Below are 72,089 nucleotides of genomic sequence, written 5' to 3'. Positions count from 1 at the left end.
CATTTTTGTCCCATCACCTTTAGTTCCAAATCTTTGGGCCAGGAAAAACTAACCTAGATTGCACCTCCTTTTATTTATCCTCCTTCCTACTCTCCTCTTCTTTAGTTTTCGAATTGTTACATAAATAGGGAGGATATATTTTAGGAAAAACTGTTCAAATTTAGAGGAATATTCCGATGGTATTTTGGAGACAAAATATTATTGTATATATTATTTTGTGTTTTTACTAGTACATTATAACTATATGTTATTGTGGGATTCATTTTGATATAATCATACATACATGAAATAAAATTTGCTCCATATCAGTCCCCAGTACTTCCTCTTTCCCTCCCCTATTTCCCTTCTTCTACTCTATTGGTCTTTCTATTTACTTATTTATTGTTTTTTCTATTGATGCTTTAGAGGTATACAAAATGATGGAATTCACTGTGGTATATTCATATATGTACATAGTACAATTTGATTCCCTAGCTCCTCCCTGATTCCATCCCTCCTCCCTCCCCTTCAATCCTCTTCCTCTTTTCCATTGATCAACATTTTATTTTCATGGTGTTCCCCCCTTTGTTTCCCTTATTTTGAGCCTACTTCTGTATATGAAAGATAACATTTGACTCTTGGTTTTCAGAGTCTCACTCATTTCACTTAGCCTGATGTTCTCCAGTTACATCCATTTATCTTTAAATGTCACAATTTCATTTTCCATTTTGTATATATACCATATTTTCTTTTCCCATTCGTCTGCTGATAGGCACTTGGGCCAGAGTGATCAGGCAAGAGAAGGAAATTAAAAGAATACAAATATGAAAAGAAGTCAAATTATCTCTGTTTTCTAATGACATGATCCAATATGTAAATCCCTCCCCCAAAAAAACACCAGAATATTTCTAGAGCTGATAAATCCAGCATAAAAGTAGGATACAAGATCAAACATACACACATCAGTAGATTTCCACTATTCCAATAATGAACCTGCTGAGAAAGAAATTAGGAAAACTATCTCATCCCATACACAATAACCTAAAAAATTTTAAAAAAAGAACTCTTGTGAATTAATCTAATCAAGGAAGTGAAAGATCTCTACAGTGAAAACTATAGAACACTGAAGAAAGAAATTGAAGAAGACCCTAAAATATGGAAAAAAACATTTTTGGATAGGCAGAATTAATATTATCAAAGTGTTCATACTACCAAAAATATTAAATATATTTAATGTAATCTCCTTTAAATTATTAATAGTATTCTTCACATAATTATACAAAAGAGTACTAAAATTTATTTGTAAGAATCAAAGATCCAGAATAGCCAAAGAAAACTTGAGCAAGAAGAAGAATAATGCGAGAAGCATCACAATATTTAAACTGAAATGTTCTAGAGAATTCTAATAACAAAAACAGCATGGTATTAGTATCAAAACACACAGGAAGCCCAATGAAATAGAGGAGAAGACACAGAGACAAAAACCACATGTATACAGTAATGTAATACTTGGCAAAAGTGCCAAAAAACACATATTGGTGAAAATGAAGTCTTTTTAACAAATGATGATGGGTAAACTGGGTATTCATAGATAAAATAATCAAATTAGACTTCTATATTTGCCCTGCACATAGTCAACACAAAGTTGGTCAAAACCGCAGGATTTAGACCAGAAACTTGCAACTGCTACAAGAAATTTAGGGTCAACATTACAATATATTGGCACAGGCATTGACTCCCTTTACAAGACCTGTAAAGCTGAAGAAATAAAACCAAGAATCAACAAGTGGCATGGCATCAAATTAAAAAGCTTCTGCACAGCAAAGAAAACAGTTAGGAGAATGAAAAGAGAACCAACAGAATGGGAAAAAGTCTCTGTCTGCTGCTCTCTGACAGGGGGTTAATATCCAGAATATATAAAGAGATTGAAAAACTTAAAGACACACACACACACACACACACACAATCCACAAATAATTCAATCAATAAGTGGGCAAAATAACTACATGGTCATTTCTCCAAGAAGTATAACCAGCCAACAAATACTTCCTTTTTAAGCAGAACTCCTTGTCATAAACTTTTCAAATTAAAGAATAAGTTCCTTCAGTTTGGATTTTATTTTACATTTGTTGAACATATAGTAATATAATATAGATAATCTTTCAATTATAATATTAAAACAATTTCTCATTCTATCATATATTACATTTTGGCAGCTACTTGTTACGAGAATACTTGAAATTCTTAGTAGACATCCTAGGATCTCAGGATTTATTTAAGAGAAGATAAATATGTGGTATTTGAGCAAAATCTTTGGAACTCAGTAGTCTTTTTTCATATGCATGCTTACATTCTGACTCATTTTCTTTTTAATAAAGATTCAGGCCAGTGGTTTGCTGTAGTATATCTTTTGAATGCAACTTTGTTTCTGGGTTTTGGATAAAGAAACACTCCACCTTGTGGAAGTTCTTCCCCTGGGGGAGAGAAGACATTTGATATGCACCAAAATGTATTATTAAATTACTCTCAGAAGATAGTTGAAAGAAATACAAAGTGTGGTATTTTCTTTTATTGCCCTAGGCTGGTCCAGTATTTTTTTCTTACTCTCTCAAAAGATTTCTGTATTTGACATGCCAGAGGTGTGAGTAGCAAACACAGGGAGTTATCATCAAGATTTATAGTGGTCAAAATCTATAAGTGTCATGGCTAATCTGAACATTACAAGTCTCTTTCTGCTTGAAGCTTCAGGACCCAGCCACATTCCTTCTGTATTTGGACAAACATGACATTGACTAGAACCCAATCAAATATCTTAGGTGTGGACTGACCCAAGATATGACCATTATTTCTAACTTATGAAAACAGAATAGACTGTGATCTTCAGTAGTCCCCTGGTCCCTAGGAATGCTGGGGATCAAACCCAGGGCCTTGTACATACTGGACAGGTGCTCTTCCACTGAGTTACATCTTCAGCCTTGTTAAGATTTTGAAAAAAAAAAAGATGGTATAAAGGGAGGTATATGAGTTAAATTTGTGACTCTCCAAGTTAAACTTCTACTTTTGAAACAAATTCTAGATGGAACTAATTCCAGACCAAAATCAGATTTTTGGGAAATCTCTCCTGACAGGCATTAGTCAATACACTTACTTGGTATAAGTAATATAATCTGTATAATTTTTCATCAGTAAGAATATATGACCCATAGAAGATACTCACTGAATGAAGTGTTTTATGAATGGAAACTTGAATGAATAAATAAATAAAAGTTGACCTACCCTCTCCATTCTATGTTCTATAATTGTGACTATAGGAAATTTATTTCCAAAGTTTATTTTTTGTTTAAATAGTCTCAAGGAGATCTCAAAAGAAGTATTTTCCATATTAACTCATTTTTTGTAAATCTGTTTCTTCTTCCTTAGTTATTGTCTTGATGAATGTCAACTTTATGCAATCATCCAAAGCAGAAACAGATTATTTTCATTTTTAATTCCTTCATTAACAGATTCCTCTTCGATGGTTGCTTTTCAACATGTTTTGTGATGATGCTTTTTACTTGATCCTATCTGCTCCTGCTGAAATTTAGGGACATATTACATTTTACTTGGACTGTTGAAATGGTATCTTTAAATTTGGATTGCTCTAATCCCAATGTTCTCTAACACTTTCATTGCAGTGTCTAAATAGAAAGAAATAAAATGTGACTTTGTTATCATATCTTCCTTTACTTAATTTTATAATTAGTCAAACATCTCTGCTAATGAGATAAAACCCAGATTTGTTAGTGTCTTGAATATCTGCCATTTTCCAGAAAATCTGTCAGGTTCTCCACTTCTTTATGAACACATTTTCCACTACCTGTCAGTCACAAGTAGCCCTGCTACTGCCTATCTGCATTAAAATGTTCCAATGTAAAAAACGACAGTTAAGCAAATGAAAAAAATATATTTTATTGAATAGAAACCTATTTTCTTGTAAATTATTTCCTTTTATTGCAGCTATTACTATAGCATTTTAAAACTCTAATGCTTATTTTTTGATACGTGATAACTGTCCAATAATTTAAGGACATTTCTTCATATCTATCAACCTTAGCTGAGAATCATGTTTTCTCTATGCTGATGGTTTCTAATTCTTTATTCCTTTTTTAATCATATCTTTACTTTTTAATTTTCTACTTTATGAAACTATTCAAAACCATGTAAAGGAAAAGGGAACGATAGATTGAAACCCAAAAAACTGGAATCAATAATTAGCAATGCATGGCTGCTTTGCTCCCTCAATGTCATCCCCATCAAGCTTAATTTTTATGAATTGCAGATGTGATATAATTTAATCAGTAATGTTTGGTATTTATCACCGTTTTAGTCAGCTTTTTCATTGCTGTGACCAAAGCACCTCACAAGAACAAGAGAAGGGAAAGTTCATTTGGGGCTTATAGTTTCAGAGGTCTCAGTTCATAGATTGCTGACTCCATTGCTCTGGGCCCATGGTGAGGCAGGACATCATAGGGAAACAGCCCATGAAGGAAAAGCTGCTAGACTCAGGAGAGAGAGAGAAAGGGGTCATAGGGAAGATGAACCCTTCTAGGACATGCCCCAAGTGACACACCTTCCCCAGCCACACCCCTCCTGCCTACAGTTACCACCCCTTCCATTCAAACTGGGTTGAACTGATTGGGTTACAACTGTCACAATCTTATCAATTTACCTCACACCATTCTTGTATTAACACAGAAACTTTGGGAGATACCTTACATTCAAGTCATAACAATCACCAAAAGATAAATTTCTCCCATTATGGCCCCTCATCATTCTGTTCACTATATTCTAGACATTTTTTATTCTCTTTTGTGTGAGGTTCAGAGCTGTTCCCCAATAACCAGAAGATAATCAGTAGAGAAAGATTAACACTACCACTCTTACTCCACATGAACAATTCTAAATAATTACAATTTAATTTGTAGAATAAAACAGAAACTATTTCTTCTTTTGTAGCTATGTTTCTATGCTGCTTCATTTTAATTTACCAGCCAGAATACTTCTGATATTTTTTCATGTTATATATCTTCTTTGAGCTCCTGCTCATAAAATTTTATACATAAACCTAGAAATACAAAGAAGCACAATTCTCCTCTTATTATTTTTAGAGAATTTTTAAAGGAGAATCACATGAAAATGTGAATGGCATTGGTGTCCTAAATGGCTTTTAAGTTTTTTTTTTCCTAAGTATATGGTAAATGGAATTAAACTAAGGAAAGAGGATAAGGGAAATAGAAAGAGGCTGTAGAAAGGGGAAAATTAGTACTTTTGAAGTTCCTAAGTACTCAGAAAATATTTCACTAAGACTACAGATCTATAATTTGCTTTCAAAACTGATACAATTTCAGTTGTGAAGGGTTAAATAGATCTACTCCAAACCACTCTGTCAAAAACTAAATTCTACAGATGTGAGACATCTCAACCCTGGCAAAAATTCCAAGATACAGGGGTTTTTATCCCAATATAATATACAACCTAATATACAATCAAGTGTCATATAATTAAATAAGGGCCCACAGTCATTTTTTCTTTGGTAAAGCCATTTTTCAATCCAGACCATGTGTCCTCTACAACTCATGTTTTTTCCTTTATCTAATTGATGGGAAAAACTTCCAGTATAGGTGTACATTTATAATGAGCAGCACAGGAGATAATACACTCATTTTTCTTGTCTTTCCTAATCACACTAGTTCTAGAGAAGTTATATGGGAAATTTCCCCTAGAAAGTCAGTCCAACTCTCCTCCAATTTTGCTGTTAATATCATACTGTCAATATGACATTAATAAAATTAATTATTTGACAATTTTTTGGTTACCTACTAAGTTTTAACTTCATTTAAATGAATTACCTGCCATATAAGTCCTTAATTAGTATTCAAATTTTCTGTCAGGATGTTCAAATATTCACTCCAGTCACATTTATATATTTTACTTATGCTCTTGGAAAAGGAAGATGAGACAAGTATTTTGATGTTTCTAACATGCAAGTGCTGTTAAACATACAGAAAACTATGCTTTAAAAATCAAGGAAATTCCTTAACTGTTATCAGTTAATATGATTAGTATGGCATCCAGAGTTCTAATGCAATAGTAGATCAGCAGCTACATTGTGTGGGAAAGGAACAAAACTGAGGAGGCCAAGGAATAAATTCAAACAGCTATGGATAATAATCTCAAAAGAATTTGTGCAACCTATTGAATGAGTTAATTTAGCAACAAAAAGAGCAATAAGAACTAAAAATCACTGCAAATGTATCAAATAAATCTGTTTAAGATTAGCTCACTTCTGAGGAAATAGGTGTCTTTACAAAATGACATATTAGACAGTAACATTAGCAATAAGTTAGGAGATAGAAATGAAAATCTTATAATACATAAAGTGTCAATATACTGAATTACATAATTAAACTTCCTGGAAAATCGTGTGCTCAATTTTTTAGACTGTGATTCTGCTACACTTGAATGCATTAACAAAACATCTCAAAGATCTTTGTGTAATCCAAGTCTACATGATTGACCATTTTGATCAGTTACAGATTAATTATTGGAAAATGAATTATATTTAGAAAATGATAGATTAGCTTATAATAACAGCCATAAATTATCTTATGCATTTTGTGACTGAATGAAAAGATACTTTGAATATTCTATGCAGATATTATGTAGTACTATTTATATACATAAAATTCAAATAATTGTATTTTTATTTAGTATGAGGACAGAACTTAATAAGTAAAATAAATCATCTCTATTTCTTCTTCAAACTAATTCAAAGTCAGCATATATTGTCACTTAGGGAACTTTCTTAAGTTTTCAGGGCCTAAAATTATTTTTCTTTAAAATAATGAGTTTAGATATAGTTTTGTCCTGAAAAAATTATATATATATATATATATTTATATATATATATATATATATATTTAATGACTGACAACCATACACTATGAAAAATAAATAAAATAAAACAAAAATATATCATGGTATTTTCCTTAAACTTTTGATTGTTTTATTTACTTTGCATTTCCAAAGGTATTTTTTACATCAACATTATATTACTAGAAAAAAGAAACAAAACTTACTCATTGCTATAGATATTCCTTAAAATTTTTACCTAAGAACAGAAAATATTGCCATGCTACAGCAGTTCTAGTGTCTGATGAATATGTATTACAACAAAAAGCTCAAATTGCACTCATTGATAAGGAAAATGTACATATGATTGCAACACATATTTTGAGAGACTATGTACTGTATAAAATCTTCCTAAGATTCTGAAATTGTGTAATCATGCCTTAAAAATAATAACAATAAATAGTATAATTGTATAATTTGGAAATTGATAGAGATATATGTGGCACTAACTTGAGAAATTATAAACTTACAGAAAAAGATCCCAAAATTTGAAAGATCTGCTTGTTAGCATAATGTAAACTGATGACAATTCTCATTGTTGTTTAAGAACATTAGTATTGCAGTGAGACGTCAAAACTTTCTCCAATTTTATTCTTAGATTTTCTTACTCTGTATGTTATTATCTGTCAGATATTTCATCTTGATTGCTCATACTTAAAATGATCTCTCTATTGAAGACTACAATCTTCCTAATTGATGAGCTAGACTATGTAGTAAATCCTCATAGATCCTTATTTTTCTTTTTCAGCAGCTGAAATCAGGTTAAGCATGATTCACGTAGATGAATTCATCTAAATTAGAGGTAGCCAGATTAAAAATGAACTACAACTAAAGAAAATGTGATACACACACACACACACACACACACACACATGCACATGCACACACACATACACAGTGCAATACTATTCAGTTATAAAAAAGAAAGAAATCCTGTTGCTCACAACAACATGAATAACATGGATAAACTAGAAGGACACTACAGTAGGTGTAATAAGCCAGATCCAGAAAGACAAATACGTCAGGGCCCCATATGTGGAGCCCAAAACAACTGATAACCTGGAGATAGAAAGTGAAATAGAGGTTACCAGGGATGGGGATGTTTGGGGATATGGTGTTGGGAAGATAATGCTCAGAAGATAAAAAAAAAAAAAAATTACGAAGGAGTAATAAGTTTAGGATATCCAACAAGGCACTGTGGCATATGCCTGTAATCCCAGCAAATTAATATATCTAAAGTTCAAGTTCAGCTTGACCAATGTAGCAAGTCTCTGTCTCAAAATTTAAAAAATAAATAAATAAAAAGGACAGTGATGTAGCTTAGTAGTAGAATGCCACTGGGTTCAATTCCCAGTACTGCAAAGCAAACAAACCAAAGAGTTTAAGATATCTATTGTGTGAAATGGTGACAACAGCTAACAATTTTCAAAAAATCCTGAGAGTGGATGCACAGTATTCTTACCACGAAAGTGATAATTATGTGATGTTATGCGTTAATTAGCTAGAGTTAATCACTCTACTTTATATATACACTTCAAAATAATGTGTCTACGCAGTAAATGTACATAATTTTTTTCTAATCAATCCAAAAAATAAGCTTTGAAGAGTAGACTTCTCAATGCAGTAGACTACATAGCTGCTACCAATTGACTGTAAGATCTACTATAAAATCTGTTGTATTTCCTATCATAATGAAATGTTAGCAACAAAATTGAATAAAGTAGTCAATGATATGTATGAACCTAAAATCATAATGCAAAGTGAATAACACAGGTACGAAAGAGCATTTACTCTGTGATTCCATGTATATAAAATTCTCAAAAGTATCTATGGTAATTAAAATACAGATTCACTGTTGCCTGGTTCACCACAAGGAAGTGAACCCCAAAGGAGGCATCAGGAAACTTTTGGGGTGAAGAAAATGTTCTTTTATCTTAATCATAGTGGTTATTTTAAGCTAACTCACTGAATTACACATTTATATGAAAAGTTTATTGTAATAAGTTACACCACAGTGATGGAGGCTGGGGAGAGAGGAGAAAGGAAAGAGAATACTTGAGATAAAACATGAAAACATAAGTCAAGAAATAAGCCAAAGTAGAGTACAATGAAGTTTGCTGGAAATAGGTGGGAAAGTGTATCAGCTACCCAGTGCTGTATATAGAGATGTGTATGCATATCCCAAGCAGATGAACTAGATGCAGAAAAGTTTTCTGACCTTGGCATCAATAGCAATGATTCTTATCCCATATCAATACATAGCCAGGGCCAGGCTTAAATTAATATGAAAAAGGCATTTCCTGCCAGACTAGATTCCAATTAATTCTAAAACTTATGAGTATATAAATTTTTTGGGAAACACATTGGAAAATATATTATGGTAAGAACTAACAAAAATATGATATTAAAACAGTAGGGACTCAGTGGGTCAATATATAACTTCTTTAGCATCTGAGAGAATCAGATAGAAACTTGTAACATTCAACTAACTTTATTGTTCAGTCACAAACTCAATCTGTGCCAAGGGTATAGATGTAGATTCACTTCTTTATGGGGAAAATGTAAGATATGTGGTGTCATATTTTAAAATCACCCAATAATCCTTGTTAGAAAAAAAACACGGGGATGAAGACGATTTAAGTAGCAGATTGTGACATTCTTTTGGAGATTTATGTATTTCATTTTCTGCATATTCAGTACTTGACTTAAAAATGTTAAGAGTACAGAATTAATTTTCAATACTTAGCCCCTCATCTTCTTGAACAGATGTTAAAATAGACACTGCCTCTTTGATATTAGCTGAGGCTTATACATTTTGACTGGGGAGGTTTATACGATCTTTGTGAATAACACATTATCCACCACAGCCCTAGTTATTGCTTAGTGGTCGTTGGAGAAGTATTGGAGGCAAAGGTCAGTTTGCTCAACTGAATTTTAGAATGTTCCATTTGCCTTGTGACACAAGTTTGCTTGAAAATCAACCCAAACAAATAACACTATTACCATTCCTCAGTTTTACAATGCCAATCTCATTACCATAATAACCTTGAAGGTCAAACCATTGTGAAAACAGCATTTCAACCCACTATCAATTTTTTGTGATATTATGCGTTATAAAATGAATATGATTTCCCATTTACCTACATGTGTGCATGTTCATTTTGATATTGACACCATGACCTTTGGATATACTTTGTCATATGCCTTTCTAAGTCCTGGGATTTCTCTCAAACACTTTGCTGTTATTCATTATTTTTGTTATTGTTGTTTTCTACCAGGGATTATACCCAGGGGAGATTTACCATTAAGCCACATCCCCAGCTCTTTTTAATTTAATTATTATTATTATTATTTTTGAGACAGGCTCTTTGCTAAATTGCTTAGAGACTCAATAAATTACTGAGGCTGGTCTTAAAATTGCAATCCTCCTATCTCAGCCTCCAGAGTCACTGGGATTGCAGGCATGTGCCACAGTCCCTGACTTTATTTTACTTTGTCATTTAGTGTTTATTTGTATTTAGGCTGGGTACCAAAATGAGAATACATGACGAGAAGAGCTATTGTCTGGAAAAGGCAATCAGCAAACAACATATAAAATAGTTCTTCAAAAAATTTCCTCAAATGGTTCAATAACTTGACTGAGCTATTTGCTGCATGTACTTGAATGCAGAATTGGTAAGCAGAAACATATTGGGGTTTGTCCTTCATAATCCAAAGAGCAAAAGGAGAATTTAATAGTTTTATGTCAACTATATTATTTTCCTAAGGAAGTTTTAGGATTTTATGAAATTAATGGATGGTGACTGGGACCATATAAACTATCTTCAGGGTTTCAAAAAAGAACAATACTAATATTTTGATTAATCTGGGATTTATGTTTCCTGATTTAGCCAACACTTCAGATAATATTTTTGCCCTAGAATTTCTAAATTTTAATACTTTGCTTAGATTTCCCCTATTTTCCTTTATTATAGATATTTTCCCTTTATGAAATTTGAAATAGAGTAGCTGTTTTAAAATACTTGCCAGTCTTTCTAACATGTAGGTTACATAAAAGTTAGTCTTTGTTGATTGTGTTTGATCTTGAAAATGGGTCATGCTTTCCTGATTGTTGCACACTTGGGTCTACTCTCAGTCTGAAAGCCATAAAAAGTGAGAAACACACACAGTCCCATTCTCTTCATCTAAGAATTAACTACCTTCTGGCTTCTGTCTGCTTTTCTATCTGTCTCTAGTTGCTTCAAATAGACTCTCTGTCCCCAAGTTTATAATTGCTATCTTCAGTAAGATTGTTTTGATAGAAGTGACTCAGTCAAACCAGAAGCAAAATTTTTCAATAATATTTGTAATGCAGATGCAGGTTTGTTATCTACAATTACTATCCATAATTGAATCAAAAGCTTATTTTTATTCATATTGAATATATTTTCCCTCATTATTTAGTCCTATCACACTCCATTGATTGACTTTAAGAGATTATTTTAAACAAAATACTCTTTATAAACTTATTTCCAGAGCATTAATTAAAAGATAATATTCATAGTTGTAATTTAAATGATTCATGATCAATTTCATTTGTAATCTACAGGGTAAAAAAAATTAAATCCTTCAAACTATTATTTTAATTTAATAAGCATGGGCACTGAAGACTTTTGTGACATTTCTGGATATAGCCCCTCTTTAAAGAAGTTACATTATAAAATGACTTTTAAAAAATATTAATAAATAGAGTCACATATACTAGGAGAAAGTAAAGTAGGAAAAGAAGCATTGCATTTTAATAGTAATTAGTTACTGACGGTAATTTCACATAGGTCATAGCAGCCTACTAACATTCTTCACAGAAAAATTCTGATTTGTTTTACATAAATAGATATTTGATATAAGATAGCTTTATATTTCAGTGTTGGTCACAAATAACCAGAACTGATTTTAAAACCAAACTTAAATATTGAAAAATACAGCTGCTCTGCTTCTCTTCCAGACTAATAAAGTCTTTGCATAAAGCAAGCATACTCCGGTAAGTCGATATGACAAATAAATTGAATTCATGCTCAAACTAATAAATTGCATACATTTACAAAACATGAATGTACTGTTTCATTTCTCTTGATACATAATCACTATAAATATAGGCTATTTGCCATACAAAGCATAAGTTATCTAGAAACCCATTACTTACTTACTCTTATATCATTTATATGAAAGATATTCTGTACAGTTGGAACAGGCCAATTTATTCTTATATATAGAAAAGACAGTCATAAATCCTATCTGCTTTGCTTTCATGTTGAATTTTATATTTATTGTACTCCCTAATTTAAGTCAAGTTTATTCACAAAAAACATTTTGTGGCATATATTATTATCTTTTCTACTATCCTGTTTATATGAAATAAAATATCCTCATGTCCTTGAATTAACAAACATCACATAAAGCCAATGAAAAGACAATCACCAACAATGTTTTCTATTTATTTATTGCAGAAGTCTCTTTAATATAATATATATGTTAAATTCACATAAAATTTTCTTGTATATAGTTTATCCGTGTGTGTGTAATTTTAATGTATTTAGATTTGAAAGAAAATTAAAGTCTTGATTAGTTTGCTTATAGTAAGAACATAAGACTCCTAAAATATTTTTGTTCTGACAGTTTTCCAAAACTTTGTATTTACATTTAAACATAGTTGTACATCCACATATACTGTTACAATAACACATAATTTTAAAAAAAATAATAACATAAAATAACACAAAAATAATAACATATAAAATACTTTTTAAAAAATATTTTCATACTGGGCATATCAACCAGTGGTGCTTTACCACCAGCTACATTCCTGGCCTTTTTTAAATTGTTCATTTTGAGGCAGGGTCTCACTAGATTGCATAGGGCCTCATTCAGTTCTTTTTTGTGGGGTGCAGAATACCAGGGATTGAACTCAGGGGCCTTCAACCACTGAGCCACATCCCCAGTCCCATTTTGTATTTTATTTAGAGACAGAGTCTCACTGAGTGCTTAGTGCCTCGTCATTTGCTAAGGCTAATTTTGAACTTGAGATCCTCCTTTCTCAGCCTCCCATGCCACTGGAATTACAGGCATTCATTACCCCAACTGGCTCATTCAGTTCTTGATGCTGGTCTTGAACTTCCAATATTCTTGCCTCAGCCTCCCAAGTCTCTGACAAAATTTTAATTTGTGCAAATTGTAATTCAAGAGGATATTGAAACCTAGGAGATAACCAAATCTATTCATTTTTTGTTGTATGATAGCTACATTTTATGACTGATTGTATCTAAAATAGCTATATAGAAGACCCATATATTTAAATAATGACTTTAGGGTTTTCTAATACATTTACCAATAAACTATAAATTTTATATAGACCAGAAGATGAAGATCATACATTTTACCATTTATAAGGTATATGTAATAACTAATCACATACATTTCCATTTTATATTCTAATCAGCTTTATCCCCTTGAGTTTAACAAGAATTTCAAGATTGCATTTTCAAAGAAAGGTATAACAAACCTCAATTTGTGTACATATGTATGTATGTATGTATGTATGTATTTATTTACTTTCAGAATATATTTTCAATAGTAGAAGAAGAGACAATGTCAAAATGGTTTGTACTCTCACATAATTATCTTTAAAGAATTCTGGACACTGCACTACAATTCATTAAGCACTGACTGCCATTTTCTCCCCCTTCTCTTAGCTAACATGACCCATGCTTACTATACTAGTCCAAACTCAGACAGGTAATTTTTTACTAATCCCAATCCTATCCTACCAAAATCAGTAAGGGGTACATGTTACAAGACGGTATTAGATAAACATAACATTTCTTGACTTTAAAATAGGAAATTTTATAGTATGCTTTATGTTAAGATTTTATCCTTTGGAATGAGAAAACCTGCCATAGAGATATCTGTCTGGTTTCTGCTTTACTTGAATGAGCCATTGATAGCTCATTTTGGTACATTCTATTAGAAGCATTGCTAATTAATACATTAAACATGTACATGAAACTATATTTTTAGATATTACAAAACAGGTACCAACTGGGCTATGATCCCATATATTTTAAAACAAAAACTATGAAACCAAAACAAAATTGTGGTGGGATAAGTCCTGTAATTTTCAGACTTACTGGCTAAAGGCAGTTTTCATACATAAGCTGCATGAAGGGAAACTCAAAGATAAGCCAAGGATCTCACTAAGTTGAAGGATGAAAATTAGAAATTGTGGAGGCCCAGAAGATAAGAACATGTGGGGCAGAATATCAGGGAGGAGGAGAGCTATATGTATATAAAGTTTCAGAAATCTACAAAGAAGAACCACAAATGTGTGACTGAAAACTGGTCTGGATATGTATAGGAAAAAAAACATTGCACGAGGCTAAAATTTAGTAAGCTAAACAATTCCAAGCTTCATTAAGAGATAGGATCAGTTTGTGTTGTCATTGGTCAGAGTGGAGAAATCACATGGACTATTTGGTAGACTCCTCAAAGGGGTTTTACTGAATAGTAGGGCTAAATTAGCCCTAAACTAGTGGTAACTCTATAATTACCCCAGGAAAATTTAAAAGCAACTATGTAGTAGATGTAAAAGAACTCAGGTAAACTTATTAGCATGGTGTTCTCAGTAACAAAAATTCTTCATAATTTCCCTCCTCTAATCACGCATTTACCCAAGGTTTCTAATGCCTATTTTCAGAACCAGAAATTATTTGTATCCTTTTGTCCTTCAGTCTTTGTGGAAAACTATTGTCTTTGAATATATCAAGCCAAGTGAACCAAAAACAAAAGTGACAAAAGGGAATCTTTGAGACAAAAAGAGAAAAGACCGAGATAATTTCCTCTGAGATTAATAGAACACATTGAAAGGTAGGTCATTAAGGTACAAACCACACTTACTGTACTATAGTGACATCTTAGAGATGAGGAGTCTCAGAGGGGATGGCACTGTGGGGTCCTTAGCCCTGGGGATTGCAGCTCAGTATCTCCTATCACTCTTATTTTCTGGGAATGGTACTGAGCAGCAGATTTACAGAGTTCAAGAACTTGGTCAAGAAGATTCATAGGAAATTATGGAGGGGAGACTTTAGAATGACTTTCCATATTTTGGAGAATGTGCATTCTTAGCATACTGTGAAGCACTACAAAGAGAGGTTTTTATCACACCTTCTACTACCACTTTTGTGAGGACTAAAATTGAATTTCCACCCAGCCTATTAAGAAGGAGGCTAAGCGTTTTGTGTAATTAGAAAACAATAAAGAAATAGAACCTTCCTCACCTTTCTTTTCAAGAAAGATATCAGTGTTCTTCTTAATTTGGGCAATTGTGAATTGCATACAACAAAATTGTGACTGTAGTCAGTATGAAAATTAAGATCTTTGAGAGTAGAATTCAGGGAAAAATAAGCAAGATATGTGAAAGAAATGCTTAACAAGTATGATTCATGAGTGTTCTGGAAGTAGATTGAAAAGCAGACAGTATTTTTCAAAGTTAGGGTAAACATGAGTTGTAGAGATTGAGAATCTCTATCAGTTTTGAGTGAGCAGTGGGAAGTCATTAAACCTCTGATATCTAGAGAATGAATACAACATGAAAACAGGATGACCAAAGATTTTCCTTCTCTGGGAAGATAGTGAAAATTATCATGGAGAGGAATTAGAAGTTGAAGAGTTAGAGGAACTCAATCTGTGCTTATGAGAACCTGAGGCATTATGAATATATGAAATAAAAAACAGAAAAAAAATTGCTGAGGAGATATTTTGAAACAATACTTTGCAGAACTTAGTTACTATTTAAACATAAAAGATGAGAAGAGATAGATAATAGAAATAATCAAGTGTTGTGAGCTCAGAATACTAAAAAAATTTGTTGAAGGTCACTGAGTGTATCTATTTAGAAGCCAAAGTTATAAAATTGCTTTTAATCACATCAATATTCCTTAGTCTAAAGAAACTAAGGTAAATGATATTTTAAAATACTTAGGAAAATATTTGAGCCAGTGATTCCAATCTATAAAGATTACCATCTTGTGAAATTAAGTTCATAAATATTTAAGACACTATCTAGAATGTATCTGAGCAAAGCAATTTTTTGGTGACATTAGGAAGAGCCTGAGAATGAGTATTTTGATGGAAGAAATATTCCCAAGATGATTCTAATGCATAAGAACTATTCAGCATTACCTAAATTATCTTACTTCTAAAAAATAAATCAGAGGTAAAATGTCAATTGCAACATTACCATTTGCTTACAATTTTCTTTAAATACATAGTCTTTGAAAAATATATACCAACTTCTTTGAAAAATAAATATCAACTTTCAAAAATAAATATAAATGTGAAATCCTTAGTAGATGGCTAATTATCAAGTTTATCCCTAAGCGGGAGATAGTGAAATACTCTACATACAAGCCAGTACCAAAGTACAACTAAAACATTTTTTTTCTGATTTAAACTATTGGTTTTACATAGTGAACTTCTGTGGGCGATGTAGGTTAAGAATTGAAAATAGATTATGTAAGGCAGTTATTTTAAATAAGTAACAGAATCATATGATATAATAATTAAAGCAATAATAGTACCACATCAAACAAAGTAGTAATATCATTAAAAATTCAATTTGCTAGCTCTTAAAAATTGAGATGAATTAACTTGGAGATTGGCAAATGGTAGGAAATAAACATGATCATATCCAAGGACAAACGAGTAACAGAAATGAGAAGGACACTACTCAGTATTTTGATAGAAAACAAGAAAACCTAGAAGTTTGACTTTACCAAAAGTCATTGAAATAAGAAGAAAGGCAGAGTTTTAAATATTTGTATTTAAATGTACATTATATATCTTTATATCATATCTCCCTTAAAAACAAAAAAACTAATTGATGATAATCAATTTTTGAAAAGAAAATTCTAAGGATAGAATGTTCCCTTGTGTTATGATTTCTAGGTTGCTATTCATTTACATTTTGCGATTTACTTATTTTTCTAAAGTTAGCCTTACCCAGTAAGCATTGCAGAAGTTGCCATGGGAAAGCATGGCTAATGCTTAAAGATATATGAAATGTCTACAGAATTTCCCACACACTTTAAAAACATGTACAGGCAAGCTAGGAATTAAGTGCACAAGGTAAAATCTAAATGCGTACATAAATGTATAGTGAGCAAAGAATTGTGCCTTTTCCCTGGTATATTAATAACCCTCTTTGCACTGCAGGAACTTGAGATATCATAGGCAAACATTTAACATCTAGTGAAATGATGAATGAAGGTAAATGGAAAAGTGAGATTGATAGAGAAACACTGTTACTTTAATACAGATAAACAAAACCAAAGCAAAAGAGTCATAAGTAACATATTAGCAAAGAAATGTATCTATGCTTGCTGGCCCATACCTCTAATCCCAGCAACTCTGGAGACTGAAGCAGGAGGATCACAAGTTCAAGGTTGGCCTCAAAACTTAGTGAGGCCCTAAGTAACTTAGTGAGACCCTGTCTTAAAATTTAAAAAAATAGAAGTGGAGCATGCTTTGTGAAAGTCTACTCAAATAATTAAATTTGTGCATCTTTATGCACATTCTTCCTCAAATTAAAAAGAAGAAGATTATTATCTAGGAGAGTGAATAATGAAAAGGAGATGAGAAGTAAATTTTAGATATATTTTAAAGTACAAAGTAGAGAACTTGGGACAAATTGAAGACAGGAAGGAAAGGAGAAGAAAGATTCTATTGATTCTATCTATCATAACTTGTTTTTATTTACAGAGTTCCACAAAGATTAGTTTTCTCAAAGCACAAAGTTTCCAGCCTTGGAAATTTAACTGAACATGTAAGAGTAGCTCCTCTCATTTCTGCATGATGATGTAGCTTTAATTTTAGTCTCTTTTTACAAATATTTTCTATCTAAATATCACTTGTGATACAAAAATTTTAAATGAAAGCATATTCATAGCATACATTCATACTATACCTATATTAGGAATCTAAACAGAGAACCCTAAGTAACTTGCATTCAAGTTATTCCTGTACTGCTCCCTTAGAGATAATAGTGCTGTGGAAGTAGTGAGAGAAGAATGCCCAACCTATGTCCATATTAATAAGTGGGGCTAGAATTATCATTAGGCCTTTTAAGCAGCTAAATGTTAAAAGGGTCCAGAAGGTAGCAAAGTAATGATAGAGCTGAGTTTTCCACTATAGTGTATCAATACTGGGTAGCCAATTTTGAACCCCATTAACTACATTGAGTCAATTTTGCTGTTGTTAGTGTGACATGGACCACCAGGGAAGCTCTTAAACTGAAGATTCAGAAAAAAAAAATACATATGATGAAAAAATGGAGAGAAAGTATTGCAGAAATGGTTTGGCAATTACCAGGCACAAAGTGGTGTACACCTGTAGGTCTAGCTACTCAGGAGGCATAGGCAGGAGGATCACAAGTTCGAGGGCAGTCTGGGCAATTTAGGACAACTAGTTTCAAAATACATAAATAAATAAATAAAATAAATATAAAAATGTTCACTCATAACCAATATAGTAACTTTCCTGAAAATCAAAGATAAATGGAAAATCTTCAATTAGCCATTCTGAAAATGTGAGCGTGTGTGTGTGTGCGCACACACACATTTGTATTTTTTACATAGAGAAATATAAACATAAGTTTCTGATTTCTCATCAGAAGCAAGGGAGACCTAAAAACATTGAACTATAAGACAAAAGAAAACAGAACAAAACAAAATAAGAGCCTGTCTACTTAAAATTCCAGAATGATGGTCGTAAATTACATTTTTGATAAACTAAAGCTGAGAAAGTTTATTTACGGTTGATTGTCATACAGGCAATGGTAAACAATATTTTTGGGGGGACTGAAAGGTAAGGATACCAAATGGAAATTCAAATGTAGAGGAAAGTATAAAAATATCCATAAATGATAAACATTGGCATAACAAGACCAATTTGTTCATTTCATAATTTTCTTAAAGGATAATGTCTGGTTAAATAAAAACAGAATTGTATCCTAAATTCATTGCTATTTTCTTTTTGTTTGTTTCTTTTTCACTTTTAAAAAAATCTACAGTGTTATGCATGGTCACCACTGTCTATTTCTACCATTTTTTCATTACCCCAAAATAACTCTACAAGCATCAAGCAATAAATCTTCTTTACTCCCACCCCACATGCTCTAGAAAACTCTGTTTAACTGTCTGCTTACATCAATTTACCTCTTCTGAGTGTTTCATGTAAGTGGAATCATACATTTTTCCTGTGCTATATTCGTTTAGCATAATGTTTTCATGGTTCATCAATGTTATAGCATGCATCAGAACATCATTCCATTTTACAGTTGAATAATATTTCATTCTGTGTATATTCTACATTCTGTTTATTCATTCATCTGTTCAAGAACCCTTGAATCTTATTTTCCCACCTTTTGGACTACTGGAATAATGGTACAATGAACATTGGTATGGAAAAATCTGTTTGGGGTTCCTGATTTTAATTATTTTAATATATAACTAGGAGTGAAATTGATGATCATGTGGTAAGTAATTATATATTTTGCTTATTGAGTAACTGATTTTTTTCCACCATGACTAAACCTTTTTTATAATCCCCTCGATGATGCAAGGGGAGTCTACTTTCTCCATATAGTGTCCAAAATTATTTTTCACTTTGTAGATTGTAAGAATCTAGTACACATACTGTAGAATTCCTGTGTGATTCTGATTTGCATTTCCCTAATGACTCATGATGTTAAGCATCTTTTCATGTTAGCCATTTGTATGTCATTTTGAAGAAATGAGGTAAATGTTTAATACAGGTAACTGATTTAATAATAATTTCACAAAGGATGGGAACCAGGTAATTTATATTGTTGTAGGTTTCTACCAAGTGTATGAAATGAGAAATGAGAAATGAAATGTGGAATAAGCAGTGGTGAACGCTGGTTGTGAACTGTAAGTACAAATTAATCATAAATATAAAGAAAATGTGGTATATATATATATACAATGGAATATTACTCAGCCATAAAGAATGATAAAATTATGGCATTTGCAGGCAAATGGATGAAACTGGAGAATATCATGCTAAGTGAGATAAGCCAATCTCAAAAAACCAAAGGAAGAATGATATCGCTAATAAGTGGATGATGACACATAATGGGAGGTGGGAAGGGTTAGTGTTGGGGTTGGAGTTGGGTTTAGGGAGGGGGGCAGGAATGGAGGAAGGAAGGACTGTATAGATGGAGGGGAAGGGTCGGAGGGGAGGGGGGGAAGGGAAAAAATGGCAGAATGAATCAATTTTACATTACCCTATGTAAATTTATGATTACACAAATGGTATGCCTTTACGCCATGTACAGACAGAGAAACAACATGTATCCCATTTGTTTACAATAAAAAAAAAAAAAGAATTCATATTTTTACTGTGAACTATAATCACATAATAATAAATAATAAACCATTACTGAAGATTTTAACATCCTAATCTCAGAAGTAAACAAAATAATCATAAACAATATTGAAAATTCTAGTGATCACCTTGACCTATTAGACATGTATAAAATCATATGACCCACAATGACTTGTCAATAGCACAAAGAATTATATCAAGATCAACCATAGTTGGAGGAAGAGTAAGTTGAAATACATTTTTAAGAGATAAAATTTGGGGGAGTAATTTTCTGACATCAATTGGGTTACAGAAATTTATACAAAATATGTTTTATAATCTTTGGATTCCAAAGAAAATCATTGTTAATTATATGACTCTAATCATGTCTCTCAGTAGCATACTCCAACTGTATGATATGCAAAACACAAAAATGCTCCTGGAGTTTTGGGCCACAGTTTGTTTTGTAGAACATTATCTTTACTGACCATATTAACATGACAGTTATACACTTGGCTAAACAATATTAAACCAATGTATAAAAGTAGAACTTTGAAAAACAAGTCAAAATTTTTTTTGATAATATATTGAAAAAAGAATATTTCCAGTTTTTTTTTTTTTCTTTATTACTGGCATATCATTTGCTATGTCTAGTAAGATTCATTTTACAATTTCATTTGTCATATTTGTTTCATTTATTTTCTGTTTAAGTTTACAAATATTTTTATTCTTCATATATGTTGTGATCATCTGTTTTTAATTTTTTATTAACAAATTGAGTTTTATAGATATTTAACCTATTTGGTAATTGCAGAATCAAATTTTAGTTACCTGTACTTAGATTAGAAAGTTTTATAATGTCTATTTATGTAAAATTTCTATAAATTATTTTCTATAAGTGTGTGTTTTAGGTGTCAGAAGAAATGTTATTATTGTCTAAATGCTTAAAAATTAATTTTTTATGAAGATCATGTCAATTACTATATCTTCTAATTTACATTTGTTGAATTTTTCATTATATTTTATTCTCCATTTTTAATTATGTGTGTATGTTTTAATTTGGCCATTTTCTTTTTTATGCAGTTTTCAAAAATTTAAGTAATGACTTTTTGGTGGTTTTTTATTTCTTGTTCAATTTCATATTTCTCAGTTCTACCTTTCTATTTACTATTTGTTTTATTCTCCAATCAAAGTGCATCTGCTGCTGAAACAAGGTCTCCCAAAGGTACCTTAACTCAGGCTAAATGCAAGTGTGTTTAGTGTATGGAATATTCAGGGGCCCCTTGAAATAGAGGGCTATGGGAGCAGTTCCTACCATCCAGGATTAAGTGTGATTTCATTATTTAGAACAAAGCTCTCTGGTGATAATGCATTGTCTTAATGTAAAACATTCTTATTCTCCTGTTTACTACAAAGATTTTGTTAAATTTCTGAGGAAGTTATATATTTGTATATGATTATATATTTACATATGTTACATTATATTTATATAATGATAATAATATTTGGACACTGGAGATGATAGTTATGAAATTAATGAGTATCCTTTTCATGAAGATACTGAGGTCTCTGGAATACTGGTGTATTCTTAGAACAAACAGATTGATCATAAGTATGATAATGTCTCAATCTTTTAAGAGATAAGCAAGTTCTATGGAGAGAACCCTAAAGTCAAACAAATATAGCGTATGATGATTTATCTCCTTCTTAATAAGCCAACAATATATTATGAACTTGGACTCTTAAAATGACTGAAAAGTAAAATGAAAGCCAGGTATGTTGGCGAATATCTGTTACATGTTACTCAGGAGGACAAGGCTGGAGGTCCACAAGTTGGAGGCCAGCATAGACAGCTTACAAAATTCTACCTCAAAATTCAACAAATGAAGAGAGGTGGGAATATGGAGGTTCTTCAAAAGACTAGGAATGAAACCACCCTATGTATCCTGTTCCTTTGTATTTATCCAAAAGAACTAAATAAGCATACTATACTGATACAGGTTAACCAATGTTTATTGCAAAACAAGTCACAATAGTCAAGATTTGGAAATAGCCTAGGTACTCGTCAACAGATGAATAGATAAATAAAATGTGGGTATATATACTTAAGGGAGTTTCACTCAGCCATAAAGGCGAATGAAATTATGTCAATTGGTGGCAAATGCATGAAACTGGAGTACATTATACTGAGTGAAATACACCAGACTCAGAAAGTTGAAAGTCAGCTTTTTTAAAATTTACTTTCGGGCGGGCCAAGATGGCGGACTAGAGGGCGGCTGCATTTCACGCTGCTCCAGGACGCAAGATTTAAAAGAGGAGATAGTGAGAGACTTGGGACCAACTCAAAGCCGCCGGGTGAGTCTCTCCCGTTGGGGAGGCGTCCCGGATGGAGCGGTAGCCCCGGAATGCAGGGAATTTGTGAAGTGGAGTTGCTCGGCGAGACGCCCCTCCCCCCGCTGGAGCGGTAAACACGGACAACTGGGATCATTGTAGAGGAGGCGGCTCAGCACAGCGCTTGGACTCGAGCAGCTGCTGGGGCTCCGGGCGGCTGCCTGGGGAGGAGCTGCGTGGCAAGCTGTTTGGACCCAGAGTGACCGCTTCCGAACACCGGGGGGTTGTCCCGGAGGAGGAGGAGAGGCCCGGCGGGTCACTTGGGTCTAGGAGTGACTGCATCAGAGCCACGGGCGGTTGCCAGAGGAGGAGCTGCATGGTGAGCTGTTTGAACTCAGAGTGGGCGCTCCTGAGCGCCAGGGGACTGCCCGGAGGAAGAGGAGGAGCGCGGCGGGACGCTTGGTCTGGGAGTGACTGCATCAGAACCACAGGCGGTTGCCAGAAGAGGAGCTGCGTGGTAAACTGTTTGAACCCAGAGCGAGCGCTCCTGAGTGCTGGGAGGTTGCCCGGAGGAGGAGGAGGAGCGCGGCGTGTTGCTTGACCTGGGAGTGACTGCATCAGAGCTGCGGGCGGTTGCCAAAGGAGGAGCTGCGTGACGAGCTGTTTGAACTCGGAGCAGCTGCTCCAGAACACTGGTGGCCTGCCTGGAGGAGGAGAGCGGTGGGACGCTTAGCCTGGGAGTGACTGCATCAGAACCACAGGCAGTTGCCAGAGGAGTAGGCGAGTGGTGAGTTGATTGGACTAAAAGCAACCGCTCCTGAACACCGGTGGCCTGCCTGGAGGAGGAGCGTGGTGAGTCACCTGGTCTCAGAGCCACCGTTCCTGAACACCTGGGGGGCTACCCCAAGGAGGAGGAGGAGGAAAAGGGCGGGTCACTTGGACTTGGAGTGACTGCCTAGGGCTACGGGTGGTTGGTGGGAGGAGGAGACCCGAAGTGAGTTGTTTGGATTCCTAGTGACTGCGTCGGAAACCGGGCGGCTGTCCGGAGGAGGAGGTGTGTGGCGGGTCTCTGGGTCTCGGAGCTATTGTACGGGGCTCCAGGTGGTGGCTCAGGGGAGGGGCTGCACAGCCAGGCGATTGGTGCAGAGCAGGGTCCCAGGAGCTAGGTGGCTTCTTGCTGGAAGAGCCGCACAGAGACACGCCTAGGGGCGGAGCGAAGTTTCCAGGGCGGCGGGCAGATTCTCTGGGAGAGGCAGCCTAAGGAGACTCGCCTGCAAAGGGTGAGGCTCCCAGACCCAGGACGTAGGTCCGGGCCCCTGGGATCGTTGCAGAAGAAGACAGCCCAGCCCAGGCGGTAGTTGTAGATTGAGGGGAACCTCTAGGAGGGCAACTGACTAGCGAGACGTCCCCACCGAGTGACTCTTCCCGGCCGGGAGAGGTTTTCCCACAGGGACGGTAAAGCCAGAGACATAGGCACAAACAGGCCTTGCCTCAGCCCACAGTCTACTTCCCCATTGGATGACCATTGGTCAACAAGTGGAGGCACCTCTGCCCACTAGCAGGGAATATACGCCACCTGAGGGTTACCACACCTAGAGAGGCAGCTTCTTCGTGGAGCTCTGCATTATCAACCTCCTCCAAGACTTCAGGCTACTGAAGGATAAGAGGGGATATACTAGCAATCTTCAGGGACATTATAAGTTCATAGAGGAAATCTGCAATATCTTAATGACCCACTGATCCCTGAACAATATGAGAAAACAAGGGAAGAAAATGCCCCAAACAAATCTAGATGTTACATCAATAAAATCCAATGACAGCATGGCAGAAGAAATGACAGAAAGGGAGTTCAGAATGTACATAATTAAAATGATTAGGGAAGCAAACGAGGAGATGAAAGAGCAAATGCAGGCATTGAACGATCGCACCAATCGACAGTTAACAGAGCAAATTCAGGAAGCAAAAGATCATTTCAATAAAGAGTTAGAGATATTGAAAAAAACCAAACAGAAATCCTTGAAATGAAGGAAACAATAAACCAAATTAAGAACTCCATAGAAAGCATAGCCAATAGGATAGAACAGCTGGAAGACAGAACTTCAGATATTGAAGACAAAATATTTAACCTCGAAAACAAAGTTGAACAAACAGAGAAGATGGTGAGAAATCATGAACAGAATCTCCAAGAACTATGGGATATCATGAAAAGGCCAAATTTGAGAATTATTGGGATTGAGGAAGGCTTAGAGAAACAAACCAAAGGAATGAACAATCTATTTGAAGAAATAATATCAGAAAATTTGCCAAATCTGAAGAATGAAATGGAAATCAAGTCCAAGAGGCTTATAGGACTCCAAATACACAAAATTACAACAGACCCACACCAAGGCACATTATAATGAAAATACCTAACATACAAAATAAAGACAGAATTTTAAAGGCTGTGAGAGAAAAGAACCAAATTACATTCAGGGGGAAACTAATACGGATATCAGCAGATTTTTCAATCCAGACCCTAAAAGATAGAAGGGCCTGGAACAACATTTTTCAAGCTCTGAAAGAAAATGGATGCCAACCAAGAATCTTATACCCAGCAAAACTTACCTTCAAATTTGACGATGAAATAAGATCATTCCACGATAAACAAAAGCTAAAAGAATTTACAAAAAGAAAGCCAGCATTACAGAACATTCTCAGCAAAATATTTCATGAGGAAGAGATAAAAAACAAAGAAGCAAATCAGCAAAGGGAGGAATTATCCTAAAGGAACTGTCAAATAAAGGAGGAACCAAGATGTGTCAAAAATTTTAAATATGAACCAAATGACTGGGAATACAAATCATATCTCAATAATAACCCTGAATGTTAATGGCCTGAATTCATCAATCAAAAGACATAGACTGGCAGATTCGATTACAAAGAAAGATCCAACAATATGTTGCCTGCAAGAGACTCACCTCATAGAAAGAGATACCCATAGACTAAAGGTGTAAGGATGGGGAAAAACATACCATGCACATGGGCTCAGCAAAAAAGCTGGAGTATCCATCCTCATTTCAGATAATGTGGACTTCAAGCCAATGTTAGTTAGAAGGGATAAAGAAGGACACTTCATACTGCTTAAGGGAAGCATAAATCAGCAAGATATAACAATCATAAACATCTATGCCCCAAACAGTGGCTCATCCATGTATGTTAAACAAATCCTTCTCAATTTTAGAAACCAAATAGACCATAACACAATAATACTAGGTGATTTTAACACGCCTCTTTCACCACTGGACAGATCTTCCAAACAAAAATTGAACAAAGAAACCATAGATCTCAATAACACAATCAATAATTTAGACTTAACAGACATTTATAGAATATACCATCCAACCAAGAGCAAATACACTTTCTTCTCAGCAGCACATGGATCCTTCTCTAAAATAGACCATATATTATGCCACAAAGCTAATGTCAGCAAATACAAGAAGATAGAGACACTACCTTGTATTCTATCAGATCATAATGGATTGAAGTTACAAATTAATGAAAGAGTAAAAAACAGAAACTACTCCAACACCTGGAGATTAAACAATATGCTACTATATGATGAATGGATAACAGAAGATATTAGGAAGGAAATTAAAAAATTCTTAGAGGTAAACGAGAACAAAGAAACAACATATCAAAATCTCTGGGACACTATGAAAGCGGTACTTAGAGGAAGATTTATTTCATGGAGCGCATTTAATAAAAGAAGTAAAACTCAAAAAATTAACAACCTAACACTACAGCTCAAAGCCCTAGAAAAAGAAGAACAGACCAACACCAAAAGTAGTAGAAGACAGGAAATAGTTAAACTCAGAGCTGAAATCAACGAAATTGAAATGAAAGAAACAATACAAAAAATTGACAAAATAAATAGTTGGTTCTTCGAAAAAATAAACAAAATTGATAAACCTTTAGCCACACTAACAAAGAGAAGACGAGAGAAAACCCAAATCACTAAAATTCGGAATGAACAAGGAAATATCACAACAGACACGACTGAAATACAAAACATAATTAGAAGCTATTTTGAAAATCTATACTCCAACAAAACAGAAAACCTCGAAGACATCAACAAATTTCTAGAGACATATGAATTACCTAAACTGAACGAGGAGGACATACACAATTTAAATAGACCAATTTCAAGTAATGAAATAGAAGAAGTCATCAAAAGCCTACCAACAAAGAAAAGTCCAGGACCAGATGGGTTCTCAGCCGAGTTCTACAAAACTTTTAAAGAAGAACTCATTCCAATACTTCTCAAAGTATTCCAGAAAATAGAAGAGGAGGGAACTCTCCCAAACTCATTCTATGAAGCCAATATTACCCTGATTCCTAAACCAGACAGAGACACATCGAGGAAAGAAAATTTCAGACCAATATCCTTAATGAACATCGACGCAAAAATTCTAAATAAAATTTTAGCAAATCGCATACAAAAACATATTAAAAAGATAGTGCACCATGATCAAGTGGGTTTCATCCCAGGGATGCAAGGTTGGTTCAACATCAGAAAATCAATAAATGTCATTCACCATATCAATAGACTTAAAGTCAAGAATCACATGATTATTTCGATAGATGCAGAAAAAGCATTTGATAAAATACAGCACCCCTTCATGCTCAAAACACTAGAAAAAATAGGGATAGTGGGAACATTCCTTAACATTGTAAAGGCCATCTACGCTAAACCCATTGCTAATATCATTCTAAATGGTGAAAAACTGAAAGCATTCCCTCTAAAAACTGGAACAAGGCAGGGATGCCCTCTTTCACCACTTCTATTCAATATCGTCCTTGAAACTCTAGCCAGAGCAATTAGACAGACCAAAGAAATTAAAGGGATACGAATAGGAAAAGAAAAACTCAAACTATCCCTATTTGCTGATGATATGATGGTATACTTAGAGGAACCAGGAAATTCCACCAGAAAACTTTTAGATCTCATAAGTGAATTCAGTAAAGTAGCGGGATATAAGATCAATGCACATAAATCGAAGGCATTTTTATATATAAGCGATGAATCTTCAGAAAGAGAAATTAGGAAAACTACCCCATTCACAATAGCTTCGAAAAAAATAAAGTATTTGGGAATCAATCTCACAAAAGAGGTGAAAGACCTCTACAATGAGAACTACAGAACACTAAAGAAAGAAATTCAAGAAAACCTTAGAAGTTGGAAAGATCTCCCATGTTCTTGGATAGGAAGAATTAATATTGTCAAAATGGCCATACTACCAAAAGTGCTATACAGATTCAATGCAATTCCAATTAAAATCCCAATGATGTACCTTACAGAAATAGAGCAAGCAATTATGAAATTCATCTGGAAGAATAAAAAACCCAGAATAGCTAAAGCAATCCTTGGCATAAAGAGTGAAGCAGGGGGTATTGCAATACCAGATCTTCAACTCTACTACAAAGCAATAGTAACAAAAACAGCATGGTATTGGTACCAAAATAGAAAGGTGGATCAATGGTACAGAATAGAGGACATGGACACAAACCCAAATAAATACAATTTTCTCATACTAGACAAAGGTTCCAACAATATGCAATGGAGAAAAGATAGCCTCTTCAACAAATGGTGCTGGGAGAATTGGAAATCCATATGCAACAGAATGAAACTAAACCCATATCTCTCACCATGCACGAAACTAAACTCAAAATGGATTAAGGATCTCGGAATCAGACCAGAGACCTTGCATCTTATAGAAGAAAAAGTAGGTCCAGAGCTTCAACATGTCGGCTTAGGACCAGACTTCCTCAACAGGACTCCCATAGCACAAGAAATAAAAGCAAGAATTAATAACTGGGATAGATTCAAACTAAAAAGCTTTCTCTCAGTAACGGAAACTATCAGCAATGCAAAGAAAGAGCCTACAGAGTGGGAGAAAATCTTTGCCAATCATACTTCAGATAGAGCGCTAATCTCCAGAATCTATAAAGAACTCAAAAAACTCTACACCAAGAATGTAAATAATCCAATCAACAAATGGGCTAAGGAAATGAATAGACACTTCACAGAAGAAGATATACAAGCAATCAACAAACATATGGAAAAATGTTCAACATCTCTAGTAATAAGAGAAATGCAAATCAAAACCACCCTAAGATTCCATCTCACCCCAATTAGAATGGCAATTATCAAGAATACAAGCAACAACAGGTGTTGGCGAGGATGTGGGGAGAAAGGTACACTCTTACATTGCTGGTGGGGCTGCAAATTAGTGCAGCCACTCTGGAAAGCAGTGTGGAGATTCCTTAGAAAACTTGGAATGGAAACACCATTTGACCCAGCTATCCCACTCCTTGGCCTATACCCAAAGGACTTAAAATCAGCATACTACAGAGATACAGCCACATCAATGTTCATAGCTGATCAGTTCACAATAGCCAGATTGTGGAACCAACCTAGATGTCCTTCAATTGATGAATGGATAAAGAAAATGTGGTATATATATACAATGGAATATTACTCAGCCATAAAGAACGATAAAATTATGGCATTTGCAGGCAAATGGATGAAACGGGAGAATATCATGCTAAGTGAGATAAGCCAATCTCAAAAAACCAAAGGAAGAATGATATCGCTAATAAGTGGATGATGACACATAATGGGGGGTGGGAAGGGTTAGTGTTGGGGTTGGAGTTGGGTTTAGGGAGGGGGGCAGGAATGGAGGAAGGAAGGACTGTATAGATGGAGGGGAAGGGTCGGAGGGGAGGGGGGGAAGGGAAAAAATGGCAGAATGATTCAAACAACATTACCCTATGTAAATTTATGATTACACAAATGGTATGCCTTTACGCCATGTACAGACAGAGAAACAACATGTATCCCATTTGTTTACAATTTTATAATAAAAATAAAAAAAGAAAGTTGAAAGTCAAATAATATCTCCCATATGTATAAGCCAGAAAGAAATAGGGAATAGAAAGGGTGATCTCATGAAAATAGAAAGAACAATAGAATGGAAGAAAGGGATCAAGGTTGTAGATAGGAAAGGGGAGGAACCATGGAATGAAATTTACCAAATTATACTATGTGCAAGCATAAATGTACCTCAACAATTCCCACTTTTATGTATAACTAAAATACACATATTGAAAAAAGTAAGTAAATAGGAGGAAGACCAGTAGAGTCAAGGAATGGGATCAAGGGGAGGGAGGAGGAGAGGGAAATGGGAATTACTGGGAATTGAAATGGACCAAATTATGCTATATGCATTTATAAATATGTCAAAATGAACCACACCATTATTGTAGGACTAAAATACACTAACAAAAACAAAAGCCAGAAAGGGTTGGGGATGGAACACAGTGGTACAGCACTTGCCTAGCATGCTTGAGGTCTTGGGTTTAACCTCAGCACTACAATAAATAAACAAATCAAAGATTAATTTCCTTTGAGATCAAAAATATTATGAGTAATAATGTTTTTCATAATATTGTTTATTAAGTCATTTCATTCTCTTTCTAATTGTAATTTGGGAGTAAAAACCTGCAATAACATAATTGTGAGAATATGATTAAGAGAAGGTAGCAAGAATATAAGGACACTATACATAAAAACAATCCTTTTGCTTACTGGCAGGGGCATGATGAATAATTTTTAAAAAATTATTCAGGAGAGATTTTGTGTACATATAAGCAGTTCATCCTGAATCATTTAGATTCCAAGAAGAGCAAAACAGATTTGACATTTTTAAATAATATATCGTAGCAGAGATGAAGGGGCTTTCAAACATGCCCCAGTGTATAACCAGAGCTTCCTGACAGAGACTGAGTCAAAAGAAGCCTCAACAAGTGAATCAATGTGAATTCTCTGTGTTCCTGTTAGAAAATGCCATTCAAAATTTATGATAAGATTTCTGACCAAGATTTATTTTAGACTAGCTTTTGTCATAAAGCTCTCTGACCTCACACGCACTGGCTCTTTGACCTCTGTTCCAGACATCTGAAATTAAAGATGAAATGTTAATTACTGAGCTGCACACATAGGCTCTCTATTCGCTCACTGTGAGTGAATCTATAGGCGACTCCAGGAAAAATAGCTGTCTCTTTGAAGAGGAGCACTGAAAAATATAAACTCAGTGGGAATAGCCCATTATTAAACTATGACTCACCTCCTGTATTCCTGTATCCTACATTCCTGATGATCATCAGAAAGATTTTAATTATAGTCATAGGGCATTGATGATTAGAATTAGCTAATCATATTTTAGAAAGTGAATACTTGGCCTAAATTTTTTTCTTCCAATCACTACGTATAACAGAGTGTGAAATTCATGTTTGTTAACTGGAAAAAGGCTTTCTTTTGATTGCTTCTGTCTTTTATTATGTCAGTAAGAAAAAGTCTAGTTGATAAATAAATGTCTTAGAAAAAGCACTATTATTGCTACATGTTGGACAATTTGTGCTTAAGCAAATACACAAAGATAGTACTGCAGTCCTTCAGCAAAAGCCCTGATCCCAACAGACCAGGCTCAGCCATCTGTCACAATATGTCAATCAAAGAGAGAGGTAGTGTCTAAAGGTCAGAATAACATTTAATCAGAATGGTCACACCAGGAAGAATAGATTCAGTGACCAAAGATCTATCTTCAAGTGACTAACAGAAGCGTGGAGAATTTGTAGAAAAGACAAGGCTCAGAAACTTGCATAAATGGCAGAGTAAATCATTCTGGTCAGGCCATGTTCTAGTTGATCATTATATCAGGATTAATTCTCTGAAGCACTGAGAAGGCCATCATCACTTGAGGAGGTGATTGGTTCCTATCATGAGATGGTAGGAGGGTAGCTACAGTTTGGGTCTGGGGTAATTGCACCTGCTTAGGGGCAGTCTCATCATGGGGTAAACTTTTCTGTAAAGCTTGCGTGAGATTAGTTTTGATTCTTTATCATAAGGATGCTTATCAACCAGGCCTGCTGTTTCTGGAATCTAGGGCAACTTCAGAAGAAAGTGCCTTAGAAGGAAAAAGAGATAAAAGGCAAACAGAATAAAAAAGGGGCAAAAGGGAGTGGTTAGGTCAGTGATTGGGCCCTCCTTCAGAATCAAGGACAATCCTTGAATATGTACAATTACAAACAAGGCAGAGGATGTATTACTAAATAACTTAGTTATCAAGGCAATTTATATTTTATACAAATTCAGATACCAAGTGACCAATTGCAACCAATGAAAGTGATGTAGTTTGTGAATTTATTGTTCTTCATAAATTTTAACATCGTAGAAGGACACAAACATTTTGGTCTATATTAATGACCCTACTAGTTTATGTCAATATGATATGTTACATTCTTTAGTGAACAACCTGTTATTTGTAGGAGAAATGCAGGCCCATTTCCTTAACCCATTTATTGATTGGGTTATTTGTATTCTTGGTGTAAAGTTTTTTGAGTTCTTTATAGATTCTGGAGATTAGGGTCCTATCTGAAGTATGTGTGGCAAGGATTTTCTCCCACTCTATAGGCTCTCTCTTCACATTGCTGATAGTTTCCTTTGCTGAGAAAAAGCTTTTTAGTTTGAATCTATCCCAATTATTGATTTCTGCTTTTATTTCTTGTGCTTTGGGAGTCATGTTAAGAAAGTCTGGTCCTAAGCTGACATGATGAAGATTTGGACATACTTTTTCTTTTATAAGGTGCAGGGTCTCTGGTCTGATTCCAAGGTCCTTGGTCCATTTTGAGTTGAGTTTTGTGCAGGGTGACACAGGGGTTTAGTTTTATTCTGCTGCATATGGATTTCCAGTTTTCCCAGCACCATTTGTAGAAAGGCTATCTTTTCTCCATTGTATGTTTTTGGCACCTTTGTCGAGTGTGAGAGAACTGTATCTTTAAAAACGAGTTCCAGTTAGAACTGCTCAGTGTGAACCAAGATGACTGACGCATAGTTACCTTGGATCTTTAGTGTGTCATTATAATGGTAAAATCTCCTCTCCACAAGGTAAGATCATGCATAGTAGGGAATTGAGAATCTGATGCAATCCTGCTGTACGTCAGAAATTAAGAGGAGGTCCTGGGTGAGACTGGAAACTTTCCCACAACTCCCAATAAAACTGGAGATCAGGAGGGATTTGCTGCCCCTCTCCCCTGTGAGAGAAAACATTCTCTTCCTTGAGAGTCTCGACCTTTTCCATTTCCTATCCCTTCTAGTGAACTCATGCCTGCTACTCCCAGTGACTCCTATGAAACATTTCTAGCATGGTTGTAAGAACTGCTGAGGACTGTCTGCAGTCACTTTTGCTATGCAGATGACCTTTGCAGCAACCGGAGTAAGTAGCACAATAATGCATTGTGCATTTCAAAAAGTTATAGGACAGTTCTTGGAAGTTATTACTATAAAGAAAAGAAATATTTGAGAAGATAGATATGTTTAACTTGCTTTTAACATTACACAATGTATACATGCACCAAAATCTCATGTTACTCCATTAATATGTACAATTTTTATTTAATTGAGTACCACTTAAAAGTAAAGGTAGCTGTTGTGGTTTGGATGTGAGGTGTCCCCCAAAAGTTCACAGGTGAGACAATGCAAGAAGGTTCAGAGGAGAAATGATAGCGTTGTGGGAGTCTTAACCTAATCAGTGAAATAATCCCTGATGGGATTAATTGAGTGGTATCTGGAGGCAGGTAGGGTGTGGCTGAAGGGAGTGGCTCACTGGGGGCATGGCTATGGAGTATATATTTTGTATCTGGAGAGGAGAGTTTTTCTCTCTTGGCTTCCTGATGATGTGAGCTGCTTTCTTCTGCCATACTCTTCTGCCATGTTGTTTTAGCCTTACCTGGAGCCCTGAGGAATGGAGACGACCTCTATGGATTAAGACCTATGAAACATGAGCCCCCTAGTAAACTTTTCTTCCTCTAGAGTTGTGCTGGTCACGTTATTTAGTCACAGCAACCAAAAAGCTGACTAAAACATTAGCTAAAAATATATTTTAGTCAAACATGTAAAACACACTTATTATACATATTCCAATTGTTGGGAAATATCAGGAACAATGAACTCAACTGCTTTGCTTGATGACTTGATAGGTTAGATGTCTACTGATAATATAATATTTTAAATATATACAGCTGTTTTTAATAACTATGTCCAAATGTTAAGAAATATACCTCGTTCGGGCCCTTTGTTCTCAGGTTGCTCCCTAGGGCCACTTGTCTAATTTCTTTTCATGCTCCCCACACTGTTTTCCACTCTACCTATACTCAGATGTATTGTCCCCATAAGACACAAGATGCCCTTTGCAATAGAGGACTTTGTCTACTCTTGCCTTCAATTGTACCCAGCCTATTTTCTTAAATGTCCTAAAGAAAAACCTTCTGAGTGTTTACAATCTACAGTTAAGTTAATATGCATAGGAGAGTATGGTTATAAAAATTTTATTAAAGAAAAACTAAAAGGGTAGGTGAACATGGGTTCATTATTGCCCTTTTCTTTCCCTCTTTCCTTGACACAAACTTTACTAGGAATTTTCTACCTACTGTAGACATCTGAGCTCTGTTTGTTGACAAGCCCCAGCAAGCACTAAAAAGAAGAATGAAAGCCAGGTGTGGTGGTGTAAACCTATACTGGCTCAGGAGGCTGAGACAGGAGGATCAAAAGTTTGAAACCATCCTTAAATATTTATCAAATTAAAAAAAATAAATTAAAAAAAAATCTGGAGATGTAGTTCCATGATAGAGTACAGGCAAACACTGGGCCCTGGATTCATTCATTCCCTAGTACCACACTAAACAATCAATAAAACAGGATATGTCCTTTCATCAGTTTATTCTAAGAATCAACTAACTATAGCAACTCTTTCTGGCTCTCCCTTCCTTTTCCCTTGTTCAGTTTACTTGTCCATAAATGTTCCTTACCTATAAAAGAAGTCTTTTCTGTTTCATTTTTAGATACTTGCAGATTTCTGATATCAAATATTCTATTTCAATAGTCATACTTTGATTTTGCATTACTGGAGATTGAATCCAGGACCTTGGACTTGCATGCATTCTACCACTGAACTACATCCCCAGTCATTTTTTAGAAATTATTTTATTTTGACACAGTATCTCCATAAATTGCCTAGCTGGTCTGGAACTTTTAATCATTCTGCCTCAGTTTCTGGAGTAGGTAGGATTACAGGTATGTACCAGTGTATAGCATAATAGTTTGACTTTTTAAAAAAAACAAAGCCTCTCCTTTCATATGTTCAGATTGGTTTTAATTTAACAATAAAATTTTTCAAAAAATTAAAGTTAAAATAAAAGCATAAAATATATATTCCAAGTAAAATTTGTAAAACCAGATTTGGGAGAGTGTTACAAGTAATGGGAGATTAGATAATCTAGACCCATCCTCTTGTTAAAAACATTCATGAAAGTTGAAAGAGAAATCTAAACTAAAATTTCCAATGAGGAAGTTTAAAAACTAGAAATACAGGAATATCCCATTTTCCCTACTTTCATGAAGGAGAAAAAGAGGGTATCCAAGTAGTAATTAAATAGGAGAAATGTTGTTAGACTTCATTCATAGAAAAATATAAACCAACACTACAGTGTGACACCTCCCTGAATTAACCAGACTAAAAAATAAGAGTGGAAAAAATAAGAAGAAAGATAAAAGTCAAGGTTTGATATGTGAAATGACAGAGACTCATGAACAGTTGTGAGAGGGGGATTTGGTTGTTTGTTGGTGTTGTTGCTGTTGTTGTTGCAGTACTGGGGATTGAACTCAGGAGTGTTCTACCATTTAGCCATATCCTTAGCCCTTTTTATGATTTATTTTTTTTTTTTTAATTTTGAGATTGACTTTTGCTAAATTGCTGAGTCTGGCTTGAATTTGCCATCCTCCTTCCTCAGCCTCCCGAGAAGCTGGGAGTATAGAAGTGTGCCAGCCATCTTGCCCAGCTGGCTAGTAACTTTCAATAACAGCTTCATGCTATTTACAAAATGTATAGTAGGTGTTGCATAATGCAGAACTGTTCTTTGTTCTGGCACTAGAGATTCTAAGGTCCATGGAATCTCTCAAGTGTTAGGAGTTCCTTTACTGTACATGATCCCCTGAATTATGCCTCCGTTTATGGAAACTGGACAATTTCAGATGTGTCCTGGTCTCCTGAAAGATCAAACACAGGATTACAGAATTGGGGTTTTGAGCCAAGCCAAACTTCAACAAAGGAAGGGGAATGTGGAATTGAGTTCAAATACATGGCCAATGATTACATTAATCAAGTTTCTGTGATAATACCCCACGTAAGAACCCCTAGACACGGAAGATTGGTGGACCTTCTATCGTGAACATATCAGTGTGCTCGCAAGTCATGCATCCCGATTCTACCCAGAGAAGGCACAGAAAGTCTGCATTTGCAAACCTCCCATACCTAGCTAGATTTTTCTTAGGATAAATTAATAAAACTGTAGGTTCAAGTATAGAAGTTTCCTGAGTTTTCTGAGTTGTTCTAGGGAATTTTCAAACCTGATTGGGGTCATAGGGATCCCTCTGAATTCATAGCTCATTGATTAGAAATGTGGAAGGATGGGGACACCTGAATTAATGATTCATGTCTAAAGTGGTAATACGCTTACTGGGACCACACCCTTAACTTGTGGTGTTTGTCCTAACTCTGGGTAATTAGAAGTAAAATTTCATTGTACTATGTAGATATATAGTACAATCCAGTGATTATTCTCCTAGGTGTATTCCCTAGAGAAATGTATCCTTATGTGCACCAGAAGACATGTACAGGAGGCGTTAGCATCATTATTCGTAAGTCAAATCATGCATAAAATAACTCAAATGCCTGGGAGCAGCACAAGGAATAAAATGCTTTATATTAATAAAAAGAATATCGGGCAATAAAAATTAATGAACAATCACATACAAACATATGTCAGTCTAAAAACATAATTTTGAATGACAGCAGCTTATCACAAGAGAATGTAGTATTGTAATTCCCTTTATGTATAATATAATTACAAGCAAACCTAAACCAGATTGTTTATGAAAGCTTATATAAGTAATTAAAATATGCAGAAAATAAGAAAGGCACTGATAAAAGGAAAATTCTGAGATACCCTAAATTTAATTACAGGAGAATGGAGGAGAAAAGAGATAAGGAAGTTAATCCATTAAGAGCTGTGGGCAAACCCAACAAAAATCTTTTTCACATTTCAGAAAGTGTGTTCAAATTTTGACTTAACCCTCCTCCCTGCTGACCCTCAGTGCCCTGTTTATATAAACTTTCCAAACTGTTTTTCCAACTTTTCATTATAAAAATATTCTCAGTTCTGGTTCAACCAATATCTTTCCAACTGCTATCTAGCCTTGCTGATGGTAGTGGAAACTTGCCCAAGAACCTGGTCTTTTCTTGGGCTGTCATCTGTAATGATTCAATAAACTCTTATTTCAGAGACTTCTCATTAACAAGCACTTTGACTTAACAGTACAGACATGCAAGAAGTAGTTATCATAAAATTCAGAACACTGATTAACTTTAGAGGAGAAAGAGAATATTATTACTGGGAAGCAGCAGTTAGAGAATCCAAAATGCTGACAAAAGTTCCTTTTGTGGTCTTAGATGGTTGTCATATGAGTGCACATACTGTGGATTATTTTATTAAATGTTCACTTAATGCACGTTCCTATATGCCCTCTATATTTTACTATCCAAGAAAATCAGAATTATTATATTATTAATAATGAAAACTTTTGCCTTTCAACTTTCTTTAAATCAATACTGACAGGGATTCCATAATGTTTTTTTCACATTAAAGTTTGCTTTGTAAAATGACTGAAGTCAGTTAAATGAAGTCAGTTAAATGACTGAAGTCAGTTATTTTGTAAGGGAAGGGATTTGTTTCAGAATATCATCTTCCTGATTTATTTGATAGGATATCAGTAATTCTTTGACGAAGCTGCATTAGATTTCAGCTAAGCTCTTTACAAAATGTAAATGAAACATTAGAATTCAGAGTCCAAATAAATAGGATTTTAGAAGTCCAAATTTTTCTATTATTATAGAGCAATGTGATCTTGTTTCCACTTAAGCCAGGGTCTGGGAAATTAACTAATGTTATAGAAATCAAAGTTGAAACTGCCAAAGAAGTTCACAATACAAAAATCTAGAATATTTGAAGTCAGAGAAAATCAATTTTTTTCCAAATAAAATGAAATAATTTTAAAAATAGTGTAAGTATTACTTCTGATTCAGTGTTTAAAGGTGGAAATAAATGGAGACTCTTCAAAACAACTTCTGATTTATCACTCATTTTGTAATATTTGATTATGATTTTTAGCTTCATTTGACTTCATTGGTCCTCCAAAACCTCTCCAACATATATTTTAAAACTTACTCTTCTTTCAAAATGTGACAGTAATCTGAATATCATGGAAAAATCATTTCTGTTTATTTTCATCTATTTTATATTTCTATTTTTCAAATTGTTGTAAAATGAATCCATTAAGATGATAATTTGCATTCCAAATAAAAAAAACAGTAATTAAAAACCTAAAGTAGTAGTTTTGAAGAGCATTTACACACAATAATTAATAGCAGATGGTAAGCCAGTCATAGTAGCTCACACCAATAATCCCAGCTACTCAGAAGGCTGAGGCAGAAGGATCATAAATTCTAGGCCAGTACAGACAACTTAGCAAGACCCTGTCTCAAAACAAAAATGAAAATAAAAAGGCTAGATATGTAACTCAGTGGTAGATCACTCCAGGGTTCAATTCCCCAGTACCACACACACACACACACACACACACACACACACAGGAGATAGCAATTCTGATTCAGTAGTTTGGGAGTGTGGTCCAAATATCTGTTTTGGAAATGGTCTATGAAAAAAATTTGATGGACAGAACAGTTAGGGAATAAATAAATTCTCTTGAAATTCCAATTACCATTATTTTCTCCTCTGAGAAATGTTTTTAATTATCTCCAAAATGGAATAACTCCATTCCTTTAAGATCTCTTTCTGATTCTTAATGTGTAGGATAATTGCAACTTCTTGTAAGAATACAGACACCCCACCACCAGGCATGGAGGTGTGTGCCTGCCATCCCAGGGACTTGGGAGACTGGAACAGGATTGCAAGTTCCAGACAGGCCTCAGCAACTTAGTGAGAACTTCAGCAATTTAGACCTCGTCTCAAAACAAAAAAAATAAATAAATAAAAATGGCTAGGGATGTAGCCCAGTACCAAAAAAAAAAAAAAAAAAAAAAAAAAAAAATCAAAGCAAACTAAAACGAAACAAAAAAATCCCAGAAACTGACGTACTGTAGTTTTTCTTTTATGATCCACAGACAATAATTAAAGTATGTTTTTCCCTTTCACATACATTTTTGTTTGTGAGGGACCAGTTGAAAATTATGCCTGACTTTTCTCTTTAATAGAAAATTTTAACTAAACTGAGTCATAAGACAATTTTACCTTTTAATTAAAGCAGAAACTACTTTTTAAACACATGTCCATCTGAACAATTTACATCAGCTACCCTTCCCATAATTTACAAGCAGAGGAGGATACAAGTTTACTAACCTTGGTTGCAATACCATTGCTTGAGAAGGGATGGGACTATAGGAGAGGTTTCAAGGATGAGGTATTTAGGAACATCCTAGTCCAGCATATGAGCTGTCTGGCATACACAGAGTTGGCACATCCCTGCATCTATTTTCTCTGAAGTGGGAACAACAGAGCATTTTGTAAACATGTATGGATAACCTTGGAAGTGATGAAGAGCACAAAATCCCAATAGGCCTATATTCCTATTTACAAATACACTTGCTGTCTCAGAGCCTTATATTTTCATTAATAGGAATGATTGTGCTTTGTAGGTGCAAAGAATCGATCACAGCAAGAATTACTTGTATAATAAGAAGGGAAAGGCATAAAGGATCAATATAGTTAATATAATTAATATGTAGTTAATATAATTATATAGTTATATAAAAATATAGTTAATATAATTAATTCAAGAGAGATGGGAAGGGTAACAAGATTATGGAAGTGAATCATGAGTTTATGGAAAGAAGAACTTTTACAAGAAAGATAACAAACACACATTGAAAGATCTAGGGAGAATTATGGGATGGTTTTCTTTCCATTAACCAGAATAATGAGGACAACCAACATCAAAGTAGAAATCTAACCAGGTAAATTCTAAGAGCATTCTGAAAATTGTCCTGTAAATTCCTAACTTTAGCAGGTATCCAGGTACATTTGTCTTACAGTAAGAACATTTTATTCGAGAAAAATATTTAAATGAACATTTGTAGTGGAGGAGTTAACAAATATGTATCCAGTCTCATCAGGGGGAAGCACTTGGAGGGAGAATCTTAACTGGCAGAAAGTACACTCTATAGTGTAATATTTGATGCTCGCTGAACACTTATGTCATGTTATTTGTATGTCTGAACTCATTTAATTCTTATACAAGTCTAATGAAATTAATATACTTGAAATACCCAGTCTTCAGATGAGAAATCTGACCAAAAGAAAGATCCACCAAATTGTCCAAGATCACGCACACTGTGTGACAATTCTGAGCATTTGACTAAAATGATAAAATTAATGAATATAAAAAACGATTTTTCTGCAGTATGAGTTTTTCTACAATGTCCTGGGTTGTTTTCTTTGAGTTTCCATGGAGGAAAAAGCAATAAAATTATGAAAGATCATCTCTATGTGAAATCAGAAATATCTCTGATTATTAAAATTTTAGATAATTACATTGACAGATGAATTCTTCAGGTACTGACAGAAATAACTTTTCAATCCACTTAAAAACAAACTGGCAGTTTTATTCTTTAAAACTAATATTCAACATCACTTTACCACCTAAATAAATCAAATCTTTGCACTTGATTTCTTCTCGGGTAGAAAATACTTTGAACTTTGTGACCCTAACTTCTTTTTGTTACCTGCTGTCTTCCTTTTTCCTTTCTTTTTTCCCTTCCTGTTTTCACAAAATAGTCTAGGATGGCAATCATGGTAAGCATGCTGATATTGCTATCAAACAAGAACAAAAACCATAAGGTGAGCAGACACTCTTTTTCTTTTACCAATTAGCTGAACTTTTTAAGATTGTCAACTCATTAGAATGTGTAAAAGGGGAACTAATTTACAGAGCTTTCTATTTATAGATTTTATATATCAGCACATTATAGAACATCACTACAGATATAGACAACCTGCAGATGGGGTTCCATCTGTTCAGGTTGACTTTGCAGCATGCTTATGAACAAGGCCCAGACATCAACCTTTTGAATTGCTGCTGACTTGAAAGTGCACAGCATTTCAATGTTTTCTTTGCCTTGGATATTATTTTCCTTTACTTGCAAAAGAATTGTTTTGCTGGAGGATATGCCTCCACATACAATGTGTTACTTTGGATGGCTATTGCCAGTTACGTTTTTTACATGAATTTTAAATATAAATTTATTCATTAAAAGGCCTCTTATTTGCACTAACGTTTTTAAAAAGTATGTTTTAAATCAACACAATGGAAGCATACATGTTGTCTTACTAATACTTTCATTACTTTAATTAAAACTATATTTTTTACTAACAGCCTTGTACTACCACTAAATTGACACACCATCGCATTAAAAACATGATGGCAAAAAGGTGGTTTAAATCTCTAGGACACATCAGTGCAAACATATGCAAAGCTAGAAACATTAAGTCATGTTCTGTTGTTCTGAGAAGCAACAGTTAAGTCAGGAAGAATGAGATCTAGATTCCCTCTGCCATTTGTTGCACTTTCTTTTCAAAGTAGATTAGAACAACAACAACAACAACAACAAAGCAAAATCAACAGAAACAGATGAAATTAAGAAGACCCCATCTTTTGCCTCTCCTAAAGGGCCTACCTGTTTTGAGGGGAAACTCATGACTGAGAAAGGAAGCTTTTCTATCAGGTCCCCCACATGTAATGAATCTACAACAACATGCCAGGTGTTTGGGGTGCAGTAGGTGATACTGTATCAAATGAGAGAGAGTTAGGTAAGAGCATAACTTACATGAATAGGCAACTGCTTCCACATAGAATGAGGTTTCAAACTTTTCCAGCTCAGAGATTTCTTGCTTTATCATGAATAATCCTACAGTCATTATCCTCCATCTGAGAATAATCTGATCTAAAGTATTTTTTACCTGAGTGGATGAGAATTGCATCTCTTTCAATCTTTCCTTCTGTCTTTCCGCCTCAATAATTTAAAACACATACTGTTTTTTCTCAGGAATTCATAGATTTCTGAGTCCTACTGCCCTGCCAGTGAAGAAATAGTTCACTGACCACACAATAAGATCACCTCCTACCTGTCCCCCTCCTCATACACAAACAAACATTATTCTCTTTGAGTTTTTTGTTCAATCACCTAGAAAAAAAAATTGGTATTATTGAATTTCCTTCCTTTTTCCCCTGCCAGATATACTAAAAGGTCTGGGTTTAAGGGCATCCATCAAGAGAGATTTGATTTTGAGAGAGACAGATGAAGGTCTGTGAAAGGAAGGAACCACCTGACAAGAAATTGTAAAGAATCAGCATTCCAGGTGATGAGCTGCGTACCTAGACTTTCAGGTATAATTGGTAACTGTCCTTATAGAAACAGCTCTCTAAGCACATTCTGTTTCTTTTCCTCAATTTCAATCCAGTGGTACAGGGTCATTGAACCAGGAGGAAGTTTGAAATCATAGAATTCTGTTTTGAATACAGGTATTTGCTGGTTCTCTTAACTGTCTTACCTTCTTACACATGGAAGCCCTGTTATTTCTCACATATGAACTGGATTCCCCTACATTCTACGACACCATTCCTGTTTGTTGTCCTTGCTTTATTTCCAGTACCTTAACTCTTATTGTCATGGAATGTTTTATAACTTAGTAGTGTTGGCCTTTCATATCTGTGGGTTCTACATCTAAAAATTCGACCAACTTGGGATCAAAACTATCTGGAAAAATAAATCGCATATGCACTAAACACTTACACTATTTTTCTTGTCATTATTCCCTAGATTACATAGTGAAACAGACATTTACATATGATTATATTGAAGTAGGTATTTTAAATAATCTAGAGATGATTTAAAGTATACAGGAAGAGGTAAGTAGGTTATATGTAAATACCAGGCCATTTTATATAAAGGACTTGAGCATCTTCATATTTTGGTATCCATGGTGATTCTGAAACCAGTCCTCCACAGGGACCAAATGATGATAGTATATGCACAAACACATGGTATATTTAAATCATTAAAAAATTCATTATAAATTAATTTTGATATATGGTAGTTGGTGATATTTCTAAGTTCTCTATTATGCTCTCCTGATATATGCTTTTCCTGTATCAATAATAAGTTATACACCTTATTATTTAACACCTCACAGTTTAATAAAAGTAACAGTGATATATGAAATCAAGACTATATGCAAATTCTCTTATTTTATTTAACATAAATACATCTGCTTTATTGTTAATTACAAAATATATGAATAAAGCTACTGTAAGAAATTAAGGAAAATGAATATATTGTGTAAAATAAACAAGGTTATAATAGTAAATGTCTTTAATGGAGCAACTAAACATGCTTAAATAAGGATGCTTATATTTTGAATATAGCAAATTGCAAAGAAATGTTTCTCCATTCTAATGAGAAAAATGTGGAAAATTAGTTTGATATAAATTTATAAGCATTGTAAGAATTCTTGCAAACTTAAATGAATTAAAATCCCAGAAATGATTCCCGTCTAGGAGAGAATATTACTGTTGCGGCTGCTCTTTTCTTTTGCAGAACAGGGAGGAAGGAAGAAGTCAGCATTATCAGGGATAAGGTGAAATCAGATAAATATGTTTTACAACCTTTTAAGCCTGAGTGCTCAGATTCTTAGAGGATTTCAAGACAAAAGGAGTTTGTGCCCACCCATCACCAATTCCCACAGATCTTTATTGTCACATAGAAAATAAGTGTTCAGCATGAAAGGCAAGAAATACCCATCTGAGCACCCCAGGTTCTGAGATGGCAGGGAGTGACTTTCTCTGCCTAGGGAGAAGCCCATTACTTATATAATTTACATAAACACATACACTCATATATACATAGACATTTGTGAGTGAGTGTATGTGTGTGTTTGTCGAAAATGATAAAAAATTGTTTCTAATCACAAGCAACTCAATTTCCTAAAGCAAATTCTGAAGGGATCTATAAAAGTTATTTTAATTTTAGTAGTATTAATTAATGCAATAGTATTCTGATGCTAGAATAACTAACACAACTATCATATATGGCTGAGGGAAATTTTAAAATACCGTAACTCCTTAAAAAAAAAAAAAAAAAAAAAACTTAAAAAGCTTTAGACATTGTCCTAAGTTCATTTTGTTCCTTTAATCTTTTTGTTTGGTTATTTCTCCATCTCAGTATCCCACAGGCAGTGATTTCATGGTGAGAACAGAAGGTGAACAGAGACTTCCCCCAATCCTCAGCACAAGGAGAATGCCAGTTGAACCCACCAGTAAAAACAGATGTGTAAACCTGACCAGACTGCAAACACATATACATAGTTCTCAACTATTTTCTTCCCCTATATAATCTTGACCTGTTGTCAGTACAAAGGAGACAGATTTCTGATCTAGCTGTCTTCCTGGTTTGGGCCAAGCCAAAAATAAATTCATTTCTTTTTTTGTTTTACTATTTATCTCTTAAATTTTTCAGGTGCCAAGTGATGGAATCTGTTCTATTACGACCACCAAAGTTAAGCCTCTGGCCGGGGTCCCTAGTAACCATACCTACATAGCTTGAGAAACATGCATGGAGCAGAAAACTCAATATTTTTAAGTTGCCAATTCCCCCAAACTGATATATTAATTGCACATAATCTCAATAAAAACAGAGGTAGGCGTTTTTTGTTTTGCATTTTTTTTTTTTTTTTTTTGGTACTGGAGATCCCCAGACCTGTGCTAAAATTGTTTATTTCAAAATACGTTGCTGAGGGTCTCACTAAGTTGCTGAGGCTGACCTGGAACTTGCAATCCTCCTTCTGTAACCTCATGAGTTACCGAGATTATAGTCCATGTCCAGCCAAAGTGGGCTTTCTTGAAGAAAAAATGACCCTAAAATAAATATGGATTAGTTAGTGCTTAAGAATGCCAATAGAATTTTGAAAAATAAAAATAAGTCTTAACCAAGAAGAATATTTCAAAATACACATTTGCAGTACTGATTTTTCATGACATTGCACAAAAAAGTGAGGTATAGTAGTCAAACCAGTGCAGTAACGTTAGCACTGTATATAGCTCCTGTTCTAGAAACAAATTCACAGTGCACACTTACATTTTCTGGAGGAGTGAGGCAGCAAAAGATAACTGAGGCAAGGTCTAACCAGTGTTTCTCAAAATTATTTTGAATTCAGAATCTCTTTTGTATGCACTTCATTTCTATTAATATCCTTTCAGCATAGAGGTTAATGGAATATTCTCTAAGGAACATTGCTGTGTATCTTCGTAACTTAGAAAAAATAAAACCAAGATAATTATAAGGGGAATGTTAAAATATTACAAGTTGCTATATGTCTGTAATGTGCTTTTCTTCAATGCCAGTGACTCTGTTTATAAGAATTTTTTTTTTATTTGTGAGAAATATTTTATTAAATTTGATGAAATGATCAGTTGCTAAAAATTCACTTTTGACCTACTGGCTACAAAGATAGACTGAAAATGTGCTTAAGTCACACTGACTTTCAACCTCAAGAATTATCTTTTTTATTTTTATTTTTTGGTACAGGGATTGAACCCAGGGGTACTTAACCACTGCACTACATCCCCAGTCCTTTTTATTTATTTATTTTAAAATTTTGAGACAGAGTTTCATTAAGTTGCTGAGGGCCTTGCTAAGATGCTGAGGCTGGCTTTGAACTTGGAAATCTCTTGCCTCAGCCTTCTGAGCCTCTGGAATTATAGGTGTGCACCACTGTGCCTGGCAAGAAATAATTCTGAAATATCTGCATCCTTAGAAACTACAATCAAATGCATTTCCTGATATCCACTGAGAGAGGTTAGTAAGAAAGCCACTCTGGTAGTATGATGGATCAACTGGACTAGGCTAATTTGCTCTGATATTGATCCAAAGACATCTGGATTTTGCTGTGAGGGTATTTGAGGGTAATGTTTGTTTTGCCATACTGGGTATTGAACTTAGGATCTCAAAGGTGGTAAGTATGATACCACTGAACTACATCTGCAATTCTTTTTAAATTTTATTTTGAGACAGGATGTCTCTAAATTGTCCAGACTGACCTCAAACGTTGCAATACTCCTGCCTCCATCTCCAATGTAACTGAGATGACAGGCACTACAAACTTATAACACAGAATCTGCTTTAAATCAGTAGACTTTGAGAAAAGTAGTTTAATATTCATAATGTATGGAAGTCTTTATCTAATCCATTGAAAGTCTTCATAGAAATGACTGATTTTGCTGGAAGAGGGAGTTCTGTCAGCAAATTACCTCTGGAATATCTTTTTTTTAAAGACTGAGTCTCACCTGGTTACCCTGGCTTGCCTGGAATATGTTGATCCTCCAACCTCAGCTTCTTAAATAGCTGGAGTTACAGGTATGCACCACTGCACCCTGCTCACCTCTGGATTTATTTATTTACTTATTCACTCATTCATTTTTATGGCACTAGGAATTTATTCAGTGCAGTATTATGAAAAGTGAGTGTCCAACCTCTTAGCTACTCCCCCTTTTAAAATTTATTTTGAGACAGTGTTTCATTAAATTGCTCAGGCTGGCCTTGGACTCATGATCCTATTTTAGCTCCTCGACCCCAAGTAGCTGTGCACCACAATGCCCAACTATCCTCTGAATTTAAACCACAAGTCTTTTCTAGATCTCTCACCTGCTGTTCTACCCTGCAAATATTGAACTTGCCGATCTCTACTGTCTTGTGAACAAATTCCTTAAAATCAATCAATCTATCTATCTAATCAACAACTTATTGGTTTTGTTTCTCTGGAGAATTACGTGTTCTGCTACAACATACATTCCTATGCTTATTTTTCAAATCTGCCCTTCCTTTTGTTAAATTTATATGATGTAAGATTCCTTTGAATGTATTATGTAAAGAAATGCTGTTCATCACTTCCCTCGTCACTTTATGCATCCGCTCTGAAATCCAAGATGATGTACTCCTGAGGTACTAATAAAAAATAGGAAGCATGTATTAAATAATGTTTCTAAATGTGACCATTCATAAAAGCTTGTCATTGTGATACTAGACAATGGATATTTCATCAAGCAGTTGCATTTTGAAATTCTTCTAACTTGGACAACAATTTATGCCTCACCATGAAAGAGCAACAGCACATATCAAAGGTTTTTTTTTTTTTTAATAAATAAAGGGCTCTGCACCCTTTGAGTAAATGTCTTTGATGAATGAGCTCAAGGTATTGGACACTGGATTGTATTCTCTAAACATCTGGTCAATTCCGCTGTGATGCAGTGTGACTCATTACAGTAGGTCAGGAATCAAAACTTTGCAAGGTTTGTAACCATTTATTTGGCTAATTATTCTGACTCACAAGTAAGGTTTACAAGAAAGAATGTCCAAATCATATGGTATTCTTAAACCATACTAAGATGATTTCTTTTTTTCTTTTCTTTATTTTTATTTTTATTTATTTATTTTGGCTATTTGTTTGAGTTCTCTATATATTTTGGACATTAATGTCTTAACAAATATATGGTTTGTAAATATTTTATGCTATGCCATAGGTAGCTTTTTATTTTGTTTATTGTTTCTTTTGCTATTTAGGGACTTTCTAGTTTGATAAAGCATATATATATATATATATACATATATTTATATATATACATATATTATATATACAAACATGTGATATCATATATATATCATCACACAGTAAAGTGGATTAACCTGTCATGTCAACATCATGTAATATATTTTCAATTATAATATGTACACAACTCCACTGTCTCCTCTCAATTGTCTTCTGTGTTATCACTACATAAATAAAATAAGTAGGCAATGACTGGTCTGCTAAAAGCTGGTGGGTAATCAGATCAAAATTAGAAAATGTTTTATAAGGGATGTTGCTAAAACTTTCAGTGTGAAAAAAGTACATTTTGGGAGGAAAAAGAAAGTTAGTTTATATAACTATAAAACCTGTTAAATATTAGAGTGAGCTTTAATTTCTGTAGTCACATACATCAATTCAACATCTGGGCTGGAGATAAGGTTTTACAAAATTGAGTTAATACTTTCCAAATACAGAAACTCAAATTCATTCTACTTAGTGTATTAATAAAATGATTGTGATGTATGTGGTGGAGGGTCCATTCTCAATCCAGAAATGAATAGTACTCTTTATTGAGCATCTATAATGCAGTAGAAGGTATATAGGATATACATTACACTAAATGTTCTAGAAATCCAAAGATGTAAGCTAATGTGACATTACTTCAGACCAGATTTGAGGTAGGTAGTGTTATTATTTCCAGTTTACTGATGAGAAAACAAGAACAGAGAAGTAAAGAGATTTATTCATGACTCTTCAGGCTAATAAAAATGGGTCAAAATTAAATAAATTTCTTGGCAGTCATGCTTTCTAAACAAAATGTCCAATCCTTAATAAATATAGCACTAAATTGAGTTTAAGTTCACTGTGTTTACAATGTTAGATTTTGGTTTTGACTGTTACACATATTTTAGTTTGAATTAAAGAGAAAAATGAAATGACAAAGTAAAATGCCATCATTTAGCAAAATATTTCAAACCCAAATCACTGAGAATGGCAATTAAAAATCTTTAGGAGGATTTAGTAACCAAAAATACCTGTTAAGCCGTTCATGAAATTATTTAAAAATATATTACAGAAAGAACTATAAAGCTGCTTTAATTTTCAGTTTTCTTCATTTGTTTAAAAAGTAATTTCTTACATACTTAGAAATTACCATAATTCATTGTTCCTATGTGATTTTTATAAGCTATAGAAAACATAAAAACACATAGTTGTCTTCAATTTAAATCTAACATTTAAGGGCTGGAATCTGTGTGCAAGTCCCTTGGTTTGATCTCAGCACTGCAAAAAGAAAAAAAGTTTACTAATTAACACTAATTAACATTTTAATAGATCACATTGTTTCCAAAATATACAAAATATTAAGATTCTGTAATTATAGTAGCTAGATAAAAATTTATTCCTTTCAATTTTAATTTTTCTTTTTGTTTTCAACTCCTTGAGTTTCAATTCTAAAGTTTAATTTATTTTCCACTTTTACAAAATCACAGTGATGGCAATCTTAGGACCAAAAAAAAAAAAAAATCCATTTCAATAGCTGTTCTTATTAATTTTAATTTACTTAAATGTTTGTTTATGAATTATTGCCATGAGAAAATAAAATTTCACATTTAAAGTAGATTTCCATAATGGGTTAATTTTATTTCTGGAATGTCATATTATGAACTCAATAAAAACACACTCCCTCAACAAAATTATGAGCAAAATTGAAAGTCTCACATCTCAGAATTCTGGAAACTAATTAAAGCAACAGAATATACTGAAAAATAATTTGTCCAGAATACACTATGGGGCCTAAGTTAAGACAGCAGGACATGAAGTATGTTGACAAGTGACTAATCTTGTGTCTCCTCCCTTTGCAGCTTAGTGGTACATAGTCACGAACCAGAAGCTCTGCATCACAATAAGAGGACTTGTTTCTGAACTGTGGTAAAAGCACCCATCTGAGTTAATATTTTCCTCTTTTATTTTGTCCGGACTTGAGGTTTCATGTAAAATCTCAGCTAAGAATACATGGATATGTGGTTTGATTCAGAATCAGTTCAATAAAAACCGCTCTGCCCTAGGACATCACTGAAACAATAGCAATGTGCTGGCAGCATTGATGTTTCCTATGGTTGTAATTTCAGTTTCAGCAAACAAGAACCTGGAGAATTAGACCACCCTTAGGGATTCTGAAAAACTGTGACCTTTTCCTGGGGATCTAACAAAATGTCACATGCCCATGAAAGACTTGGAAAAGGAAAGGACCCCATTCATTCAACATGGACTGATCTTGAAGCCCTGTGCAAAGAGTAAGTTAAAGTTGGGACTGTATTTAAAAAAAAAAAAAAAATTTGTAGTTGTAAATGGAAACAATGCCTTTATATTATTTATTTATTTTATGTGGTGCTGAGGTTCAAACCCAGTGCCTCACACTTGTTAGGCAAGTGCTCAACCACTGATCTACAACTCTAGCCCACTAAGGTTGTTTTGCAAGCTTCCTAAAGTCTAAACATGAAGATCCTCTTGACTAAAAACAGGACAAGAAGGTGAGGAATTTAGAAAAAATCTTCTGATTAATCTTTCTGCTGATACAGAGGTGACCACGAGGGAGCAAGTTTTATAAATAAAAACTTAAAAAAATAAAATGCTAGCAAATAACTCAATGCATACATCATATGAGAATAAAAAATCTAGAAAATGAGCACATGAAAGCTGCTGAACAAATTATTAGAAACAAGACAAACAAGATCAATGACTAATTTAAAGAGAAGAAAACAAAAAAATGTTCAGTAGGAAGATACTGTTATCAGATATGCTACAATATGCTACCTACAATGTTCAGTTTTTTAAAAAAAATTGTAAGAAGTGCAACAATATAGTAAAAAATTCTAGAAACACAGAGGAGTGAAAAGCTGCTGATAGAAAATATCCCAAAGCAGATTTCAATTGTGGTATTTCTTTTCATTGAAATATTTCAATTATCCTACTAAAAGTCATGCTGATCCATTTTCACTTTGCCTTTAAGAGGTTAAAATCCTGACAGATTGATAAAACAAGAGATTTGAGGTGGCAGATGAATTAAAATGAGTAACTTTGAAACTAAGTCAACAGAAAGTTTCAAGTTTGAACACAATATGAGCAGAGTCCCACAGACATGTAGTTCCATATCAAGTGCACCTGTATCCACATAATATATCAGAGAAAAGAGTGGGGAAATATCTGAAGAGATAATCACCAAAACATTTCCAAATTAGATGAAAGATATCAATTTTCATATTTAAGAAGTCCCACAAAATATTTTAAGTAGGAGGAAAGAACAAATATAAGTTTCTTGCAAAGATTAATAATGGACTTTCCATCAAAATCCATGGAGATTAGAGGATGATGGGATGACACAGTTGAAGTGTTGGAATACTGTTAACTGAGAATTCTATATCCAGCTAAATTCTCCTTCAAAGATGAAGAAAAGAAATAATAAAAGACATCCCCAAGTGAACAAAAACTAAAATAATCCCTTGATTGCCGACCTGTCCTGCATGAAAAGTTAAAGGTTATTTTTCAGTCTGAAATAAATAACAAACAAACAAGCAAAAACTGCATGAAAACTCAAAATTATATCAAGAAATAAATCATATCTATGAGGAAAAAAAATACCCAAATACTTAGAATGGAACTGTTCTGTGGGGGAATCCCTAAAATGTTTTTACATGAGAAAGAGGGAATATTATGATAGAATTAAAAATTTGTGCAATTTTTGAAGGACAGAAATTATACCATCGAAGTAATCACACAGGTAAATATCAAAGTCAGTGTAAATACATTTTTGTTCATATTTCTTTTTATTATCCTATTTGAAAAAAAACAACTTCAAAAGCAATAATTATAAAATAGTGTTGAAAGGAGTATAATGTGTAAACATGTAGTTTGTACATTAGTAGTATAAAATGAAAGAAAACAGATAGAAGGCAACACGTTTTTGTGTATTACCTAAATTTAGTGTTAGTCTATCCTAGATTTTCCAAAATTGCAGTGCTATTTCTAATCCCCCCATAGAAACCACTAAGAAAATAGTAAAAAATGTAAAGGAATGCTGTAACTAAAATGGCACACTAAAAAAATCTGTTTGACATGAAAGAAAGTAGTATTAGAGGACAAAAAAAGAAACAAAAGGCATAATAAATGTGGAAAAGAGAAAAATAGATATAAACTCCACCATGTCCAATTGAAAGGCTAGGAATACATTTAAAAAGTATGATTTCACTTTATGATCTCTACAATCATTCTTTAGATTCAAATAACAAAAGAGCTTAAAAGGAGGAAGAAAGTACATCTTGTAATTAGTAAACTAAAGAGAGCTATATAGTCTATATTAATATCAGACAAAATAGATGTAAACAAAAAAGTTACTATTGACAAAGTCCATTCTGTAATGATAAATGGATCAATCCATTTGGAAGATAGAACAATTGTAAATTATTCATCAAAACCCGACAGAACTGGTTGAAAAAGAGACAACTAAACAAAACTATCTAGAGGCTATGATTATTCATTTTCAATACTAGATGGAATAAGTAGGCAGAAGAGCAACACAGAGATAGAATAATTTAGCAATTTTGTGGTCACTCCCCAGAAGCCAAAAAGACGCACACACACCCAGGTTGGTTTCTGATGATGAGACTCATAACAGCTGTGTGCAACAAGAGGGCATGAAAAACTACTTTTCTAGATGTAGGCTTTCTTTTTGTATTTCTCTTTTCATTTTCCTCTTTGTTTATTCTATTGAGGTTGTTTGTTATTTTCTATTAATTCATGGGACTTTGCTATAAATGTAGGAAATTTAAAATTTGTTATTAGTGGTTGCAAGTCTCCTCTCTCTTTTTTTTTTTCTTACTCTGACCATATTAGCCATAGAGAAATAACTGACTTTTTGTATAGTTAAATTTATCAATATTTTCATGTATGGGTTCTGGCTTAAATGTGTCTATCTAGCACTTTCTCCCAAGGTTCATATGTAACCGCCTATTTGATATGTATAATTGGATGTGACACAGATAGTTCTAGTGTGTCATCTCATATCACATCAGTCTTACCTGTATCCAGGGACCTTGGTAAATTGTTTCTCCACTTTCATTCTGTTTAACAAGTTAGTTTGAGCTTAGCCCAGCCAATGACTGAGGCAAAAATTGTACAAGGGCATGACCAGACAGTGGTTTCTCACCCCAGAGAGTCCCTCCTATCATTGAGGCATAAACTAAACTAACATGCTCTTGATGTCTATATATGCAAAATTTGGAGGTTTAGAGGAGCTATATTGCTCTTCAGCTCACTCTGTGCTAAGACATAGGGAATTGGTAGACTAGCACTTTTCCCTTCTAGACATTTCATCTGTAGTGCTTTATTTTACATGAGCTCTGGATAGTGCTTGACCCAAGAGATGGCCAACTCAGGGATGTACCTGATATTTGTTCTTACCCCTTTCCTACCTTATTCCCCTTTCTTTCACATTTCTTTCTCAGTGAATGTGTTCCCTAGCATCACATTTACACATATTTTGTTTCAGACTCTGTTTTTTGGGACACTTATACTAAGATAAATATCTAATAAAAACTCATTAACATATCAAAAAATAACTATTAATTCCCTCAAAGCTATTTTTTCCAGTATCTTTCACTTCTTAATAAAAATCAATTCTATTTTTCAAGAGTCCAAAGCCCATTACTTTGATAATCCTTAACTTTTTTCTTCAATTCATACTCTACATTTAATGCATTAGCAAGTTCTGATGTATGTTCTTTCAAAATACAGTTTGAAAAGAAAAATCTCTGTCAATACCACAGTTTTCCACATTCAAACCACCATCAATGCTCATTTTTTTTCCAGTATTCTTCTGTTTGATCTGCTTGTTCCTGTTCTTAGTAACCACTTTCTAATTTTCCATGCAACAGAAGAAAGATCCTTTTAAAAGATAGGTTATAATATGTCACTACTCTTCATGAAACCCTTCAAAGACATTACACTTCTCAGAGTGAAGCAAAGACCATACAATATTTACAGAAAGGCCCTACTTATTGTAAACCTTGTTGTTTCTCTAACTTCATTTCCCTGCTACACATCCAGTCCTCACTCCCAGTTACAGACCTCTTTAAAAACATGCCAAACACACTCTTCTTTTATGGCTCTTTCATTTATTAACTTGTTAAACAGTTAATTCACTAATTTTTTTTTTTTTTGCATAGTGTTTGACACACAGTAGAACAATTATTATTTGTTATAGCATTTTTAGAATAGAAAACTTCTATTATTGGTCATTTCTCAGCATCATCAGTATAATGAATACAGGTTTTCCTTAGGATTTTATGTGAGGATAATATTAGAGATTAGCATGATGCTGTGGTCAATTACCTGGAAAACATTAGAAAAATTTCTGATAATTAAATGTTTAAAGTATTAGTTGCACTCACGGTCACTTTTTCCCACTTTTAAAAATGATTGTCATCATGTATTTTGATCAAAGAGTACAAAGTTGTATATTTTTGGACAGTTACTACCCTCTTCCTTTCTTCCTGTTTATTCTTTCCATTATCTAATTGGCACATACATGCCTGGTCCTTTCTGTTTCTTCCTTTCTTCTAGCATTTATTCTTTTGAGTCTTTCGAAAGCCCTATCACCATTCTTTGTCAGGACTACTTTTCTCTTTCCAAAACTCCCTTCCATCTTCTAGTTTCTTCTGCTAGTACAATCTTGGGGTTTCTCAGTGTTTGATGTCAGGGTTTGGATGTTGCCATGGAGACCATTTTAACTACTTGCCCACAGGAGGGAGCCCTCTACCTGTTAAAAGGTAGGCTGGTAAAGCGACCTTGTTATGGAAGAGGATGGTGGAAAAGGGACCAATTAACAATAGAGATATGAGATGATTCATTTCTCATAGTGTACATCTCATATATGCGTAAGTATAGCATTTGGCAAACCATCTAGACTTAAAGAACACTGTGAAATAGTTACTTACCTAGCACAATAAGAGAGACATCTAAAAGTTCATTGACCCAATGTTTCTTCTCATTTTCTTTAACCAGCCCTGTTGCTTTGCTTTGATAGTTCTACACAAATAGAACCAGACATTGACTAGGATAGGGGTAGTTATCATAGGAAAGGGAAAAAGTCACAATGAGTGGTCCTAGAGAGGATAAGGTGTAAAAGAGGCAAGGTGATGGGGTTCCTAACTAATTGTGAGGATTTTAAAATATTTTATCTCCTTAGAAGAGTAAAGTGCTTTAAAATGTAACCTCAAAGCCTTCTTTCTTGTTAAAAGATGAAAAAGAATATACTCATCCCAATAGAGGCAAAACAAGTTTTGACAAATTTCCACACCTGAATTTCCAGGAAACAAGAAATAGAAATAAATTTTCTCAAACTTTCTCTGAATAAGAAATCATTTCTTCAACATGACAAGAGTAATTATTTTAAAGTAACTAATTAGTAAATAAACCTAATGAATAAAACACTAACTACATTTTCATTAAATACAAAAACAAATATAAGGATGACAAGATGTCTTTATGTTAAATCAATCTTTCCTATTGAATAACAATTACTTTGTCATAATATGTTGTCTTTTTCACATATTATTAACTTGAATGTGCTAATAATTTGTTGAAGATTTCTGTGTCTGTGTTCATGAAAAATATCAGCCTTTAGCTTTTGTTCTTGTAAAATGTATTATTTTGTCTTTATAAAGCGAAAAAAAAAAAAAAAAAAAAAAAAAAAGCCTTCTTTCTACACTCACAATTTTCTTGGGGGCAATATGACATCATGAAAATAATCTCAAACAGGGTCAAAGAGTGACTTTTAAGTCAGGAGACCTGGAAAGATTATTTTTAGGTGTCTGACACTGTAGATTCCATAGATATTGAATTTAATCCAGTTCTTGAGGTTGCTGAAGACAGACTGGGCACAATTGCCTTTCGAGGCAGTAATTTTGGCTTGATGAGTATGACTAGACTCATTTTGTGTTTACAGTCTAGAATTATTTCCCTGGCATGCACCTTTAATTGCTGGCTATAAGTAATTTATACTAGTAGGTTATACTAGTAGGCAAAAATAAAAGGGAGGTACTGAAATATTTTTAAAATACTTAATTCTAACAAGAGGACACTGGTTTGTCAAAGTTGGCGGGGCAAGAAGCACAGTTTCCTTCAAAAAATATTAAGCATAAACTGGGTGTGGTGGTGTACATTTGTAATTCCAGATACTCTGGAGAATGAGGCAGGAGGATGCAAATTCTAGGCCAAAGTGGGCAACTTAGTGAGACCCTGTCTCGAAGGAAAAAGTTAAAGGATTGAGAATGTCCTCAGGGGTAAAGCACCTTGGCTTCAATTCCCAGTAACACTAAAAGAATAAAGAAAGGAAAATTACGGGATGAACAGCTGGAAAGTAATTTTGGCCAAATTACGGTGTATGCTTGTATGACTATGTAAAAACAAATCTCATCATTCTGTACAACTATGATGTACCAATAAAAAATGTGGAAAGAAAGAAAAAATAAACTCAATGCTCTATAATTATTAAGGAAAAAAATAGATCTATCTGACCAAATTAATTTGGGGGTAAGGTTGGCATAAAATAAAAAGTGTATGAAATTACATCTTATGTTTTCATATCTCTGATCATAAATACTCATTTATTCTAAAGAATATTAATGAGAAGCAAATTGTTACTCATATAAGTAAAATCAAAGTTTTACTATTACAAAATATATTGTAACTATAGATATTTAGGGTGACAGATCCTTTTCATCAGTTTTAAATTGAATACCACATTTAATTATAAAACATATACTAATGGCAAGAAATAATTTCCAGTGTAAATGAAGTAAAACAAAGTAAATTTGATGGACTGTCCTTTTTGTTAATTCTTATTTTTACTCATCTTCCCTTTAGTAGGAATCTCAACTTTCACATGGAATGTCTAGAAACTTTGGTTTTAAAATGCTTCAATTTTGTCTATGTTGAGACTGGAAATCTATCTTATTTGAGTGTCTGAGAGTAATTTAAGAGACAGAAATTAACGATGAAGGCCAAATTCCTCAAAAACTGTTATAAATAGAAGAGATTCCTATGAACAAATAAATAAATAATATTTTAAATAATAAATAATCTTTTCTATTACAACAGGACTGAGGGAAGAATCCCTTCATAAAAAGATTTGAAGTTCCTATCTGTAAGTTAATGAAGGATTCACAGATTTATTTATTTTTTTATTTTTTATTTGTCACTGGCAGTCACAGAAAAGTGGATGTTTTAAAATAATACAAATAATAATAACAAAATAAATTTACATATCAGAATCTTTAGTAATCCAACAAAATCACCATGGAGCTAACATCCCTCTGCATGTGGTTGTCAAAGGAAGTCACACATACACTATTTGTGGATGAGTTTCTTTGAGGGGAGTAGAGGAGGTATTGGAGGTTCATTGCAAGCTCCTCATAATTTCCCCACACATGCTAACCACAGACAGTGGATGGAGCCTAAATCATTGTATTTGAATGCTGTATGTGTATGAATCTTTGCAGAATGAAAACAAAAGGAAACAAAGAAGAGAAAACTAGCTGAAGGATAAAGCCGCCAGACAACTTGCCCATGCCCCTGTAAAGGAGCAAGAATGCCACTAGTATCAATGTTGGTACAACTAATAACATTTGGAGGTTTATTGAGGGGAAAAGACTGTTTAAACATTCTGACTAAAATATTATAATTTCTCCTGAGCAAACCATCAATCCATTGCTCAGAGACGACTGAGTTGATTGCACCTCAATGCTTAAGTCCTCTGGGCTCAGTGTTGTTTAGGAAAAAAAGGTATTTGTACATAATATATATGTATATCCTTTGTTTAATCTATGACTATCTAATCTTATTTTTATTAGAATCTACCTAAATAATTTAAGATGCTAGATAACATATTTTGCTTTTAACTTTAAACTACTTAAAACTGATTTTGAATTGTTATTATTATTGTTGTTAGTAGGACTCGTCATAGTAGTCGTAGTAGTACTGGGGATTGGACTGGGGCACTCTACCACTGAGTCACATCACCAGTCCTTTATTATTAATCATCTTCATTATTATTATTATTATTATTATTATTTTAAGAGGTCTCATTTAGTCGCAGAGACTGGCCCTAAACTTGTGTTCCTACTGCCTCAATTTCCCAAGAAGCAAGGATTAAAGATGTGCACAACGAAACCCTTTGATTTACCTATTTAACAAGAGAGTTAAAATCCAGTCTTATATACTTTTTCCATGATATTGGATCCATGTAGCACAAAATAATTTTCTTTAAAGCATGAAAAAAAAAATAATTAAATGGTCGTTTAGAAAGTCTTGGCTTTGCACCAGTGAGTAATTGGCTTGATCTTTTTGTCCTTTCTTGAACAAATCATCAATTATATATTTGGCTTTTGAAAACTAAGGTGGGTCTCTAAATTACAGCAGGTTTTCTCACTTGACCTCTTACTTTGCTTTCAGGCTTTAGAAAGATAATTACTCATTTACATCAAAATGCTTTTGCTAGGTTATTTTTAAAACGAGTCTGTTTACTTCTTTTTACAAAGAGAAATGATCCAGATTTGTTGGCCTGAAACATAAAATAAGATCCCTGCAAATTCTAGGGACTCTTAGCCAAGCATCTCCCATGATCCCAAAGACAGGCCTAAATTAAAGAACTTTATATTAAAGATTATTGACACTTCATTGTAAGGCAATTTATACTTTTCGTTTTTCAAAAATGTATCTCAAATCTCTTCCTCAGAAGCCTCATTGTTGCACGTGTGCCTGCGCGTGGGAGTGTGTGTGTGTGTGTGTGTGTGTGTGTGTTTGTGCGTGTAGGTGTGAGGCGTTCCTTACTCTGAATATTGTTACTTACTGTCAGTTGCCAGTCCTTCACTTTGGTCCTTCTTTCCCACTGTCTTGGTTTTGGAATTTAGTGCCAGCTTCTGCAGACCTCTTTCTTTCTGGCCAGTCCTTACTTATATATTGGCATTGAGTCTTCTTTGTTCCATGTTCCTCTGAATTCGTGCAATGACCAGACTTCCACTGTTACAAGATCCATCTTCATTCCTGTGCCAAACTTTGAAGTGAACTTTTACCATAATAACACTGACTACCATTTGCACATACAGGGATTGATTCAGCAGGTTACTAAGTCCAGGTCTTTATTCCTTGTCTGTTGGAAGGTATGTCATTTATGCAACGTCATTTTGGATATACTTTGTGGATCTACCAAATCCTGTGTGTGTGTATTTCATCAATGCTAATACATTAGTCTGTGGTTTTGTTCATGTGCCTTTCCTCCTGTGCTAGACTGTAAACTCTTCAAAGGTCACATTTATTTGGATTTTATTCATCCATTAGTTAGAACTGTAATAAGCATATAATAGATTCTCAATAAATAGGTATTGAAAGAATAAATCCTCACAACCCAGCAATGTGGGTATTAGCACGTTTTAAATTGAGAAATGCATGATTGAGGGATGTTAAGGAAAAGTTCCAAGCTTTTATTGTAGATAAATGGTAAAACAGAGATTCAAAACTCAGGTATGTCTGAGCTTCATGCTTGGTCTTTTTTATATTTTGTTAAACCCTGCATGACCTCAGATTCTGTTTTCACAGAATTGTGTTTATATTGTAGTGGTTTGGTTGTTTCTGTTGTTTTCATTTTTACCTCACATGCAAACTCAAATTAGAAAGTGGTTATTTTTAAAATTAAATAGTAAAATTTTAATGGAATACAATTATTCTCTTTGGATTACCTGAATGTGGAATATTATTATTTGGATGAGATCCAATTAGACAAATGATAGTAAATATTGAGATTAAGCTAGGAATGAGATAGACAATACAATATTTAAAATCAGAGTGCATGTTTCTAATCACACTATTATGGAAAAGAGGAGAAAAAAATGTTGAAATGAGCCTGGTAGCTAACATTATTTTTCCTAGGGGAAATACTCCTAAGGCATTTACTGTGACTCTGAATCTGTGGTTTCACTTTGTTTTTATTGTTGCTCCTTTTCCCAACCCTTCAAAATGTGGCTATTGGGTAAGGATATTACAACTTATTCAGCTTTAGCTGGCCTTCATTAAAGCCTAATCGGCCCATGTAATCTATTTTATATATTTTGGTACCACTTGCTGAATAACATGTCAAAATAACATTTTAATATCTTTATCAATAATAACTACAAGTAAACTTGTGAACTTAATAAAAAAATTTTAATGTCCATGTCCCCAAGCATTCATGAAAATAAGGGAAATTAAGCTCCAAGGGAATACTGTATGGAGAGGGATTTTGTCTGTGTTTTATGGGGAGTGGAAAGGGGCAGCTTGCAAGGTAGCCTGAAACAAACTGAAATCGGATGTCCAAAACAGGCACTGCATTCTGGGAAATGTCTTTCATTTTAAGCTTCCTTTTTATAGCAAATAAAGCTTCTTTCTTTCAAGAATATTTGCTCTCATAACTCTTCCTTATGTGTACCCAATGTTTGGAGAACAGTGTTATAGTACAAACAAGGCCCCAAATTGTTTAGTGATAGAGATGTAGGGAGCAAAATGAAATTTTTCTCAGTCATAGAAAGTTGCAGAGAAATAAAGATTTTTGCATCATAATATAATCATCGGGTTCTAACAGAATGAACCCCTCTCTCACCCTTCCTAATTTCTTCATAAGTAACAGTAAGTACAGACAAAACTCATTAAGTACATTAGATAGCTTTATATTCATTTCCAGTACAACTAAGGCAAGAAGAAAAAGGGAGATGACACTGAATGTATATGTGGAAAGTAAATGGGTGAAGGAAGAAAGCGAAGAGTGAAAGAAGTGAGAGATGCCATTACATCAAAAAGAAAAGAAATAATGGACATCAATGTAAAATTCTAGTTTTCTTAAATACTAGTTTTACCAAAAAGTCACTTAGTTATAAACATTGCATTCATAATATATAGCAAATTTTTGATGCTATACAATTTTGTTTGAAATTTCTTTTAATGTGTTAAAATAGTTTTCTCTACTTCCTACTATTACGATGGGTTTTCAACTTAAAATGTTAAATATGAAAAGGCTGAAGTGCATACCTTCTAATTTTCAACAGTTGAGGAATAAATACTGCTATTTACTTATAAAAAATAATACCTATGGGCTCAAATAAAAGAGTATATTGAAGTTCATTTCAGTTTGTCTGTTAGTGATGTTTCCTTCCATAAAATATTTATAGCATCTTTCAATAGTTTCTTATCATTTTCTTGCTTTCTACACACTTCAGTGGGCATAGAATAATCACCCATCTCTACTTGGAAAGAAGGACTTACTGGAAATTTATGATCTATTTTGTTTACTTATCCCCAGCACTGCAAAAAAATTAGCTACTTTTCAGTATTTTAAATTTTACAAGAAATACATTTTGATTCTAGATTTGAATTTAATAATGATTCAAAACTATATTATCATAGATTAGGCTTTCTTATGTATGTTAAGCTATAGTAGCAGAAACCAGCCAACTCCGTTTTGTGTTATGATACTGAACATATTGCTGCCCATCTTAACATTAGCACAGAAAGTCTGTTTGCAGACTTTGCAAACAAGTTTGACTCCAGAGCTAAAACTCAACCTATAAAATAAATTTAATAATTCCTATTATGTCTGACTTAGAAACTATTCTTGCCATTTTAAAATCATTTAAATGTATTTGCTTTAGAAAGTAACGCCATTTTAAGAAACTTGCCTTTTCCCACTTAAGTTCAGGAAGTCTGTGTGCTTGAATTGATCATATTTTCATCAGGGTTGCAAATAAGTTCCACTTTCCAACCTGAAGGTATTTTAGTTCATTTTAATTTTGTAACTTTTTTTAATCACAAAGAATATTTCTTAAACAGTTTTCAATTCATAGAAAAATTGAGTAGAAAATACAGTATTCTCACTCTTGTTCTCTCCACAATCCCCCTTACTATTAACATCTGACATTAGTATGGTGCATTTGTTATATTGTAATTCAAAATATTGAACCACTGTTCATGTACTATTATTAACTAGTGAAGCATTCATTTGTGCACTTAATAGTGTCTCACTTTTCTTTTAGTCATTGTTAGTTCTTCTTTGTTTACCCCTCTAATCTTCAGATTTCATAGTAGGGATTTTACAGTCTGAATTATTAGGAATTCCTTTTAGCCAATCTTTATCTTATTCTTTGTTAGTTTCTAAGTATTTTTGCAACTCTTCTTATGAATTTTTCATTTCAGTTCTTGCACTTTTCAACTCCAGAGCTTCCATTTGGTTCTTTTTTATCATTTCTACATCTTTATTGATGTCTTCTCTTTAATGAGGTGCTACTCTCATAGCTTCCTTACTTCTTTCAGCATGGTTGCTTTTGGTTCTTTGGTGCATTTGTGATGGCTCTTTTGAGGTCTGTTAAGTCCGATGTCTGCATTTTAGTTGCCTACTATTTTGACTGTGTTGCAGGTCTCTTTCTCACAGCATATCTCATAATTTTCTGCTAAAAGTATACATGATAAAAAATACAGAAACTCTGAGTCCCAAACCCTCTCCTTAGAGATTAACTTCACTATTACACTTTTCATTTTTGAGGGACTGGCTGGACACTTTCAGTGAGATCTGTCCACCACAGTCCACTGCCACAGTGGTCAGAGGTCTCTAAAGTGGCTCCTCAGCAGGAACATCCTTTGGCATGCACACAATGACCTTGACGGTAGTGTCTCCAGAAGGATTCCCTTTAACTTTTGTATTCTCTGATCACATTCAATGTTAGGCTCCATGAATTACCAGATGACTGCTCTGTATATTCTGAGCTATATCATGAACACTATATGATTTACAGTATGATTTACTATGCCATTCTGTAAAGAAATTTAGTCTCTTTACAGAGGTCATTTTTCTAACTTGATTGGATGAAAATCTTAAAAAAAAAAATATATATATATATATATATATGGTGTATGATATGATATTTTGATATACATTGTGAAATTACCATCAAGCTAATTAACATAGTCATCACCTCACATAGCAACCTTTAAATATGTGTGTGTGTTGAGAACACTCAAGATCTCTCTTAGCAAATATCAAGTGGGCATGATCATTAACTATAGTCCTCATGCTGTACATGAGGTCTTGAGAACTTGATCTTCTTATAACTTAGCCCTATCATATTCTTGCCAGGAATGTTTGTTTTACTGAAGAGGTGTCCATAGAGCTCCTCATGCTCCCTTCCAGAATGAAATACCACATCACACAAATTAATTGCTCAAAGAGAATGGTACCCTGTAAATTACCTAATCACTGTATGTTACTTAATAGGATTCAGGCCCACGGATGCTTAAATGATTCTTTAAATTTAAAATTAGTGAAAGAACATGAACCATAGGTCAAGTTATTAGTCATCCAATTTACTTCTTGCCTTTATGTTGTCCTTAATTTGAAATTACTTAAAACAGAAATCATTTTATTTAAATTTTATATACATATACATATACATATATATTTAAGGAAAGGTTCCATATTTATTGACTAAAATAGGAATTCTCATTTGAAGACTGACAGAGATGTATCCTAACATAGATTAAGTATTTCAAGATTTAATAGGGATATAATCTGATCAAGGAATACACTAATTCCTCCACACAATATTCTTTCTTAGTTCTGTTATCATTTTATAATTGCTGTTTATTTTATTGTTTTAAGAAGAAAGTTACCTTTCATTTTTTAATCAATAAATAACAATTGTAAACATTACATATTTATAGGATCATGTTGTATTTCAACATATGTTTACTTGGTGGAATGGTTAAATGAAAATGATTAACAAATCACCTCACATTTTTATATTTATGTGGTGAGACATTGAAAACTCTATTCTTTTAGCAGTAATGCAATATACCATGCATCATTATTTATTATAGTTATAGTCACTGTTCTGTGTAATAGAGTATTAGAGCTTATTTGGTCTAAATGCAGTTTTGTACACTGATCAACACTGTTCTTTTCCCCATCCCTCCTGCCCCTCCTCTAGCCTTTGGGGTCACCATTCCACCATTCTACTCCCTGTTTTTTTTTTTTTTTAATTTTAATTTTTTTTAGTTCAACTCTTTCAGGTATCACATGTGGGTGAAATCACACTACATTTCTCTTTCCACTTCTGGTTTTACAGTTAGCTTAATGTCCTTCAGCTCACTCATTTTGTTGTAAATGACAGTTTCATTGTTTTAAAGATTGAATGTTATTCCATCTGATGGTGCACACCCAGGTTGCTCCCATACTTGGGATGTTGTGAATAATGTGATGAACATGCAAGTGCAGATGCCTTTCCTATATGACAACTTGAATTCTTCAGCTATATGTCCAGAGGTGGGATTTCTGGATCATATGGTAGTTAAAAAAAAAAAAAAATTGAGGAAATGCCGTACTGTTTTCTGCAATGACTATATTCATTTCAATTCCATTACTAGTATGTAAGTGTTTAAGAAGTGAATAATTTAATTCTCTTGTTCCACAGGAAAGTATCATGAATTCTTCCTCAAACACACAAGATTATGCTTGGGCAGGTTACACAAAAAGGCTATTCCACTTTCATTGATCAAAAAATATCTAAAGAAGTCTCTGAGTAATATGTGAAAATATTACTAAAAAAAGGTAAAATTCTTATGAAGGCCGAAACATCATCATCACTAGCAAAGTGCATAGCAGTTATGAACTCTTGGCTGTGTAAATGGACTCTGTATGTGATAAATAAATGGAGATATTGATGCTGACTTTTGTATGAGTTTGCATTTCTCAACTAGTTTTGTCTCCTGGGCACATTTGGTAATTGAGCAATGAGAAGAATGCTACTGAACATACTATAGTGCATAGGCCACCCTCCTACAATAAAAAAATCAACTAGCCCAAAATGTCAATATGCCAAGGTTGAGAACCCTGTCACAGATAATTGTGAGTTATCAGTAGAGATCCCATTACAAAACTGACATTAATTTATTCAGTGCATATTGCTTTTGCATACAGACAGGATCAAGCACTGTCCTGGTCTTTTGGAAATTAAATATTAAGTAAGATATAAACAATTCCCTCTTTGAACTCAGTATTTCAGAGAAACATTTACCAGAAATCACCTATAGAGAATCAAACAGAATGGTACAAAGACTCCAATACATATACATAAATGAATTATTTCAACTAAACCTTCTGTTTAGTGTTATGATCACCTGGCTTATGGAGCGTTTCAATCTTTCATGACACAATAAAAGAAAGAGGTCCTTTTTAAGTTTAAATTTGATTAACTCTGTGTGTTAAAAAATTTTATATCCATCTAAAAGATAAGAAATCCAGAAGAGTACATGTAATCTTCACATTTAACAAATAATTTTATTTTAATAATTAGTAGAGAAGAATCCCAGGGGGGAATTTAAAACAAAAAGTGGTGTATAGACCCTGGTTCAAGAATAATGAGCCAGAAGCAGAGTGCAATTATTATGTAGCACAATGTTATTGAATCCCATGAGTCACCTGACCTCATCCTTAATATCTTTTATTAGAAATTCAGGCTGAGAGATAAATGAGGAGTCAGTAGGAATAGTATAAACTATTCTCTCTAATACCCATTGACACCTTGGAAGCAATATCAGTAGTGATGTCTGCACCATTGGTCTGAAACATTCATCAGCAGTATGAGCATAGACAGTGATTTTGTAAAGGTCTCACTTGTGATATCAGAGATTTCTTAGCACAGTATATACTTCTGCCTCCACAGATACTTTAAACATATCTGCAGTATGTTAGAGGAGAAGATAAAAGCTAAGAGAAGATTTGAAGGAGCTAATGAATTCTGTGGTGGCTCCAAGTTTTGAGGCGAGAAATTGTGATGGGCTGATAGATCCATGAGAATGTTATAGGCCAGACTCTAAGGGAAATGACTAAACAGACTCCATTTTGCTCTGAGACTCCATGTTATGTAGGAAATAAGTTTCTCCCATGGGAACACCCTGCCTCTGTGCCCATCATCAGTTACTTGGTGTGACATATTTAATAATATACAATGGCAACTCCTATGTAGTAAAGAATTCCTACCCACTTCCCCCTCTGTTGATGATCTCATGATGTTAGTTTGTAATTTCGAATCATAGCAACAGACACTTATGATTTATGTGATTTTTGGTATAAGAACCCCTACAGCCCTGTGGTCGGGGCTGTTCTCCCAATAGTCATTTTTTTCGGGCATTGTGTGAGACAGTCAGCTGGTCGGCTTAATAAAGACTCTCAAATTTGGACTTCTTAGTGGTGATCAGTCTGTTCTTAAGTTGCACCCATGACAGAAATAAAATTTCTAAAAAACAGAAAAGAGCAAAAAATGGAAATACTTTTTAAAAAATAAATCTATTATTGTATTCTTGCTGTACTTCTTGATGTTACAGTATAAGAAATATTTAGTTAAATAAATTTTTCACTTATAAGGTTATAGGTACATGATAAGTAAATAGATATATTGATGCTAATTGATGCTAAATACAGATATTGATACAAATAGATACATGTCTCTTCTTTCCTTTACCAAATTCCCATTTGTAAAAAGTCATAAAACCTGAGTTAATAACACAGATGTGCTTTTGTATGCTTAAATCAGCAATAAAATGTTCTCACGTATAGAAAATGGAGGTCCATCAATTCCCACATTATATCCATTTTAGCTTCTGAAGTAATGTGGATGAAAGTAAAAAGCTCATCATTTGACTGCCTGGAAATAATATGCTGGAGATTAACAAAGGCATTCTTGTGTTTTATGAGTTCTTTCCTCTTCAATATGGCTATCATAGTTTTGCATAGTTTTGATGTTTTCATTTAAAATTAAAAACTTTCTCTCCCACCCCACACATATCCAAAGTCACATTCAATATTACCATCATGAAGAGTACTACTGTGGACATTTTGTATTCTCTCAGCATGACAGAAACCTAAACATAGGGTCACAAGATGAAAGATAGTATGATAGACCTCTTGCTTTAGATTTTATATTTCCTCCTAAGAATCTAATAAAGTAGGGTAAGATGAGTAAAATAAGAATACAAGAAATTAACAAATAATTAGCAGAAAGTAGTCATAACAGTAGATCATCATTTTGTCTATTGATTTAAATGAAGGAGTTTTAGGAGACTGTAAAATTTACATTTGAAATCACTCCCTAGGCTCTTTCTCTCTCTCTCTTTCTTTCTTTCTCTCTCTCTCTCTCTTTCTCTCTCTTTTTTTTTTTTTTTAGTAATGTGAAAATTGGTGGAGTAGGGAAGAGAAGAAACATTGATTTTGGTTTAAAAAACAAGGAATTTCAAATTGGAAAGTCTATATTTATTACCAGAGAATGGTGTTTGCTAAAGAGAAATTGTAAATAAAATAACAATTTCGTCAATGTAATGTAATAATAAATTGCTTTCATTTTGATTTATATCTTATTATTCTTATAATTGGTTAACATGACTAAAAAAATCAGTAAAACAAATAAAACATCAAGATAATATGAGGAGAGACATGTAAACTAAAGGATAATTGAAAGAATTATCACTAAGGATAAAACTTACTTCTGAGCAGTCGACAGAACACGCAAAAGGAAAAAAAAAAAAGTACCCTTAAATTTTATTCATGAATGAAAAGTTGCCAACTTGTTAACTTTTTTTTTTTTTGCCTAAATTTTGTCAGCATTAAACAGCTGGCTAATTTGTCTTGTAGATCTTTATATAAGGACTTTTGAATAATATGAAACATATCTTTCATTGCTTTATAAAAAATGAGTCATGGATTTCATGTGATATTTATTTATTTGATAAATAGTAAGAATAAAGTTAATCATGTCAACTCATGGCTTATGGAATCCATTTCTAAGATGTACAAAAATATATTTGAGACATGTATTTTCTGGTCTTTGATTTCCAGGGTAAAGTTTGCCAATTAAAATTGTAAACTATTGGCATGTTTTTGGACTCAATATCAATATATTAGTCTACTGGGTGAAACTTTTATAGGATCAACTTATGAAAAGATTTGGCATATTTGGTAATAGCCTGACATACAAATTCCTTATTAATGATTGTAAGCAGATCCACATGCTTTAGATGCAGTTGTTTTCACTCTTAATTTATTTGAAGTATTAAATGTTTGGCTCCTAATTTTTTCAGGAGTGCCAAGACCTTCCTTCCTGAACAGCTTTAGTTCTGCTCCAGTACTCCAACACATATGTAGCTGAACTCACCAATTTGTGAGTTACAAAGCAAGAATGAGATTAATCTGTTCAGGAAGATTTTAAAGCATGTAACCTCCTATTGATTGCCTAGGATTACCACTTAATGATTGATTTTGAGCCAGACTAAATCGTTCTACACCACTAGAGAGTGTATCTTAGTTGGATTCCCCTCAAATGGATCCTAAAACAAAGCCTTAGATGCCAAAATAAGAAAGCAGAACATGAGAGGGAGGGAAAAAGTCAAACGTCAGGGTGAATTATCAAGTTCATTGCTGTAGACCTTAACTCTAAATTCTACCTGCACTTGTGGGGAACTGTAAAATGGCACAGAATGGTTCATCTAAAACAAGAGAAGCTGCAGTCTTACTTACAGCCTCTGTCTGCCATTGTTCCAGGATTGTTCCTTTGGGGCATTATTGCCACAGGGCTTCTGGCTGCCTTGGTCATATCAAACTGGATTTTGCTGGGATGTAATACAGGAAGATTTAAGAAACTTAAACGTGGACAACAGATGATCAAACTGAACTAACTGACATGAAGTTGTTCACCACAACTAAGGTTGAAATAAGAAGAGGTGGATGGAGAGAATATGACAGAGGTATGACCTGAGGTGAGTTTTGGTAGGAAAACACTTTATAAACTGAATTTTGTTGCTGTTGTTGTTGTTAGTCCACTTAAATGTTGATTAGTACTTTGTGGAAAAAAAGACTTGGTCTGATTATTGTTAATACAGTATTATTCTTTCCAATAGTGGCAGTTGCTTTTAAGTACTCTTAGAATGTGACACCAACATGATGTCACCAGAAAATATTGTTATCTTATTGGATGTATATTCTATATTTCTGAAAGATTTTTCAAATGTGAATTTATACCAAACAAGCAAACTATTGAGTCATTGCCCCATTGCACAATGTGATTGCAATACCTATGTTCAACTCTGGAGCACAAATCATAAGGAAATTGTTCTTGCATTAGGTAAAATAGTAGCTTAAACTTAGCTAAATTTTTCAGCTGAGTTATTCAAGATACTAAATTAAGATATCAAAATTTGGAGCTTTGCAATACACGGTGTAGTAAGGAAAGATTTAGCAAATTGCTAGATTTATAATTTTGGAGAGAAAACAAACTGTAAATAATCATGATGAGCACAGTCTTACAGTTTTCATTATGAAGAATTATTACAAATCTGTATTATATGATTAGACTGGGGAAATATCAATTATTTTGTACAATGATATAGTAAGTGTATATTTTGTTAACTTTAAAATTAACAGAAAGAAAAGCTCAGTGGGTTAAGAATTAACAGTTAAAGAAATGCCCATGTTTCCAAAATTAGATAGGTCCTTTGGCACACCCTCTTCATCTGTATAATTTTAACACTGAGGAAGTTTTTCCTACAGTTCACTGAGAAACAAACTTAAGAAAAGGACTGCAATTTTAACATCAAAGAACAATAGCTATATTTAGCTATTAGATATTTTTCTACCCTTCAAAGACAATAAATTAGTTTCTAATTTTGGAGCTTTCACAAATTAAGTTGGGTTGATGGACTAATGAACAAGTTATTGTAATAAAATATAATAAGCAGTAGGATACAAGGATGCATAAGTTTCTATTGGCAGTTGAAGTAAGGCACATATAGCTCAAACTAGTATTTCAGAAGAAGCTTCCCATTAGAGACTTTCTTTGCAGTCATTTGTGAAAGACAAATAATAGTGATCCAAGTCAAGAGAGTGAATGACTATTGTTGTAGAGGGAGCAGGAGATGCAAATATATAGCACATGAAACATTGTGACTTTTCATAGGTTTCCAAGTACCATGGATTCTGATATTTGCCCAAGTCAGGTTGTGTTTTATAGATTCTGTGGTCTGATTCTGAAGGTAAGGAACACCTTTTAAACTATAGCAGAAGACTTTGTGGTAGGTATTATTAAGATTAATTATTAGAATCACCAGAATAAACCTGATTCAATGGATTCATCGCTCTTAAATAAAATGACTTACCTCCAAAAGCCCTCTTAATTCATGGTCATCAATGTTTATAAGATATTATCCAGGTCTGGGATTATTGCTTAGAGATTTTTGGAAAGGAGCAGTATTATTCATTAATTCTTCTATTAATTTTTCAACAAATGTGTATTTGTTATCTTATGTTACCATCTATAAAAATTAACCCATGTTCTTGATTTAGCAAGAATTCGCAATATCAAATAGCTCCTATGATAAAAGCAGATCTTGCCATAAATTCAAAGCTTAGATATTTCAGTAATTTGGTCTCTCCTAGAGATTGAAATGGATATCAAATTAATTAGCTAAAGGGAAGGGAAATGGCCACCCAGTAGACTAGTGGACCAGAAAAAGTGAATTAAAGGAATAGAGACTGAACAGTAAATGACACCCTTTGGCTAACAATGTTCCACTGACAGCTAACTGCCTGTGTAGGAAGTACTCAATCATAGGCTTTTCTGCTGGAAATGAACTCTTCAAACACATTTCACTCTCTAGGGAGCATACAGTTACTGGTCTTTTTCCACATTGCGAATTCTGAATGTATCTAGTCCCAGCCTAATGAAATATATTTAACATTCATAGAATAGTCTAATTCTGAAATTGGAAAGAAATTCGGAGGTCAGTTAGAATAATCTTTTGTATGATGTGTGATTCAACTATTTATTGATTATAAGTTTGTATATCAAAAGAAAACTTTGAAATCCAAATTACTGATGTTTGAAATCTGTCTCTGATTTGAATTGTGTGTGATTTTGGACAACTTAAATGTTCTGTGCCTCAGTTTCCTTATCATTAAAATAGAATGATAAGGATAGCCAACTCAGAGATATTCTGGGTTCTTAAGATATATGTAACTTTCAAAGTACATTTCATGATATTCACTGACATTCATTGTTCAGTGAGGGATAATTGTTATTTTTATTTAAATTTATTTAATACTTGCGGTTTCTCAAGGCTCTCTCTTCAACAAACTTTCAGTGTTTTTTGCACTATCTCACCATGCAAAAGAAGACATTAATAAATGTTTGCTGTGTTTGCTCTATTACTGAGGAAAATGATGTAAGTTATCTTTTTGGTTAGTTAGAAAATATTTTGAATCATAGAATAATTATCAATGAATTTCAGAAATTGAAATCTTTTAGTATAGGGTTATCTCAAAGGCATCTTAGTCAAGTTATCATAGAATATTTAAATTTTTATAATTTCAATTTTTCTACTATGTCAAAAAATTATGTAAATGATGAGATTGCAACCTAAAAATAAATAATATGACATTACAAGTACATGCCTTTTAAAATAATCTAGAATCTAGAATCTAATGAGTCTTGTTGTAGATTAAATAGGAAAATAGTGCAAACAGGGACAATCTATAACCATTAACTGCTATGTTAATAGCACAATATCTGGTATATGGTAGACTCTAAATAAACGTTGTTTAATTAGCAAGTTAGTTATTAGAAAATGTAAAATTTGTAAAAATTGAACACTAATAAAATCAGTACTTGCATATTTTACTAAAGGAAGAGAACTGAAAATAACAAAATAAATTGTATTAGAATGTAGATATTAAAATAGCCAATGCACTCATGAAAATAACCATTGTAGAGTTTAGTGGGAAAAATCAAGCTGATACTCCGTGAATATTTTTCTGCTAAAAATGTGCATATTTAAATTTCCAACTGGTTTACCTTTGCTCATGGAGCAGCTATATGTTCACTCTCTATTCTCTAAGTGATACATTTTTAAAAAGGATAGATGAATGTAAAATATATTATCACCTAACTGCAAATGGAATATTTTATTCAATACTCTCATCTTAATGTTAAATTCTAATACAAATACTTCAGACTTAGTTGGGTGGCAGATTCAACATATTCATTCTACAAAAACTGAGCAAACTCAAGTTTTAAAGATCATAATTTTTCTTTACTTAAATTTTTTACTTAAATTATGGCCTTGTTGAAAGTTTTTGCATTGTGTTAACTTTTAGAGTGACATACTGTTTTTATTTTCTGTAAATGATGAGCTGACAGAGTGACTTTTTTCAATCTTGCTTCTTTTAACATTTGGTTCTTTTATACTTCATAATTTTATACATGAGTATAATGAAGCATATGTTTATATTTTAGGATTTCATCATAATTTTAGAGGATATAACAAGATAAGACACCTCCCTGCTGTGTTTACAAATTAGATCATTTCTAGCTATTTTTACTTTATAATATTTATATATTTAGTACACTATTTGATTACAATAGATATCTGTATGCTATGGATGCATATAG

At 33.7% G+C, this 72,089-nt stretch overlaps 1 non-coding gene across 1 annotated transcript; it reads left to right on the top strand.

Moving 5' to 3' along the window:
- Nucleotides 1-50,440: 50,440 nt before the first annotated feature.
- LOC124965048 (small nucleolar RNA SNORA69) lies at nt 50,441-50,566 on the top strand. Its single transcript, XR_007105062.1, has one exon. It is a non-coding gene; the product is annotated as a small nucleolar RNA SNORA69 (small nucleolar RNA).
- The last annotated feature ends 21,523 nt before the right edge of the window (nt 50,567-72,089 follow it).

This window comes from Sciurus carolinensis, chromosome 14 (assembly GCF_902686445.1).
Source record: "Sciurus carolinensis chromosome 14, mSciCar1.2, whole genome shotgun sequence".
Classification (NCBI taxonomy): domain Eukaryota; kingdom Metazoa; phylum Chordata; class Mammalia; order Rodentia; family Sciuridae; genus Sciurus; species Sciurus carolinensis.
The sequence above is the reverse complement of the archived record's forward strand: the minus strand, read 5'-3'. Positions and strand labels throughout refer to the sequence as shown.